This window comes from Juglans regia, chromosome 11, assembly GCF_001411555.2.
Source record: "Juglans regia cultivar Chandler chromosome 11, Walnut 2.0, whole genome shotgun sequence".
Taxonomy (NCBI): Eukaryota; Viridiplantae; Streptophyta; class Magnoliopsida; order Fagales; family Juglandaceae; genus Juglans; species Juglans regia.
In genome coordinates this window covers 32,594,535-32,663,559 of record NC_049911.1, presented here as the reverse complement: position 1 = coordinate 32,663,559, position 69,025 = coordinate 32,594,535, and the positions used below count along the sequence as shown (strand labels likewise).

The following is a 69,025-nucleotide window of genomic DNA, read 5'->3' as shown; positions in this document are numbered from 1 at the left end:
ATGCTTTTAGATAATAAAAAAAAAGCTTTTCAACACTATTTTTTTCTTGAAAAAAAAAATAACATATAAGTTTTTGTTAATAATAATAATACTAAAAAATCCAGGTTAACAGTCTAGAATTCGAATTTTTGGGTTTCAACAATCTAGATTCATCCGAGTTCCGGCTCGAGTCATATCCAAGCTAAATCAGGTTGGGTTCCGGCTCGAGTTTGAAACCCGAATATCCAATTTGGAATCTGAATGAACAATCATGTATAGGTGTTGTCAAGATTATATTTACCCAAATCGAGGCATTCGGAAAAAAAAAGGTCTAAATCCAATTCAAAGGCAACATTAATTGGTAAACGTTAGATTTGTTTTTAATAATTTTACAGGGAACATGTCATTTTAGATTCATAAAATGATTATGATTTAAATAAATAAAAAAAAAACCTTAAAGTGATAATGTATTGGAGTTGAGAAAATTTATTCCAAATTACTTCAAAGAAACAAAACAAACAACATAAAATACCAATTAGTAACTCGTATAAGTAAATTGGTTAATGGTAATCGAGGCCTATAACATTGGATTGCAGGTACGTAGAAAGCAAAAAAAGGTAAATAAGTTAAGATTGACAATTTTTTTTAAACTAATTAGGATTAAGGAAAATAAAAAGAGTAATGTGTTAGATACAATTTTAAAATGCATAAATTTTGCATACTTTTTTTTAAAATAAAATGAAATCGAATATTGTAAATATAAATTTTATATTTATTATTTAAAAAAAACACATAAAATTTACACAAACTAAAAAAATCCAAACGAGGGCCTTACATGTTAGTCTTATGTCTCGTTTATTTTTATAATTATTATCATCTCATATAATTATTATAATTTTTTTAAAATTTTTTATAAAATAAAATAAATAATTTAATTTTTTTAAATTATAAAATAAAAGTAATATTAAAAAATATATTATGATAATATTTTATTCAATTTGTAATTTTTATTTTTATTTATCTGATCACATCAGATCTCATTTTATTTCATTTTATATAATTTTATATCATTTTATTTGTAAAAATAAACGGACCATAATTTATTATTATTACCGTTATAGGATTTGGAAATGATTTGTTTTTTTTTTTAAATAGAAAAGAAATTAATTAAAAGGAAAAGAAAATAAGAAAAAGAGAATGGAGGGCATATGCTTTGGAGGAGATAAATAGATGCCAAGAGAACGCAGAAACCAGGGAGTGCCACGTGGGACACTACCTGGCACCCGGGCATCGCATCTTGGGGAAGAACCACGAAGAGAGACAGCCAAGGCCAAGCCACCACTCTTCTCTCTCTCCCCCTCTCTCTCGCCTATGGCGGTTCTTCTGCATCACCTCCATTCCTAATCATCACGGGGTATCTCACTCCTTCTCTCCCTTCTTTCTTTGTATGCATATCTCCGTCTCTCTCTGCTCTTATAGATCATCCGCTCAGTACTGAAACCCACGTCGCAAAGCTTCAACGGAAGGTAAAGGGGGTTGAATTAGCTTGGGAGTTCCTCGGAAAATTCTCAGAGGATCTATTTACGACTGGGTTTCAGAATTTAGTCGTGGGTGTTTTGGTAGTCTCCAATTCAGGTACCCAGCTATCGTTTCTCCCTGGAATTGGTTGATTCGGGTTTTGATCTTTGGATCTTTGTTCAGAAATTCGGGAAATCTTGGAATTTCGTGGCGGAAATATTCACGTGCTCATATTTTTTCTGGATTTTTTTGTTGTAGCTTTCAATTGTAGCGGTGGTTGTTATTAGGAATTTTGATGGTTTTTAGTGTTAATAATGAGTTTAACAAAGGAGAGTTTGTTGATTTGGATAAGTGAAGTTGGACTGCTTTGTGGCTTTGCTTTTGGGTTTCCGCCCCAATTTGCGACAATTTTAAGCTATATTGTGTGAGTGACACTCGTGCAATAACAGAATTGTAGACTTGAGGCAGTCTGAGAACCCTGCTTATCGGCAACACGCTTCTCAATCTGCATACTCGATGGAAAGCCCTTGCTCAACCCCAACGTCATTCTTGGGCTCGACCCCTTGTTCGAATGACGAAAGCCCGCGCGTGAAATTTTTGTGTAGTTTTTCTGGTAGCATATTGCCGCGCCCCCAAGATGGAAAGCTCCGATATGTGGGTGGAGAGACAAGAATCGTGAGCGTGCCACGAGGTATTACTTATGAGGAGTTGATGAGTAAAATGAGGGAGCTTTATCAAGGAGCTGCTGTGTTGAAATACCAGCAGCCTGATGAGGACCTTGATGCGCTTGTATCAGTTGTTAATGACGATGACGTGACTAACATGATGGAAGAGTATGATAAGTTGGGTTCTGGCGATGGGTTCACCAGGCTTAGGATTTTTCTGTTTTCCCACACTGACCAAGATGGGTCGCACTATGTTGAGGGGAATGATAGGGAGACCGAGAGGAGGTATGTAGATGCTCTGAATAGTTTGAATGATGCTTCTGATTTTAGGAAACAGCAGCTGCCTGAGTCCCCCAGGATTAGTGTTGTTGAGGATATCCATGTTGCAGAACATTTTTTTAACCCAATTAGTGTGGAGGGTGGCCTTCATAGCCAAAGGACATCGGAAACGCCCTTGCCACAGTTTAACTTGCATCACCTTACAATTCCTCACGTGGGATCGGCACCACACCAGCCGCAGAGGTATAATGAAATGGAAGCTCCATGGAGCCCTGCATACTATTCTCCTAGGCACTATGGGCCCCATGATCCTAGACAATTGGTAGAGTATCCATCTTCACCTTCTTCTGCACGTTACCGTATGCCATTCACAGAATTAACAGAAAAATGCTTTGATAGAATGCCAGATGAATATTCTCGGCAGCAAGTAAATCACCAGCCCAGGCATGAGCACCAACCACAATATTCTGAGAATGTTGTATGGGTGCCAACTGGAGCTATATCTGGGGAGAAGTCTGTTTTTCCTAGTAATGTTTTTCATAGCCCCAGCATTCTTGAAGGGAACAGTGTCTGTGAGCATTGCCGGATGACTTTCCATCGAAATCAGCCACATTTGGAGCACCCCCACATGGGGAATGGGTTTTCCCATTTTTCTAATTCATGTGCTGATTGTCCCCAAAATAGGGAGACTCTCATTCTGAATGCAGATGCCAACTCACACCATGGTATTTACCCCAACGAGCCAAATAGCGATCATCGATCTATTCATAATGAAACTCGAAATCATGAGAGAGGATGGATCCTGCAGCAACAGTTGAATGCTCAGGTTGATGAAGCAAGAATGCATGTCTCTGGAGCTGGAAGATTGGGCGATCACTTTATTGTAGATGGACCAGGGATGAATTTCCCTCTTGGGCATGGTAATATAGAAGATAACCAATCTGTGTCCACAAACTATGCTCATCACTTAGGTGGACCTGACTTGGGGAATGAAGTGTTGCATGACCAAGCTATGGCTTCTCTACCCCACATATGTGTTCCTCCTCCTGAAGAATGTGGGGTCCAGTATGGGAATCTGCCTTGCGCATATGGAGGAGATAATCTTTATCCAATGTCACATGGAAATGTACCTGGACATGCTTTATGGAGAAATAATCCGGTGCATGTTACTGCTTCTTATGAAGCCTCCAGTTCAGCTCAGCAAGTGAATGGTACTGTTAATCCTGGATTTACTAGGCGTGAGGGTAGTCCAAGGTTCTGTGTTGGTGCGGAAAGTCAAATTTCTAGGGTAGAGTCCTCGCAAAAAGTGATGGGTCTCGATGGGAAAGCTGTGCCAGAATATTCTTATGGCCATGCTTTAAAACTGAACTCAAACACATTTAATCATGAAAGCCACCACTCATCTCGGCCCCTGCCCGACATGGCGAACTTTGCCGCCCCCTTGGAACCTGTGCCACCTTTGGATTCATCTTCAACTTTGGTTCATGATAAACTGGTTTCTTTGGCAACTCCTAGTTATAATTCAGATCCAAGAAATGTGAAAAGCATCCCTGAAGTGGTGAGATCGGAGGTGAAAAGTATACTTGGTGAAGAAAAAGATGCAAGTCAAGAAGAAAAAGTTGAGAACTCTGATTTTCGGACTATTTATTGTCCAGAGCCAAAGAAAATTGCTGATCAGATTTGTGAGGAGACCAATTCAATCTGCTTAAAATCTGCAGGAGGGAGTAGTGGTGTTGTGAAACCGGGTGAAAAGGACCTTTCTGCTGCTGAAGGTCTGAAGGTTTCAGTTGACCATTTGAGTCTCTTACCTGAGTTGATCGCTTCTGTAAAGAGAGCAGCATTAGGAGGGGCTGAAGAGGTGAAAGCTAGAGTCAAAGAATGTACTAACCTTAAAGAAGCAACTGGAAATGGAATGGAAGCAACGGTGAGAAACAAGTAAATTTTCTTTATAGAGGGGCTGTTGTTTGATTAGTTATTCTCTTCTAATGCCGTGTTTATTTGATAGAATGCCCATGGGGATCTAGAGTTGGATTATGATAATGACAATCTGAATACCAACAAGATTGAGCCAACAAAGGCTGAGGCAGAAGCAATTGACAGGGGATTGCAGGTTACTGTTTTCTGTCTTATACAAATCATTACTATTCTTTCTTCCTTATAATTCTTTTCTTCATTCATTCCCTTGATTCCTTGATTCTAAAGTACTGCTTGTATTTTATCAGACAATAAAGAATGATGATCTGGAGGAAATCCGGGAATTAGGCTCTGGAACATATGGGTCTGTTTATCATGGGAAATGGAAGGGTTCTGATGTAGCAATAAAGAGAATAAAAGCCAGTTGTTTTGCGGGGAGACCCTCTGAAAGGGAACGCTTGGTAGTGTCTTTATCTAACGACTCTTGCTTTTGTTTGACTGGCATGCTTGAAACATATAATGGTTGACTTCTCTTTAGTTGTTGTGCAATTTACTTGGTATATTATAATGTTCTTCTGCCCAAGGATGCCTGTGAATTACTGAACGTATGTTAGTTACTAATGTTATGTGCAAACCAGTGCTCAAGGAGGCCTGTGAGTATCTGGCAGCCTATTTGGTGGGAGGACCACTAGTGTTACCTGGTACTAAACGAAATATGAAGGAAAAGCTAGTAATAAACACTGTCCTTTTCTTCTCAAGTGAGAATCTCAAATTTGCTTGGGGTAAAACAAAAAGAAATTGAAGTCTTGACTATGCTCAGTTCTCAATATTTTGTACTTTTGGTCAGGTGCTTATTGTTTGTATGCTTTAGCTAAAGCACTTTCTTGCCTGCTCATGTAATGATGACCTGAAACTTTTGATGAAAACAATAGTCATTGCCCGTGTACACAGGACATATACAAGAGAGACACTTAAGTAGGAGGTGTTGCAATTATTACTTTTGATATTATGCAGACTCGAATTTCAGGTGCAAGCTCAACACCATCACAAAGTAAATTGGTTAAATATTTTTTGCAGCTATTAGGTTGGAGGTTTTACTTGGTTCAGCATTGTGCTTGTCATACTGCCTTTTTGTGAGCATGATTAGTTTGTGAATAGGGGGATTAGATGTCAATGCAGAGGTTGCAGGGGAGAGCAAGAAAATAATTTTTCTAGTCAAGAAATAATTTTCTTGAGCAAAGAAGAAGAACTTATCGCTGGCCAAGATGTAAATCTGTGTTATGAATTAAGTTATGAACCAAAGGAGGAAATTAAAAGGGGAAAAAATGAGGATAACATCTACAAGAGTTTGCTGAATACATATTGAGGTTTTCACAGAGGCTTTGACCTTTGCTAGTTTAACATATTTGTTATTATTTATTGTGTTTTTTATTGCTATTAAGGCTTTAATTAGCCTTTTTAAATACTGCCATTTGCTGTTATTTTATCATCATTAAATAATCAAGTTAAAAGATCTTTCTGTCATATTTATGAGTGTTTTTTCCTTACTCTTACTGATGGCAATCCCACCTGAATGTCTGGGACTTCATTTTTGCTGTTTATGGATTCTGTGTAAAGAACTGTTTCATACAGATCAAATTTTCTTTTCTCAAGACTTGTGGGTATGCTAATGGAATTGGCTATGATAGTGACTGGCTGTGTGTAATGCTGTCATAGATTGCAGATTTCTGGAAGGAGGCTTTGATATTGAGTTCATTACATCATCCAAATGTTGTTTCTTTCTATGGAATTGTTCGGGATGGTCCTGATGGATCCTTAGCAACCGTGACAGAGTTCATGATCAATGGATCTTTAAAGCAGTTTTTGCAAAAGAAAGACAGGTAGCTGTTCTGTTGGCTTTACACTGTGTTTTGGATTTTAAATATTTTCGCAACTATCTTTTTATATGAAATGTATGCTGCATGTTATTTTGACTGTGTGCTCAAGTTTATATAAAGAATTCATTGAAAATAGAATGCCTGATACCATAATGTAATTGGACAGAACTATTGATCGCCGCAAGAGACTCATCATAGCTATGGATGCTGCATTTGGAATGGAGTACTTGCATGGAAAGAACATTGTACATTTTGATCTGAAATGTGAAAATTTGTTGGTTAATATGAGAGATCCACAGCGGCCTGTGTGCAAGGTATGATTAGGTAGACATATCTATAGGAATGACACTTAAAAAAAAAATAATTTTGGTTTCTTCTATTTTCTTTTGGAACCACAATTATTAAAAAAAAATTCTTTTGGCACCTGATACTGTGGTGTTACCTGCTTGCTTATTATTTGTTTATAATAATGTCCTTTATATATTTCTTTGAAGTCCGGAATTCTTTTGCTTGAACACAGTAATTTTAAGCAGGACAAAGTAGGAAATCAACTTGTGATGGTTTGTTTGTTTGTGTATTTTCTTTGGATGCTCTTTTTCACCTTAGTCACCTGTAAACATACTTTTAACCTTGATAATATATTTGGAGGTGCTTGGATTTGGAAACTCACATGATCTGCAAATATCCTTTTAGATTGGCGACTTGGGCTTATCAAAGGTAAAACAACACACTTTAGTGTCAGGAGGTGTCCGTGGAACTTTACCCTGGATGGCACCTGAGCTTCTCAGTGGGAAAAGCCACATGGTGACCGAGAAGGTAATTGTTACCAAGTGTGAATGCATAACTTTTGAGTTTCAGAGGTTAATGTTTCTTTTTTCTTTTCTTTAAGATGTTTTCTGCTGTTCTATTTCATTATCATTATTCTATATTGCTGTAGATTGATGTTTACTCGTTTGGGATTGTTATGTGGGAAGTGCTCACGGGTGATGAGCCTTATGCAGATATGCATTGTGCTTCCATAATTGGTAAGTACCGAATTTTCTTGCCAAATGTTAAGCTTTTGGTTGTGACCTTGTAGTTATTAGCTTTTAGAATTCCATTTGATATCTTACTCTATTACTTAGATTTTTTTTTTATAAGTATAAATTTTAGTAATCAAAGAGTACATATAGCCCAAGTACACATGACATATATGAAAGGAAACACCTAATTAAGAAGAAGGAGATATAAGAAAATCATGAAAATTAAGCCCATTACAGTTAATAGCTACTTAGATTCAATAGTTTATTTTTGCTTATCATCCAATTGTCAGAATCCACTGTCTTTTCTTCCTCAAAGCATATAATTGCCTATTGTTATTTGAATTTACAAGCCAGTTGCTAAAATATTTTTATTTTTTGCCTCCTCGTAATGTCCTCCCACATATAGATCCTTACAAGCCAATTGTCGTTATTATTATCATTTTTACTTATATATATATATATATATATATATATAAAGATTTTTATTTTTTGCCTCCTTGTAATGTCCTCCCACATATAAAGAGAATTTCCTGGGTTTGGTTCACAAGAAAATTTTACATGAAAGTATTTCTCAAGAAAAGAAAAGGAAATGCACAAAAAAAAAAAAACTTTTACAAAGTGAAGTTTTTTTATAAGTAACTTTGAAATCTCATGGCGTAATCTTGTTAGAAGGCAGGATGGGAGTTGGGGTGAAACATCTCCTGTAGGAAAATAGTTAGTGGTGGACTCGTGACTTTTCTTGTCATTTGAATGCATGGAAAATGCATGAAAGCAGTTCTATTTTTCTTTTCTTGTCGATCAATTACAACTTTAATGTGAATAGCTAGTCGGATTTCCTCCTCCTTTCCAAAGTTCTGAGGGTCAGATGAGCTAATTATGAATGAAATTGACTTTGTTACCCTAGAATATTTATTTTCCCGAGTCTTCTTTAAATATTGTGTTAGGATTTGGTTGTTTGGTGAAGACATAAGAAAAGTAAATGTGAATTCAAAACAATGTCGCCAATCATGGTCCCAAAAAAAGTCAATTTACTTTCATATGGGGAATGATATCGCAGTATCCATCGATTTTAATTGCCAGGGTTAAGAGAAAATCTGACATATGTATAGGTATAGGATTGTGAATGTAGGAATGTGAAGTGTTAAGAAACATGGTTTTTGGGAGTACTTGTAATGGCTATACTACAAAACTCAAGTATGATTTTCCTTCGTTTTCCTTCTTTTTTTATTTGCAGGTGGAATTGTAAACAACACATTACGTCCACAAATTCCAACATGGTGTGATCCTGAATGGAAGTCTTTGATGGAAAATTGTTGGGCTTCTGACCCATCGGTAAGGCCTTCGTTCTCGGAGATCTCTCAGAAGCTGAGGAATATGGCCGCAGCAATGAATGTGAGATAAATCTATGCGTGGGGTTGGTTTCACTTGTACTGTATCTTGAACGAGAATCGATGCAAATGGAAATTAAATGCAATGCAGCAGTTCAAGGCAGCCTAATGGTTTTTCAAGAATATGCTGGCTAATAGTGTAGTCGCTTTTTTTTTCAACTTGGTTCATTTTTAACGAACCTTTTCTAGTACTGCAGTAAAAAGGGTATTAATATTCTATTCTTTATAGAGTGCAATTGTATGCTCTCTACAATGGATTTTGCCAGAAGATTACATGATCAACAAGAGCTACTGCTGCACAATTAGTATGTGAGTATTTCCTATCAATTTTTATTAAATTTCTAACCTCGTAATTATTCTATTTTAATTATCCTCACTCATTGTTCGGGGCAACAGACTAGTTTTCTACTATAATGGAGCAATTTCACTGTATCTCGTTGTTTTCAATGTCATCAGGATGGCGTTGATGATGCCAGGTGATTCTAGTATCGATATTGGAGGTTGGGAAGGGATGTATATAAAAAATTGATGGTAATTGCCGTATTGTAAGCTTTACCTTCAGAAAATAATGAGGCATATTATATGTTAATGCTATTATTGGGATGAAAGTGAAAACTTAGTTTGTTATAGCTCTCTCTCTCTCTCTCTCTCTCCACCATTTTGTTGTTAATTATCTTATATGAAATCATACACCCAGGATATGTCATATTTAAAAGAGTATGTATGTGATTATCTTTTAGGACCTACTTGCGTCTCATTAGCCATTATAGTATTATATTGCTGTTAACTCTGGCCATTGGGAATTAGTTCTAGGTTTTCTTTATTTACACGGAGAGTCTTAGTCACATTGATGTCCTGGATTACTTAATAATTACTCCAAACGTTAATAACGACCCACCTCAATGGCCAACCACCCTTCTCACGGCTATTGAGGTTGGTCATTCTCAGTTCAGGAAAGCTGGATCCAAGAAGCAGAGGGAGTTCAAGCAACATAATTGGTATTTGAATGAGGGTAGCTCAAGCTATTATAGGTCCAAAGGGAAGGGTATTGTTGTTTTTTTATGAAGCCGAAAATTGTGTCGTGGTATGTGTGTGGGCTGAATGAGGGTAATAAGTGCTTTTGCATAAAGAACTTGCTTCGAGAATGGAAGGTGAACTTGTTGGTTTACAAGGAACTAAGTTGAAATGGGTGACCAGAAAATTAGTGAGAAGTATGTGGAGTTGCACGTATGGAGATTGGGTTTTTCTGGCTTCAAATGGGGCATCGGGTGGTATTCTTGTGATGCGGGATAAAAGGGTGGTGGAAAAAATGAAGGGGTTTGTAGGGGAATACATAGTGGCATGTTCCTTTAAGATGGTGGAGGACAATTTCTTGTGGGTTTTTGCAGGTATATATAGCTGGTGGGACCTCCCTTGGTGCATAGGTGGTGATTTTATCGTAATAAGGCTCCCTAGCGAAAGATCTGGAAACTGTTGTATACGCCCAATCATGACAGATTTTTTAGAGTGCATTTTTTAGTTGAACCTGGTGGATCTCCCATTAATAGGTGGTCTCTTTACCTGGTCTAATAGTCAGATGTGGTCTCAGCTAGACAGATTCATAATATCGCCAGATTGGGAAAGTTATCATCCAGAGGTATGTCAGAATAGATTGTCGCGCCTCTGCTGGGATCACTTTCTCATTTTGCTAGATGGAGGTGGTATTCAAGGAGGTCGTCGCTACTTTAAGTTTGAAAACATGTGGCTTTAAAGCGAAGACTTTGTGGACAGGGTAAGGCTTTGGTGGTCATCTTATCAGTTTCATAGTACCCCCTCTCATATTCTTGCAGGCAAACTAAAAGTTTTAAAGAATGATTTAAAACTTTGGAATTCTCAAACATTTGGTGACATAAGGGAGCAAAAGAAAATCATGATGGAGGAATTACAAATTCTTGAAAGGATTATTGAAGATAGAGTCCTCACCTTAGAGGATTCTCACGTAAGACAGAGCTGGCATGAGAGTTGGAAAGAGTATTATCTCTAGAGAAGATCTCTTGGCAACAGAAGTCCAGAGCACTTTAGTTGAAAGAAGAGAATTGAAGCACAAAATTCTTTCATATAGGCTAATTTCTCATAGGAGAAATAATACCATTGAGATGCTGAAAATCAATGGTAGAGACTGCATGGAGGCTCCTGTGATCTGAGAACATGTGGTGAGTTTCTTTGAACATTTATTTACAGAAGGTGAGGGTTGGAGGCCAAAATTAGGTGGACTTGGTTTTGATTCTATTGAGCCACAGTTAGTGTCTTGGTTAGAGAGATCTTTTGAGAAAGATGAGGTATATGATGTGGTCAGAAAAATGGTAAAAAATAAAGCACCGGGTCTAGATGGATTTTCAATGGTTTTTTCCGAACATGTTGGGAGGTAGTAAAAGAGGACATTATGAATGTGTTCCAGGAGTTATTCTTGGTTGAGAAGTTCAAGACAAGTCTGTTACTTTTATTGCTTTGATCCCTGAAGAAGACCGGAGCATCTGAAGTGAAGGACTTTAGGCCCATTAACCTCATAAACAGGGTTTACAAAATCATTTCCAAGGTGTTTGCAAGCAGACTAGGGGTGGTTATAGCTAAGATAATCTGTAAGCTAGATATGGAAATAGATTCAGTCATGGATTTAGTCCTAGTAGCCAATCAATGTTTGGATAGTAGATTAAAGTCTGGTATTGCAGGGATTATCTGTAAGCTAGATATGGAAAAGATGTATGATCATGTAAATTGGGATTTCCTCCTAATTTATTGAAGATATGTGGCTTTGGAGAGAAATGATGTATGTATATCAGATGGTGCATTTCAACTACAAGATTCTCAGTTCTGATCAATGGCAACCCAGAGGGTTTCTTTAACACCTCTCGAGGCCTAAGACAAGAAGATCACTTGTCCCTTCTTCTTTTTGTTGTCATCATGGAGGCACTAAGTAGGATGCTATCGGCTGTGGTTAGCAACAGTTTTATAGTTGGATTTTTAGTGGGTGATTCGAATAGGGGCCTTATCTCGGTGAACTATTTGCATATGGCACTTATTTTCTGCGAGGCAGACCAAGACCAACTTTGGGCACTGAAGGCGCTTCTTCTTTGATTCGAAGTAGCGTCAAGTTTGAGAGTGAACTTGATAAATTAGAATTAGTGCCAGTTGGGAACGTCAGTACTCCTCGGCAATTGGCTAGCACACTCAGATGTAAGGTCGTTTCTTTTCCTATGACATATTTGGGATTACTATTGGGGGCTGCATCACAGGTCTTATCTATTTGAGATACAGTTATTGAGAAAATAGCACAAAAATTTACAAGGTGGAAGAGATTATATTTGTCGAAAGGAGGTCGTGACTCTTATCAAAAGTACACTCTCTAACTTACCAACTTACTTTATGTTTGTATTTTCAATTTCAGCTTACATGGCGGCATGGATCAAAAAAATCTATCGTGATTTTTTATGGAGTGGGATGAAGGATGATTTTAAGTTTCACCTAGTCAGTTAGGACAAGGTGTGCAGACCAATTCCGTCAGGTGGGTTGGGGATAAAAAACTTGAGAACGTTTAATCGGACACTTCTTGAAAAATGGCTTTAGAGATACAATATGGAACCACAAGCTCTCTGAAAATTAGTGGTAGATTGCAAACATGGCAGTTTATGGGGGTTGGTGTACTAAAGAGGGGAATGAGTCTTATGGTGTGAGGGTTTGGAAGCAAATAAGACGAGAGTGGGGGGTGTTTACTCACTATACTAAATTTATGGTGGAGGAGGGTACTTGTATAAAATTTTGGAGGGATATTTTGTGTGGAGAGGAGGCTTTGAAGGACTCTTTCCCATCCATTTTTCGAGTGGCATGTGATCAAGAAACTTCGGTGGCAGACCTCATGGTTCGTTCAGGGGACCAAGTCCAATGGAATGTCACTTTTAGTAGAGCAGCTCAAGATTGAGAAATAAACAGTTTTGAGGCTTTTTCAGCCTAGTGTATTCTATGAAACTGAATGGATTAAGGGACAATAAGCTATGCTGGACACCTGCAGATAAGAATACTTTCTTAGTTCCCACATTTTATAAGTCCCTTACACTTCTACCAAATACTCATTTCTCATAGAGAAGTTTGTAGAGGAATAAGGCGCCTCCCAAAACACTCTTCTTTTCTTGGACAACGGCCCTGGGTAAGATTCTGACTACTGATAATCTGTGAAAGCGCCGGGAAATTATCTCAGATTGGTGTTGTATGTGCAAGAAAATTGGCGAGACAATAGATCATCTCTTGCTACATTGTGAGACAGCGATAGCCATGTAGAGCGAAGTGTTCGGTCGAATAGGGTTAAACTGGGTAATGCCTGCCACAGTGGTTGAGTTATTAGCCAGTTGGGTGATGCCGGGTGGTGCTCCACAAATCAAAACCGTGTGAAAGATGGTCCATACCTGCATTATGTGGTGCAAGTGGCGAGAGCATAATGAGCAGACATTCGAAGACGAGTAGATACTAGAGGAGCTTCGAGCTTTATTTTTTTGCACTTTATTTCTTTGGACTATAGCTGTAGATTTTAATGGTCTAAATGTACATGCTTTTATTTCTTCTTTAGCGACCTAAATATGTCTATATCTTGTATACCTTTTTCTGTATTGGGGCTATGTCCATCCTTATTAATACTACTATTTACTTATAAAAAAAATAATTATTCCAAAATTAATGAAAAGTGGCTAAAATTTCACTATTACACTTTAATTCTTGTCCATTTGGATGTTGAGTTGAATTGATATGAGTTGAGTTCTTTATGAATAGTAGTGAGTTGAGATGATAGAATAGGTTTTGTGGGGGCCACTTAAGATGAGTTTAGATGTGTTTGGATGTTAAGAGTATTTTCAATGAATTAGTCAAAGTCAAACTCCATTTTTAGCTAATATGAGATGAATTTGGCTTTGACTATTTTATTCACATCAAATATTCATATTGGAATAACTATTTTTTTATTATATAATAATAAAATAATATGAGATGAATTTGATTTTGACTATTTCATTCACATTAAATCTTCACATTAAATTATTCATTTATTAATTATATAGTAATAAAATAATATTAATTTAAAATAATATTAATTTTTTAATTAATTAATTATTTAACTTTATCATATTTTACCATTCTAATTAAACTCATCTAAAATTGTATATAAATGTCTTAATTATAAATAAAATTTCTTCAAAAAGGCTACTAAACTACAAAATTGCACTACTAAACTATACTTAGATAAATCTATACTGAGAAAAAAGTCTACTAAATTGCACTTACATAAATCTTCACTTGCATAAACCGCACAACACATCCAAGTGAAACCAAAATAAGTGGAAGTGCGAAACCAGAAACAATAGTAATAGTAAACAATTGATTTCAGTAGAAAGAGAAACAACGAAGGATAGAAAACTAGAGAGAAAAGTAACAAATTTCAATAAAAAGGGAAAAAGCCAGAGGAGAGAGATCAAATAATAGTAAACAATTGATTTGGCAGTGTTATAGTGCACATTCAAATATAAACAAAAATTTAGATTTACTATAGTTGAAGTCTATCTTAAATGAATTTGTCTAATATAATGTAGCATATTTTCATGTTCTATTAGTCACTTGAGTGATTTTATTTGGATTTGGCTAATCCATTGAGAGTGCTTTAAGATGAGTTTAGATGTATATATAAGAAGTTGAAAAAAATTATGGGTTTCGCATGTAAAAACGTGTTAAGTTAAAAAAAATTATGGATCTTATATGTAAAGAGGTTTTGAATTGAGATGCATTTAATGATTTGAAATTTAAGAATTTAAATGTTAAAGTCAATTTAAAATTAGATTAAATCGAGAGTTCAAATTAAAAACGACATGAAACATGGCAATATGGGGGTACGTATGTTGTCAAGAAGAATCTATGCAGCATTAACTAAATATGAATTTCAACGTCAAAATTATAATTTATACCAAGGAGCTAGTCGTACTTCTACGAACATAAAAATCCTTCAGATCAGTTGCATTAATTGTAGGTCCCGCTAACTACTGACCCAAGACTTGATTTAACAAGTACAAGAGCACGGTTGACTTTCTTCGTGACATTCCTTATATTTATTATTTATTTTTCTCCAAGAACAACTGGGTATCGATGTCGATTTGAGAACGCTTACGCGGTTTGGTAATGATTAAACTATCAATTCCGAGTCACAGAGCAATTTCTGGGTATTGGTACCAACAACTCTGAAGTCTGAACTCCTATATATAGGCTATATATTATATTCTCCTCGAATCAATCGGTCTCTCGATCGGGGTATATATATTGGGAAATCCACTGGGTCAAATTCTGTGACACCATCATGATCGATTTGATTCTTCACACGTAGCTCCTCATGCAATACCTAATACACGGGAAAAGACTACTTCAGTTGCCACGTTAACGTACCAATTGACTTCTGAATATATATTAAAACTGCCCCATATACACGTACGTACCATCAATTAATTTTAATGATTATCTTTTGATCTTATAATTAATTAAATAAATAGTTTTCCTCGTTGGTTTATTAATTTGGGCTTGTTTGGACTCTGAGAAATTAGCCTGTGTGGCTACTCATACGTGCGTGCAATATTATGATCTCTTCCAACAACTTCTTCTACCTTTCCTGTTGTTGTGACCTGGGTCATGATTATGCCCTCTGCTTGGGTTTAGAAGACATTTTCCTGTGTTTGGAAGATGTTAGAAAACAAAATCTCAGAGTTTGATCATCAGGAGATAATTAAGAGCATATATATATATACTAGTAAAAGGAAACACGTGCATTGCACGTGTGCCCAAATGTGAAAAGAATAACAAATATTTAAAAAACAATATTTACGAAATTGGAGAATATGTAATAGAAAAAAATAGTTTATTTATATTTTAAGATTCACATTGATTATAAAAATAAATATATATAATTTGTAGAATTTTTATAATCACAATATATGAATTTGCACGAACATGTTTATAATTATAAAATCTTCTATTATACATAAAAAAAGTTACTATTGAAAGTGCATTATCATCATAATTACAAATAAAAAGTAAGAGCTATCTGATAATTACATATGAATTTCTTATAATTATACATTATAATAACTGGAAGTCTAAAAGGAAATTTTTGAAATAGCTATTCTGTCGTCCCAGGTATGTCATTCACAGATAATACATTAAGTTTGTTTTGGCGCAACTTCCCAAATTCATTCATAGATGCACTCAAAACAATCGTCCATTCTTTATCTTCGATTTTACTTGTAATATTCTCTATGTACGAGTGATCCTCCTGTAATGACAAAAACATATAAGAAAATAATTTGTTAAATGTGTTTGAAAGTATCAATTTTACCTGCTCTATATGTTGTACAATATCTGTTGTTGTACAATCAAGAATTCGTTCAATTGTAGGTTCGAAGGCCACTACTGCGATGGAGCCACTGTCATCGAATGCTTCCAAATAGATACGAGATCTATAAATAATAAATAAGTTATTACTCTTTCGTATTACGAAATAGTATATTACAATTATAATGTAAAAATTGTTAATTTTCAAATATCACCATAAATATTTACCTTGGCTTTGCGGTTGTTTGTTCTTTGCAATTATAGCATAAAAACTCTTCATCTTTTTCGTATCCAGTGGTTTTACTACACTTTGCACATGATAAGTAAAAAAATGGTTGATGCAGATCAGATATTGTAAATTTGCCTCTAACCATAAATGTTGATCGCTGCATTAAAATTGGCAATTAAATGTATCAATAAAGATATAATAATATCATATTAATTGAAGGTAATAAATAACCAATATTTTTACTCATAACATCAGAATTTTTTCGAATTCATGAGGCACAAATGACAAGTTGTTTTCTTTTATTTTCGTTTGATAAAAACTAACATTTAATCTCTATATTTTCAAAAATGATAAAAATAAACAACTGTATAGAAATTATTTTCATTGATCAGGTAAACGATAAATGTAAATTATACCGTCATTGCTGGAATAGACTTTAAGGCTTCCACAATTTCTGATATTTTGACTAATGGATCGGTCGAACTGCCTGATGTTGATGCAACTGGCCTATCCAAATTTTTGGCAATTGTTTCCTCAAGTAACAAGTTGTCTTCTGTTGCCCTGAACAATTGAATTGATAAATAGAGTAAAACATTTAAATAATAACAAATATGTACTAAATATATAGGATAATATATTCAAAGATATTAATATATTGATAAAGGTTAATATAAAATCTATATTGCATTTAAATAACAAGTATAATAAATTAATTTAGGCATATAATTTACCATGCACGTAATGAAATGGCAGATGCAAGAAATGGCTCAATGGTGAAGACACTCGTAGGTCGTGACGATAATGATAAGCCTACATTATAAACATATATAAATAAATATATAAATGCAAGATAAGTAATTAATGAGAATGTTAATAGTAAGGAAAAATACCGTTATACGAAGAGACTCTGATTTTTGTTGCAAGGACAATTGGCTTTTCCATAATAATATTACAAATTTCAGAGCATTCATCGTGGACAAATTTGTTCCACATTGCCAAACGTAGAACCTTTAAACTGTAAAAGTAAAAAATAATCTTAGATTCACAATAATAAAAATATTATAAGATATTAGGGTAAAAATATTTTTATCGATATAAAAAGATATATATTCATACCTTGAATCGATCACATATATGTCTTGTACCAATGATTTGCCATGGCTTGTATTAACTTGTCTTGGTGCATTCGTCATCATTGCTATTGCCAGGATATCTAATTTATAAATTTATTATCATTATTATGTAAGAAGAAAAACATATAAAAATATTGAAAAATTTATATAATACATACCTACTTCTGCATCTGTATCTTTGTAGATATCAAGTTGATTGAAAGGAATAATATTATAATCTGGTGGTTTAAGTGGCGATTCCTCGTATTCAATATTTTCGACAATGGTTCGAGAATTAATTATCCACTGAGCTATTTCATGAAAGCACTCAAAATTCATATTTAACTGGAAAGCAATGGCATTTAAAAAAAAAAGCTGGGAAACCAATAAATATCTATTTATATTTTACGTGTAAATATTGGGTCCGAAGATGTGAAAATTGGAAGCTCGTCTTGACTAATCTGTTTAGGCTTAACTTTTTTTCTTTACCTGTAATTTCAACTTTCTTTCTCATGCATATGTCTATTCTGTTATGAACCTATGTAAATTATCTTTTGGATGTAACTATTAAGTCTGGAAAAAATATGTAATAAGTCATAAAAAAATATAACTACGTAAATTTGTTGTTTATATCTAACTTCTCTGTGAGCATATTATGTAATAAACAATCAAAAAAATTAAGTAAGAAGAAGGAAATAAGAAATCGTACCAGACGATCCGTGAGATGTAGAGAAAAAAGTTTCCAGAACTCGAAGATGTTTTGATTTGGATAAATAGATATAACTGTAGGTTCAAGAATACTAAAAATTATATATAAAGACGGTGGATAAATAGATAAAATGGTAGGATAAGCATAACAAAGAAGAAGACCAAAAAGTAAGGCGGCAAACAAAAGAAGAAGAGCATAAAGTAGGAAAATTGGAAACAAACGAATGGATAAGAACGTAAAAGCAGCAATAAAGGGATATGGATAAAAACGTAAAAGCAACAATAAAGGTTAAAGCTAAGGGGCAAAATAAAAGCAGCTCCATGTTTTGAGCTCCATGTTTTATCGACGCTTAATAAACTGAGGGATTAAATTGGAAAATAAAAAAAGCTAAGGGGCAAAATAGGAAATAAAATTGTTAGACGAAAATACTATTCATGCCTTATCGACGCTTATTATATATAAGATATATATATATATATATTATGTTCCTTGGATCGATGCTCGAAGTTATGGCCGGTTTGTTACCAAATTAAATTAGAATATTATATGTAGTTAAAAAATGATTTTAATTAATTATATTCTTGCTAATTAGATAACTACAATTATATATAATAATATTAGAGGTTTGACAATTGTCGATGACTTGAAGGAGTGGGTCGCGTTCCTTTATAGGGAGGGACCTAGTATGAGTTCAGCAACTGCGTCCATTTGTAGCGTCTTGTGCATTATATTACGTAAAGTATATTGGAGATAGCAACAGCTAACTTGATTGATTGATATATTAATTTTATTAATTAATGATAATTAATTAATTATATATATATATATATATAAAGTCGTTAAAGTTAAGCAAATTATTCATTGCACTGACTCATTCAAGAAAATTCACAACTTAATTAATTCTGTAAAATGTTATACGCTAGTCGCCAGTACTGTTAGCTAGCATGTTTGTCAACCCCCGTGACGATCATGATCTATATTATATAGTACTTTAAGTAGCCTTCTGCAATTTTTCTATCTTATTTCTTAATAAATCAACCTTAACTTTTGAATCAAGATTAATGCGAGAGGCCAGATTCCAAAAAGATTGATCATCAAGACGTACACACGGTAAGTGGAATTTCTAGAAACTGCGCTGCATCATGATGCGTATTCTTCAAGGTATGTAAAAAGGTAATTGAATAATAACCTGCTTAATTAATTTAGGGAGGAAAAAAAAACTGTTTAGGTAAGAAATATATATATATATATATATATTATATGCATGCCTTAATTTCTCTCTTTTGGGTTTTCTGTTCTTTTTTTATAATAATTAGAGGACAAATAATATCAAATGCAAAAATGATTATTTTGTATTAAAATGAGTCTGTTTTGATCGTAAATAGTCATTCTCACTATAAATAATCTATTATAAATGTTCATTTTTCTTGTAATGACATCGACGGCAGAAGTTTAAGCTTAGCAAGTACTACATGATCTGTCGATATATGGACAAGAAAATTGCAATCCTGAAATTGACTCGTTTGTTTTGGGAAAACATCTCATTTCATCTCATCTCATCTCATCTAATCATTACAACTTTCTCAACTTTCAATACAAAATAAAATAAACAATTCAATTTTTTCAAATCTCAAAACAAAAATAATATTAAAAAATATATTCTAACAATATTTTATTCAACTTTTTAACTTTAATCTCATTTCATCTCATCTCATCTCATCTCATTTCCGAAAACAAACGTTAATATATTATAATTAGCATGCCCAATCATTACGTAATAATTCTTATTAAGCTAGCTAGCTAGCACAGTAGTTTTTATCCATGCTTATCCGCCATTATCGAGACCACGGCTTTATACCAGCTCTATAATTTATAATTACTCTTATAAAAGCTGGTCTTCTGGATGATATAATGCAGAGACCTTTCCTAGTAGTTGTTTGATAAATTCTTTTTTCTCCTTTTCTTGGATGTGAAACGCATTGTCAATGCATTGATTCTAGGGTTCAAGTAAGACAAGCAGAAACATGTTTTCTTCCTCCCAAAGATATACATATATATATGACGAGTGCATCTGCTAACCATTATGCATGACATTAATAATTAATCAATAAAGGTAAGATTACTACTACTGAGTGCTTTTGAATTTTGATGGTTTTCCTCTTGTTATTTTTATGTCGGTGCGGTTCCCAACCTCGTTACTAGATCTTAATTCCAAGCTACTTGATAAAGAAGCTGAATAGGTACGTACCTAATTAATTGGAAACTATTAAATTAGAAAACCAATCGATCGAGGTCAATGATGATGAGTAGTACTAGTACTGGTGCATGCCTCAGCTTCTAAGGTTTGAATTAATTTGAGAAATCCTAGCCTGCCTCCTAATTTCTGTTTGGTATACATATATCTTTATTGTATATATACCATAAAGCGTTCCTAGCTGCTCACTGTTCAATATATATCAGCCCTAGCCATGCAGCCTGCAAGGATTAATTAAGGGTTTCCGAAATAATATATAATAACAATTAATAGCATATACAGTACTAATTAATATTATAATTAGAAATAGTAATATCACTCATGCAAAGAAAAATGTTTTTCTAGACGAGATATTTGGCCGAAAATGACTTTTTTCCGATAAAAAATGAGATCGAAAATATATAAGTGTTTTTCTTGTAGCAAATTAGAATATTTCAAAGTAATTAAAGGCTGCCTCATTGAATTTTTTCCCCTTCTGATCTATTAATCATGTCCTGGTTGAGTTGATCAGTACTTGTACCGTGCTTGGTGCTACCAAAATGTGCTCAACTATATGTATCTTGGCCACGGATCGGCAACATGAGGCGCACTACATAAAAAATATTTATTTACGACCAGTTATTTTCAGTAAAATCATTATTTACAATTAAAATTAGTTGTAAATAATCTTTTAGTTGCAATAAATTAGTCACAAAAATTTATTTTTCTTGTAGCTAGGCCGGCATCGAAATCATGATACTTTCAGATGATCTCATGTTAGGCAGCTTGGAAATGATTCATAATTGTAACGTGGATTTCTCTGTCTGCAACAAAATTTCAGGACAATCTTGTAGCTAGCTAGCTAGCTTACGTGCTTGTTCAAATGGAGTCATGAAATCCAGCTTGGGTCTATTTGGCATTTGGAGTTATAAATATAAATATATATATATATATATATATATATATATATATATATATATATATATGCTTCCGTGAATAGATTTCAATTTCTTGCGCCAAGCTAACAAAAATAATTTCTTCATCTAGCTACGTACTGATCATGAGCTAGGGTGGAAAATTAACGGTGTACGCACGTACGTCTCCTAGCTATTACTATATATCATTAGCACGAAATGGCATCGACCATGATCCCATGCATGATCTGTTTATAATCACTTTTTGACATGCTCACAATTAGTGACTGAAAAGCATGCAGCATGCATGGACTTGATCTATATAATTAAACTCTCGACTGTACGTACGTACGTAATTTATAAACTACATACAGTTTCTAATTAAGCTAAGCCGGAATGATCTTATATATTTTTGTGATCCGGTACTGCTTAAGCAAATGCCTGCCTTCAGATCACATGTTGAGAGTACGTACAGTAGTACTCCTTAGCTTGTTAATTTCTGATCATGATTCGATGATCTTACGACGTACGTACTGATCTCCCGGGCCGGCCACCTAATGTGGAACGTCATATGACCACACAGCCAATGACCACCGCTACAATGACCTTGACTTCGTTGCTGCAGAACTTGGGGCAAATTGAGAACCTTTCACCTGCTCAGTTGTCTCTCCGCGTAAGGGGCTAGCTATTTTAGGCCATCAGTGCGCCATCTTCCACTAGCAGTACTGTTTGTCCCAAACTTCTATATCCATCACTTTTTGTGTATTTTTTATGCATTTTATTAATGTAATTGGCTGTATCACTTTTTTTTAATATAAAATAATTGTTTTAATCAATCACATTAATATAATGCATAAAAAATACGTAAAAGTGACTATATATAACAGAACTCATTTGTGATAATTAGTCAAAGAATGTAAGCTGAGATCATGCATGAACTGATGAACATACGAATATTACGATTATTCAGGGGACTATATCACTAATTGGGTCATTAATTGATCGCGAACATAAAATTTTAATAACGTACAAAAAAGAGGAAATCCATTAATTATTACGTACATAATATATATATATATATATATCACTGATCGCACCCTTAATATATATGACTGATTGCTGACATTTTTATAGCAAATCATTTTAAAATTATCAAAAATTTTATATGCAGTCAATTTTATGTATTTTTAATTATGTATTTTACTAATGTGATTGACCGTGTCACTTTTTTTTAATATAAAATAATTGATCTAGTCAATCACATCAATAAAATATATAAAAAATACGTAAAATTGACTATATATAACAAAATTCTTTTCCACAAATTTCAGGGACATTGGTAAAAAAGACAGCCAAAAATGTCATTAAATTAGAAAACATCTGCCAATTATGATGGCATATATATGCATTTCCTTGCATACCTTTTTCCTTGGTATCACCAATTAACGTTTAAAGGATAATAATGACGACGCACTTAATTAGAGGATGGAGGCTTCTTCGATCAAATTGATCTCTGCAGCATTGTGTTCGAATAATAAATTAATTGGATCAGAAAAAGCAGTTTAATTTTTATTTTGATGATATAAAGCAGTTTAATTTCAAATTAGTGTTATACTTTTTCCAGTTGCATGAATATTAAAGAATTTACAGATGAACGAACTAATCCAAAAAGGAAGAGAGAGAGAGAGACCTACCTCGCAAGAACCCTAAAAGAGGATAACTAGGGTTGAATAGTGAGGAAAGAGAGAAGGTGAGGTGGAAGACTTTTTGTCACCATCACATCACCCACTATTCTAAGCTATAAATCTGTCTTCCTTCTCCATTTTTTTCTCAACAATCTCAGACAGGCGCCTCAGATATTTGCTTGAAGAGAGAGGAAGAAAGAGATCATGGGTCGAGCTCCATGCTGTGACAAGGCAAACGTGAAGAAGGGACCATGGTCTCCTGAAGAGGATGCCACGCTCAAAGCCTATATTGAACAGAATGGGACCGGGGGAAACTGGATTGCTCTTCCTCAGAAGATTGGTTCATCCTCGAATCTTGTCTTAATTTCATTTATCTTTGGATAGGAGCGTGCAATTCTGAATGACCAAGTTTGATCATTTGGTTGGTTTGAATTCACAGGGCTAAAGAGATGTGGAAAGAGTTGCAGACTTAGATGGCTAAATTATTTGAGGCCCAACATCAAGCACGGTGGGTTCTCTGAAGAAGAAGACAACATCATCTGCAGCCTCTATATAAGTATTGGGAGCAGGTCTCTCTCTCTCTCTCTCTTTCACACACACGCACACAGTTCTATGAATTTTTCCCCATGAACTGCTTGTCCTTTTTCTTTGTCCATGATGCTTTGGCCTGGCATAACTCCTTCCATGTTATAGATCCAGATCTCCTTCTGTAGGGCTTCTTATTAGTTGTTACTTCTTTTTTAATTTCTTACTCCGACCTTGTTTTGCATCTACCTTTAGGTGGTCCATTATTGCAGCTCAACTGCCTGGAAGGACAGATAATGACATCAAGAACTACTGGAACACTAGGCTGAAGAAGAAGTTGCTCGGAAGGCGCAAAGAGTCCAACATGAATCGGTTTTCATCCATTGGTGCAAAAGATGCCAATGACCTAGAAGATAACTCCTATTCACCAGCCTTAAGCAGCTCGGCCCTTGAAAGACTACAACTTCATATGGAACTTCAAAGCCTTCAAAAACCTCTCTACCACAACAACACTGAATTGTGGCCAAAGTTGCATCCCCTGCAAGAAAAGATGATCCAAAGCCTGCAATCTCTGAATGAAAGTCCTACCCATCTGTGGCAACATGCCTTTCCTAGTCCTCTGCAGCCTGGGCAAGGACAAAAAGTTGACTTCTATGAACCACCCACTGCAGCTATAATTCAAGAGGATTTTGCAAGAAACAGCAATACAAGGCCGGTAAGTCATGAGCTGGAGAATTCTTTACATGTTATCCCATCCTCACATAACTCGATGGCCTTCGTCACTGGGAATAATATTCCAACGGATTCCAGAACTCTTGTTCCTAAAGCAGATGGTATAGAACATGAGTCTATTGCGGGAATTGAAGTTTCAGCCTTCCAAGCTGAACTCGATGACTTTCTTAGCAACAGAACTGGGGGTTTCGTATCACATGATCAAGATCATCAGATGGTTGAACTTGATTGTTTCAAAGAAATGAATAGTTCAAAGGACAGCATGATTTGGTGGTCTAACATCGACTTCGACACAAACTCAGCAACCTCAAACTCTTGGGACTCCAGCACTTCTGTTCTTCAGTCTGAGAAGATATTTCAAGATTACGAATTGGGTTACAATCTCTAGTTCGAAGCATATATAGAGAGTGGGCTATATATCGTAAGTTGTGATTCTCATAAAACGGGGAAGACGGAGAGAATTATGAATATGAGAACGCGTATGCCTTGTCATTAAATTATGTGATTTGTGAATATATAATTTCGTGACTACGTCAATGTCCCCAGTGCTTACAAATTCTGGAGTTTGCTGTGAAAATTTGGTGCCATCCTGCAGAGGAATATTCAACTTACAGCTCCATTAGCTGATCTGCAGAAATCCCGATGATCAAAATTAAGATTCATATATATAGAGAAAGAGTCTAGAGAGAGAGAGATAATAGTTACAGATTTTCTTATCATGTACTGACGTTCCTATATATATATGTCCGAAATCATGACTAAATGTAGACATTTGTTTGAAGAGAAATCGGTTGTATTGTACAATGAAATTTCTTGTCATCAAGGGCGCGCGGTTTTGTTATATATAATTTATGGTATAAAATATAAAAAATGTGTGGTAGATTGTGTGTTATAAGTGTAATTTATCAACAGAAAGTAGATGGAAAGAAAAATTGGCAAGGAAAAAAAAAGCAAGCTAGAGATCAGCGATCCTCTAAACTCATATAATATATATGTATCCAGCTGATATGATATATACATACTAGATATTATATGGGTCATATCTTAGCACACATCATTCATGAGTTTGAAGATGTAGAAGCACCAAGCTAGATAGATGTTCCCGCTTGAGGGTGCATGCATGTGTAGTAGCAGGCCGTCCAGTACTTCTTGATCAAACTGATGATCTTACACGTTTTATGGCTGATCAATGACCAAACGCATATACAAAACCCCGTTCGGAATTAAGTTTGCTTTTGATATTATTGTATCATGTCTCCCATAGAGGAATTGATATATACTAGGTTAAAGCAACGTGTACACGTTTGCATAGTTAGATCAAATAGTTATTTTACAAAAATAATATATTTTTTTACAAAATTTATAAAAATAGTTGATGGCATATATAGTTTAGAAAACATTACTTCAACTTTTATACAAATAATATAATTAATAGAATATTACAAAAGAACTTTAACAAACAAATTAACTACTACAATCAGTACTTTAACAAGATGATTGAGTTTGCATCATCGAGATGATGGCATTTAATGGGTGTTTTGGGCCAAATGAGATTTATTTCCCATTTTTCCTATATATTTTGGTTTTGTATTATATTTTGCTGGATAACTGTATAATCTCGTTGGCGATATTTCACTGTTGTGGTTATGTTTATAAAATTCTGGTACTTATAATTATTAATTAAGTTGTGAAATTTATTTTCTTATTTTAATATACTTTTTTTTATTGGACCATTCTTTTTCAGACTGGGCTTATTTTAGTGTGTTTTATTCTCTTTTGGGCCCAGCTCATTCGAATTTGAAGCCAAGCGCGTAGCTTGCAGCCCAATCCTCCCTTTCTCTCTAAACGACGCCGTCTTGTCCATAGCCCTTAGGGCTTTATTTCTCAAAACTCTATAAACATCTTAACTCAAACTATTTTATTACTATTCTCAAATCAATTTACTACTATTTATAGATCATCTCATCTCACTATCCAAACCAGGTCTAACTACTCCACATTAAAAATGAAAATTCGCACTATGAAAATATTGCCAAAAAAGAAAAAAAATTAATTATTAAATAATATCAGGTTTTAAGTCACTACCCGAATAATATAAGATATATTGTGCTGATGAGGTCAAAAAATAATATAAATTTCGGATTTGAAAGAAAAGACCTTAATTTAAGGCTCGAAACAAAGATCACGACATACTTGCCAAAAAAGACATTAATTTTTAAATTAGTCGGATGTAGAATTACAAGGCACATACACGTAGTTCTACAAGTACTTCTGAATATTATCAAAATATTAATTTTAGACCATCATCTAAGAATCTGACAACTCAACATCTTTAAATTGACAATTTCTTCTTGAAAATACAGGTTGGTCCATTTTGCAGCTCGTAACTTTTAACAACAAATATCAAGATTTTGAATACCGTGCCAAACCAGCCAGTATTTATTGTGCTGGAATAGTAACGAGTATGAGAAAGATACGTGTTTTATACCGGATTAGATATCAATCATTTTGGTGCGTTTTGGTTAATACTAGCTAATTTTTTATGTACCGGTCGAAATTTTGTATTTTTAATGTAATTTCATAATTTTCATTCTATTTATCACATCTTAAGACTATTTTCTTTACTTTTTTTAATTCTCTTTTCTTGAGAATTAAAAATTAAACCCTACTCCTATTTTCATGATGAAAATAAGTGATTTTTTTTTAATAATTAGATTGAGAACTTAGAAGTATTATTGAGTTTTATAAATATGTGTTTTAATTTTTCAATACTTGTATTGATATTATCTTAAAATATAATTTATACATATATAATTAATTTATCCATATATAAGCTATATCAAAATAGTATTGATACCAAAATATTTTATTGCAGTGCCTTAACCAAAACAATCTTCAAAATGGTATTAAAAAGTTTAAAAAGATATAAATATATATTAAAGTGTTTAAAAATTTTAATTAATATTATTTCATTCTAAATATCCAAACAAATACATTCTGCATCTTTGAATTATCACTGATTTTGTACTTTAAGTCTTAAAGTATTAAAATAAATATAATAAATACTATTTTAAACAACAAAAAATTCATCATATACATCTTTCATGAAAATATTACTAAGGATATTTTGCTCTATTTTTTTTATCTTCTTATAAGCCTTAACAATCAAAATTAGACCACAATACGAAATATTTTTTATAATTTCAAAATTGCAGTATAGCTATTTTTGAAAGAGTAATGATACACCTATAATTATTTTATAACTAATTTATAACTTATTTTAAATCAACTGTAACATTTATCAAAAAATAATTTCAATTTTACTTAACTAAAACTCATTTTAGAACTTTGCTACTTATCATCATCACACAGCATACACTACACTTATTTTTATTTTATTTTATTTTTTAATTTGTTTTTAATTTTATTTTTCTTAAACTTATTGAATTATTCAACTCATCATCTATATATAACATATTTTGTAAGAGAACAAAATTAAAAATTAAAAAATTATATGTTATGTATAATGTGAAGATGATGAGTAATTTTTTTTTTTTTTGAAATAGAATTGTAAATTAGTTGTAGAGTAATAATAATTTTTTTTTTTTAATAAAGTTATATTTTTTTTTATTTTTTATTCTTTCTCTGCAAGGCCATTATGCACACGCACGCACGAAAAGTTGGAGAGAGAGAGAGAGGTACAAAAGGCGGTCATTATCTAGATTGTTGCTAGCGTTAGGGACAAGGAGACATCTACCAGGGGTCAGAAGTTAACGAGAAAAACAGGTTACCGTTAACATTAATGAAAAAAAAAACGTTAAAACAAGAATTTCGTCACTTTATATATATAAAGATATATATATGTGTAAATTGCTTGAAGCTTTCTTGTAAATCACCGAAAAAGATAACTTTTTAACAGCAATTTTAACTTTCGTTGGGATAGATCAAAAGTGGAGAAATAATATAGACGAATATGCAGTGAGGTGTAAATCACTGAGAAAAGTCAATGGCGGCAATTTATAAGACTTTTTTCAACAAAAATAATATCTGGAAAAAGTCACTTCCCTTGTAGTGACACCACTTATTATAAAACCCACTACACCATTTAAAAAAGGCAAAGTTAATATGGTAATGTAGAAAGCCTGAGCATCAAGACTTCCACATGATCAACGGTGTGTAGAGTGAATAAAAAATAAGACTTATAAATAGAATTTCTCATTCCAATATGATCTTAATCTCATTCCTCATTCCTCACACATTATATATTATATGCTTATAACGTAAATATGTTATAATATTCACATCAAAGTTGTATAATTCACACGATCAGTACTAGTACTCGCTCTTGACAAATTAAATTCCAGATGGAGCTAGCGGTGCAGAAGGTTCAAAACAGTAGTACTACTCGTATACTTTAATTTTAAATTCACAGATAAATCTTGGTTACCAGTTATATGTATAAAATTCTCTCTAAACAACTATAATTAATTAAAGAAGCGTCTTTTTAAAGTAAAATACAAGGGGCCCCTAATATTTTCGAAACGAAGAAATTTTGAAAATATTACTGATCCCGGATCGATTAACGAAGAATTTTTGTTAGAATTCTATTTTTTTTTTTCAAGATTCTGTATTTGCATTTTTGTTTGTCCCCGAAATAAATGTGAAATTAGTTCTTATGAATGAGAAAATTTTGGAAATTCACCCTTTCCGAACACGTTTAATTAGTTTCAATCAGAAGCTGCTCTGCCTCCACAACCACGTACGGCTGCCACAATATTGCAGAACCAAATATTACCAAACGTGCTACAAACAGCTAGCTAATGAGAAATAAACAAGCAAATAACTTGTTCCTGATCTAGCTTCGTGCCTTTCAAGACTCTGACGCGGTCATTGCATTATGTACTCTATCATCAGCTTTCTTCACCTACAAAATGAAAGAAAAAGGAAGCATCAGATGAAATTGACTGAGGTATGATATCTATGACAGTTTATGTTCAGAGTACTTTACTTCTTTCTCCCAATCAGTGCATAGAGTTATTATCGCCAAGGACAATGCTTGCACAAACAATGCCACTATAATTCCCGCCCACAGTCCCTGTAGATCAGATACAAAATAAGTGCTTTATTCAACCCAAGGATGTGAATACATAAAGCTAGCTAGCAATGGAAAAGCTAGGCAACTCCTTTACCTTTCCACCAAAATGGAAGACAAAAGCTAATATGATAGAAGTGGGAATGCCCACAACATAATAAGCTCCTAGATTAACAACAGCCCCTATTTTCTGCCATCCACACCCTGCTGCAGTGCCTGAAATTTTCAATCAAATTATAACCAGAATTAATATTGTTTTTCTAAAAATGATGACCCAAAGTATCAGCTTACCTGCATTACAAGAAATAAGATTTAGATGTGAGCAAGAGAATGTGCGCTTAGAAAAATTATACTTTCCATGGATTTCTTCTATATGTTATACACTGCATATCAGCTAGGACTCCACAGTAGTGGTGCTTATCTACTTTCTCTATCATTGGAAATTGGTGGTCCTTCGTTTATTAAGCGTACAGAAGATTAATTTAATTGTTTTCAGTGAATAGAAAAGGCAGAACATAAAGTTTGCCACAGACCTGAAAACACAGATTGAAGACCATCAAAAAAGTGGGAGACTGCAATCAAGATCAACATTTCTGCCACATATCTTACTACTTCTTCTTCCTTGCTGTAACAGTAGCCCCAAACATTACGTCCCACTATCATGATAGTGGCTGCCAGGATGCCCTCTGTAGCAACCATTGCTACAGCAACACGTACTGCTAGGCGAGCTGCTTGCGGTCTCCCAGCACCCAGCTCATTTGAGACTCTTGTGCTAAAATAACAGAGAAGAAAAAGAATTGTTTTTTTTTTATAAGTAAAAAACAAAGAATTGTTTTTGAGAAGAAAAAGAATTGTTGGTAAACAAAGAGTCGCAAACTAGAGGATATGCAGCTGCCCAATTTAGCTCAGAATCACCTTGCTGCACCATTGAGCCCGAGGGGTATCATATAAACCAACGAACATGTGTTAAGGCTGGGAATACACCACAAATCATTAGGGGGCAAATTGTTTCTGTTACGCGTTTTTTATGGCATGCACACCAACATGTGCTCTTGGTATGTTCTTAGTATAGGTTACAGTACAAACCTGATTGCCAGCACTGATGTTTCAAGCTTTGGGTTAGGTAGAAGACCAGATAAAAGAACCATCATTTCAAATGACCAGATTTCGAAGCTGTTCCACAAAATGAACGTGGGAAATTAGCATTATAAATAACTTTTGTTCCTTTTATTTTTGGCTGCTTGTTTATCCTTTTTCTATCAAATTTGCAAACAAAGAAAAATAGAAGGTTCAAAAGAGTTGGAACCAGAAACTTACCTGATCATTACAGCCGAGGGAATGGACAGTTTTAGAAACTCAAGAATCCCACGAAATGCTTCTTTTGAAAATCCATTCCATGTCTTCTTACAGGAGGGAGATATTCGAACATAAATTATCAATGACAATGCATTGATCCAATAAGATATGGCATTTGCCAGAGCCGCGCCCTTATTTCCAAGGCCGGACTTAAATACCAGAATCCAACAAATGAGTATATGAGATAATGTTGTAACTCCAGTGCTAACCACCATGGGAGCTACCATACTTTGGGTTTTTAAGAATCTAACATGACACTGAAGGATCGCAAAAGCAAAAATGCAAGGTATCATGAACCGAGCATAAAGACCGGCTTCAGCTGAGATTTCTGGATCTTGTCCCAAGAATACAAGGATGTGGCCGGCATTGGCCCATATAAGGGCAAGGGGAATGCAGACCAGTAGAAGAACAAGCATAGCCCTCTGCATGTGTATACCAAGCATGTGATACTGTTTTGCACCGTAGGACTGACCACAGAATGTGTCTAATGCACTTGACATTCCAATCTATCCAACCAAAGAGAGAGACTAAACTAAGATCATCGATCGTATTAAGAAATGTTTGCAGCCAGTTAAAACAAAGATCGAGCAACTGTTAAATTAGAGAGGAGAAGAGAAGAATCTGAAGTAAGGGAATTGTGTTCATTCCCACTAAAGAATTTGAAGGAATCCAGGATCTTCGATGTTAGATCTACAAGATAGCCTCAACCTCCAGCATCATTCAGATGAAATTGGATATGTCCCAATAACATTAATCAGCTCCCATGTAATTAATTATAGGCAGGATTATACATACATCACAAGCCTTTGGCAGCCAAAGCAGAGTATGCATGTTTCCGGCTTGGAGAAATCAATTCCCCGACCAATTCCTTTCCATTATACTAATAAATGAGAAAGAAAATACACGTTCAACTCTCTAATTCTAATGTTTTATACTTTTTTTTACGCCCTAAAAGATTAAGACCGATATATTACGTCCTCTATTTTACAAAAAAAATAACAATTTGCACCGTTCATTATGATTCAACTGAAAATATCTCATGCTAAGAATACAAATTTTGATATCTAATGGTAATGAAGGAGGCTTACGGTGGAATGACAAAGTCCAAAGTACAAATAAATAAAAGGAGAGGCATCGTCATCTTCAAGAAAAATAAATAAATATAATAAAATTAATAACCTTTCTATTATGCTAAAGCAGATAAAGCCATAAGCTAAGCAACGAAAAAGAAGATAAGAAGAGTAGACTTTCATACCAACAAGCTGAAACCAGTTACTGATGCAAAAGAACTGGCCATGGAAGCACCAGCAAGAGCTAGCTCTCCAAGATGACCCACAAACATGATTGAGATCACCTGCAAACCGTTCACCAGGAGATTAACCAGCACAAGTGGCCCTGCTAACCACAGCTGCTTCTTCACCTCTGCTATAATATCCTCTTTGTTGAATCCCTTTCTAGATTCTAATGCCTTTCCTTGTGCTATTGGAATCAATGGTGACTCAAGACTTGACCTTTTTTCTTCCATTTCCGTATGCTATTTTTCCCTATCGCAGAGAGCTGGCGCAACGAAAAGGGCCTCGAGCTAACGAAGAAAGTAAGTATCGTAAATGATTTGGCTTAGTAGCGCTTGCGATAAAGGTTCGTAAACGTGGAGTTTGGAGTGTGGCAGAGGTGTAGCAAAATTCCGTTCATAAATAAATATAGCCTCCGACTCTTTATCACTCTTCTGTCCTCTCTGTCTCAATTTTTATTATATACTATATTTCTTGAGCAGCGCTAGCACGAGACCTATTTCGATAAGAACAATAAGTGTTTTTTTATTTTTTTATTATTTTTTTATATTCTAAAATATTTTTTTAAAAAAAAATTATAACATCATTAAAAAATATTTCTTTAATCATTAAATAATAATAAAAAAATTATCAAGACTCAATCGGTACCAAATGTGGTGACTCTAGCATTTTTTTTTCTAACATTTGTTGATACTTTATTGAAAATCAGTCGCTTTTGACGGATGAAAATACTCAATCGGTACCAAATGTAGGCTTGTAGCCTGATTGGAGGAAGGATTGGCGTAGTATTAATAATAATTCTATTGGAATACTTTAACACTATATATTATCTACTTCACGTCATTTTATTTAAAATATCATTTGAATCTTATAAATTAAATTATATTATATAAATAATACGTGATATTAAAGTTTTCAAATAATACTAATACTAAATCTTGATTTCATATTGAAATATGAGATAAAACACTTTTTATATTTAAATTAGACAAGGCTTGATTTAGATTGAGATGAGTTCTTAATTTATATCATCTCATCATTATAATTTTTATAAATTTTTATATAAAATATAATAAATAATTAAATATTTTAAAATTTTAAAATTTTAATATTAAAAATTAATATTCTAAACACCGACACTTTACTCTTTAGCCACAAACAAAACAACATAAAACTAGACAACGCAATAAGCGCCACCGTGACACCTAATCATGACATCATTCTTATCATCAAAAGACGAATAATTCAATCCACCGAACAATTACTCTCCATGCTTTTCCAACGACTCCTCTTTGATCTTACGTGTCCTCAATTTATTAAGCAAGGTGGCTGGAATTGGATGAAGATGAACTCGTATCAGATCACGAGTAAATAAGTGTCCTTTTACTAATTAGTTACTAACTCAATCGAAGTCTTGAGATTTGCATTAGTCACCGTTGATTCCAACAGCTTTCAAGGCAGTCTCTTTGAAGGCTTGAGCTTTTTCTCTCATTTTCTTGCCGTGTTCATTCAACAAAGTTAGTTCCAGGGCTTTTACTGCTCCATCTTTAGTGAAAACGGTACCCTCAATCCCCAGGCCAATGCCCCAAACTGACTCTACCACCTTCGTGTTCAGCATCTGGTCACCGAAAAATGGTCTACAAATCATTGGCACGTTGCCCACAATACTTTCCAAAACTGAGTTCCATCCGCAGTGAGTCACGAACACTCCTACCGAACGATGTCCCAAGACATCCATTTGGGGAGCCCATGGAACAACTTTTCTTCTCGAACTAGTCCTTTCTATAAATCCCTTCGGCAATTCTTCGTCTACGTTGCCTCGAAATTACCAAAGAAATGGAAACCCACTTGTCTCTAGTGCTTCTGCCAAAGCCGCCAGCTCATGAGGCGGGGGCGTTATTACGCTTCCGAAGCCAATGTATGCCACTGGTGCGGTTTTGTGCTTGTCCAACCAATGTAGGCAGCCATGCTCATCAGAACTGAGCGGTGGCGCCCATGTTAGGGTGAAGGGACCAACATTGAGAAATTTCTGGAGTCTTTACTTGAGATCATTTACGGCTATTGGGTCTAGCTCTTCAAAGGAATTGATGACGACCGCAGTTGCTTGCCCAAGCATTAGTCCCATACTGTGTAACATTTTTTAAAAGGGTGACTCTAGATTACCTAACAGTACTCCTTCGGGCTACTATCGTTGAGCATGATGGCTGGATAAAAGTAAATACCTTAGATTTTAATTTCTTGGATATACCAGTACTTGTTAGTGACTGTAAAGTCAAATTCGAAGTTCTTCTTGGACATTGGTTTCTCGGCATAAATTTGTAAGCCCTGAGTTTTTTTTTTTTTTGTTAGAAACCTTCCCTTTTAATATATTACTGTCTGTTTGTAATGTAAATGGTGGAGGAGAAAGTAAACAAAACGCTGGAAGCCACGAGAAAATGCATGCATAGTCGGTGTTTGATAAAAGTCCTCAAATGGAGTTAAAAAAAAAATCCGATTATTTTTACCCGGATTTCAATTAATGAGTGATTGACTAAAAGAAAGAAAAATTAAATTTTAGTCAAATTTGTAACTTTTTTATCTATTTGTAAAAATTTTGTGAATTAAAAAGGTGTCTTATTAATGAGATAAAAATGTAGAAAACATTTAATTGGGCAATGCACGTAACATCTTTTATCAGTGTGTATATATATATATATATATATATATATATATATATATATATATCTATATATACCTCTTGAAATATAAAAAATTTTATGTATCGATTATTATTTATTTTTACATCTCATATTTATAGTTTTTTTTTTATAAAATATAAAAGTATTTTTTATAAGATGTAAAGTGTAAGATAATAAATAATAATTAATTTTTTTTAAAAATATATTTTATCAAGCTATTATGGTGCAAATAGGAAAAAAAAATGTCAGACATGACCCGAACAGAGGTGGTAGGCATCAATGTAGGCTTATGTAATAGCACTATCTTTAGTTTTTCTATATATATATATATATATATATATATATGTAAAATCATATATTTTAGAAATTAATTTTATATATTAAAAAAAATTCTCATATTATATTATTTATCTTTAAACTAAACAATAATAAAATGTTATTATTATTTTTTATTTTTTTCTATAATTATTTTTTCTTGATATGTTTCAAATAAGCAATTATCAATCCCGTCCAGTCCCCTTTAATTTCTTTATTTGTGTTATTGTTGAGAGAGATCAAAGGGTATAAGAGAGAAAAAATAATAAAATAATATTTTGAGAGTGAAACTATTAGAGCATCCCCAATGGGTTTTGTAAAATCTATTTTTATGTAAAATTTGAAGAAAAGTAGCTTAAAAATACCTCCAATAGATCATTTATTTTCAAATCTATTTTACATTTTGCTACAGTGTTCAGCTACATTTAGCATGAACTATCTTATTATTATTTATAAAATTCGTATATCATCTCACTCTTCAAACCAGTTTAATCGTAAAAAATATATCATCAATATCATTATATAGCACGATTTGATTTGAAATATTTAAATTTATAAATTTGTTTACAAATTAAATATTGCCACATCATCATCGTATAGTGTATAATCTACACCATAATTTTTCATCTTGCAACTGAGAAGATTCTTTTGTGAATAGTAATAATATAATTTATGAATAGTAATGAAGTAGTTTGAGTATAAAAATTAGAGATAAAAAGTTAAATAAAAATATTATAAAATTAAAATATTGTTAGAATATAGTTTTTTAACATTATTTTTATTTAAAATTTTGAAAAAATTGAATTGTTTTAATTTTTTGGTTAAAAGTTTGGGAATATTGTAATAATTAGTTTGTAAAAGTTGTAATGATTAGTTTGAAAGTATTTGTATTTGAGTGATTGTTTGAGAATGAGATAAAAAATGATATGAGATGCGATGAAAATTTTGAGATGGAAATTTTTTACAAACAAGCCATAGAAATAATCTCATCCCAAAATTCTCAATCTCATCTCATTTTATCCTATCTATTTCTCAAACATAATTTAAATATAAAATTTTCAAATTAATCATTACAACTTTATCAAAATTTCAAACAAAAAATAAGAAATAATTAAACTTTTTCAAATCTTCAAACAAAAATAAAATTATAACACTATATTATAATAATATTTTAATTTTATAAAATTTTGTATTCAATTTTTTTTTCTCATTTTCCAAAACTTAAAAAATGTTCAACTCAAACTATCTCATTACTATTTATAAATTATTATTTATAAAATTTTTTATCTAATCTCACTCACCAAACAAATCCTTATCTTTTAGCCAGCTATTGACCTTGAATATTGGGCTTATTTACAAAATTTACATCGGATCAAGCTCGATCATAATTGATTCAGTTGATTTTATTTCAATTCCAGCTTTAATTCTTCCTCTCCCAGAATATATCATAATCCATTTTAATGAACCTGAACAAGAACCATAGTGATTTAATATTTTCTGTTATTCTCGGATAGTTTTTTTTCTACATTTTTTTTAAGGTGAAGTCTATTTTTTATAAAAATTTATATGAAATTTATCTATTTAAATAAATTTCTCTAGTTGAAGGCAATTTATTAATGCATTATGGCTGGACATCTCTCGGGAGTTGCAATTTGAAGGAGTTGTGTATATGAAAATCAGTAAAAAGTGTTTTAAATAGTAGTGAGATGAGTTATGAATAATAATAAAATTTTTGAATTAAAATTACTAAATGGTAATAAATAATAGTGAGATGAATTGAGATTGACTATAAATATAAACGAGGATGATGAATTTAGACAATCAAAAATTATGAAAAAGTCCGTAAAACAACCACATTTAAAACTACCTGCTCGCTATATAGTTTAATCTATAATTTCTAAAAGATACCAAATCATCGTGGCCACACATCCAATACATATAAATACGGATATAACAAATCATTGTCTTTCATTCACTTCAGCAAAAATTTTCAATTTATCTCATTTAATTATTATATATATTTTTTAATTTTTATATAAAATAAAATAAATAATTCAATTTTTTTAAATTTTAATTTAAAATAAAAATAATATTAAAAAAAATATTCAAATAATATTTTATTTAACCTTCATTTCAATTAATCTTATTTCGTATCTTTTACAAAAACAAACGAGGCATAACTATTAATAGCCCATGCAGTCACCGCATGATCAGTTGGAATCCACGTAGAGCGACCACCCCAGAATGAGCAATGCTAGGTACAGTCCCCACTTGGAGACTGCATGTGCAGGCCTAGGCTATTTTAACTTTAAAATTTTGTAAAGTTACAAAATTATCCCTCCTAAAATAATGTTTTCTCTCATTTAAGCATGTGCCTGCACATGCAGTCCCCACTTCAGGACTGCAAATAGAATTTCTCCCCCAGAATACATGATAAAACTCGATCGCCATCCAAGAAAGAATGTACGTTGTAACTTGCAATCCGCTTTTCTCCGGCTAGCCAACCATTATCTAGCTCCCACATCAGGGGTAGCTCCGCCCCGGCCACTTCATGTATGTCCCAGCCATGTTGTGTGCAAATAAGAAGTATAGTGACCCAGTAGCGCAATCCCAACATATATAGAGAGTATTTCAAGTACTATCAACATTATTATTTATTATTTTATTATTATATTTTATCGATTTATTATTATTATTTAATACTTTTTATTATTATTTAATATTTTATTTTTATTTTTTTACTATTATTTATAAATATTCTCAATATTTTTTAAATATTCTCACCAGACATATCCTAATCAATTAGCCAACGTCTTCTCGTGGCTAATGTTGCTTCCGTGAGCTCTTTGTTGTTTGCATTATGGGACATTAGAGCCCACCATCGTGCATTCTAGAACTCAATATGTGGTCTGAGAGATCCATAGACTTGCGTTCCACGGTGGGATTTTTTGATCCCACAATCCGCATAAAACTATTATATACACATAAATCAAATTATCAAAGCCTTGATGGTATTTTAATTGTTCGGATATACTTACAACTCTTTTATAATTATTTTATTATAATCATATAGAATTATAAATAAAAGAGTTATAAGTTAATATTTTCCTATTTTATCATATCAAAATCATTAAATTGTGTGTCTTGAAAAGTAAGCATGAGAAAATGGTAAAAAATACAATAGCAATCTGATCATTAAAAAAACTAAATACCAATTTAAGGGATTAATATCTCATATAAATTTATATATTATAAGGTGATCTACTTATAGGTCTATTTTTCTATCTCTTGAACCCTCAAATTTAGCAATAACTTGAGAGATAAGATTTTTAATACATTTGAATAAATGGATAGAATGGGAGATTTAGGCCCTATTTGGATATAGAAATAATTTCATCTCATCTTATCATTATAATTTTTTTAAATTTTCACACAAAATATAATAAATAATTTAAAATTTTTTTAAATTTTTAAATAATAATAATATTAAAAAATAATATTTTATTTAACTAATCTAAAATCATCTGATCTCATCTTACTATCCAAACGAATCCTTAGATTTAAGCATTTAAAAGTCAAGTATCTTGTGTTGAACATAAACTAAATATTATTAGTAAAAATATATATATTATTATATTTGGATTAGATAAAGCCGAAGCACGGAAAATTTTAATTTTCGAATTATATTTATTGAAAAGAGATTTAAAATCATTCCAATTATTTTAAAATTCATTCATACAAAAAGTTCTGAAATTACTGCTACACCCGCTGAAGCTATCTACCGAGTTTGTTTATTGAGAAGGCTATTTTTTTTTTAAAGTTTTTTTAAATTTTTAAATATTTTAAAAATAAAAAATAAAAATCATAAATTTATTAAAAAATACTTATTTGATCATCAATAATATATAAAAATAAAATCCTCTATGAGTCGGGATTATTCTTTAAAAAATAATAATAAGGTTACTATCATATTACTACTTATTTAATATTTAATTTGTATTTAATTTGTATTTTATTTAATGATTAAGGAAGTAAATATTAATAAAATTATATATTTTTTTAATAATTAAAAATGTTAAAAAAATATTTAAAAACAAATATTTAAAAAAAAACTTAAAACGTGTGGGTAATAATAGTACTACCTTATCACTACTCTTTTATAAAAAAGTCAAGTCCTATTATGATAAATGGACACGTGTGCTATGTGATGAAGGCCGCCCTCTATTGGTTGGCTCGAAAACAAAAAACTCAAAACTCCCAACGGAACCGGTTTAGAGGAAAGGGTAGTGACAGGGTTACCTATCATTTTTCTTAGAGCATTTTTATTGGATTAGTTAAAAGTTAAATTTAATGAGAATTTAGCTATTAGGTGGATAAATTGCTCATATTGAATTAGCTATTGGAATATAGCTACAGTAATATCCAAACTAATTTCTAAATTTGGAAGACAATATTCATTCATCAAATTCTTTTTATATTATTTCTTTCTCTTTCTTTTTAATATTAATTATTTCTTTCTCCATTTTAAATGACAATTGAAAAAATATAATTAGAATATAATTACAAATTAATATATAATATTATAAATAGTAAAATATGAAAAAATAAAATAAATTCATAATTAAAAAAAATTAAAAAATTTTCAAAATTATTAATTACTCATTACTATATAATAAATAAATAGATAATTCAATTTGGAGATTTGATGTGAATAGTTAAAATTAAATTCATCTTATATTATTTTATTGTTATATAATGAAAAAATGACTATTCCAATATAGAGATTTATATAAATAAAATAGTTAAAAGTTAAATTCATCTTATATTCATAAAAAATATATTTTAATTTAACTATTCTAATGAGATTGCTCTCAGAGGAAAACTAACCGTCGATGTTGAAAGCCAACGAAAGTGGAAGGTTCTCTCTTATTCGCGTTCGCTTCCGCCTTCAATTACTGTAGCTTTTGCAACTCCCAGAGAAACTTCCTCCTGGCTTGCTTCTTCCTCCACTCTCCACCATCTCTTCATTCATTCCTTCCTTCCTACTCATCCTTCTTCCCTTACAATTACATTCATTTCATTGTCTGTTCCATGATCGCCGCCGCTCCCCCGCTCCGAACCACGTCCTTTTCGTCATTATCATTGCTTTCGTCGTCATCCTCTGGACCCTCGTCGCATAACCCGATACGCCGTGAATTCGTTGCCTTCTTCAACTTAGGGTTCCGATTTTTGACTCCGAGGCCGCTGACGGAGCTGCACGCGCTTCCCGCTAGCTCGATCAGGATGGAATGGTTGAGCAAGAAGGGTGGAGGATGCTTTAGGAGCAACCAGGGAAAGGACGTGATTAAGTTTGAGGCCGATAGTGGCGGCGTGGATATTTTCGATGCCGCGCCGAGGGCAGTCCCGGACCACCTTGTCATCATGGTTAATGGCCTTGTTGGAAGGTATATGGATAAACGATTATTGATTCATAGTAAGGTTAAGTTTTTGAAGTATTGAAGATCTGTATGCGAATTAGTGGGCTTTATTGGTTGTAAGATTGCTTGATCGGGCTAACGAAGCATATGGGACATGAATGTGTGTGTGAGTCTGTTCGTGTGTGTGACATGGAGGAGTTGCCCTGAGTAACAAAAAATTTAGGTGCTTTATGCAGTTCTAGTGATTGGAGGTTCATTTTAGAGCTTAATTGTGTGGCTATTGGGCAAAACTGGGAATTAGAAATATCTGGAGCTTAAACTTAGTTATACGACACAATTTTACGGTGAAATCGAAATTAACTTGCGTAGCACTTTGATGGTTGGTAGGAGAAGACCCTGGAAATCGTTTAAGGTATATGGAGCCCTAAAATTGAAGCCACTCTATGAATTTGAGCCCCCAGAGGGGAGGAGGGGGGTAGTCAATAGAGAATTCGTACATTGCAATAATGGTTCTTGTATTCTTTCATCTTAAAGGTGTGATGTCTTAGATTTCGAGTGCTGCCTCAAAGTTGCTTGTTAATTAATGATAGTTATGAGTTGCATCCTGCTTTTATTCACTTATTATTCATGGGAGATAAATACTGAATGTGGGAGGGAGATTTGTTTTTTAGTAGAAAAAAGCAGAAAGAAAAATTTAAGAAAATGACTATAGCCAAAGTACAACTCTGAATCGGTTAAGACTAAAAGTGAAGTAGACTTACTACTCCCAAGCTAAAGCCTTTGGCCAGAAGAGGAACCTCTGCCACAAAAATGTGTAGAGCAATGTGAACTAATTGCCTCTCTGGTCTAAGCTCCAATGTGTGCAATATTTTCTTTGGTTCACTTTCTTGAAGTCTGTAAAATTTCTTCAAAAAAATGTTGGAAAAACTTCATGTCTATTATATCTTCCTTTCATTAGTTGAAATGGGCCAGTTCGCTAAAACTATCTATGGCAAGACATCACCATTAACTATTAAGCTCTCTGATTTGCTTAGCAATTCATTGTCTTCTTGATAAATTTTAGGAGAATCATACTCTAATGGATGAAGGCTAAAAGAATCATATGTGATAACTTAAACTGAATCACTAAAACTTTTTCCAGTTGATTAAACATAAATTCAGGTTGAGAGAACAATGAGTTTTAGCACAAGTGACACCTCCCATAAGAATGCAATAGAGGGTCAGGATCAGATTCAACACCTAATCGGTGCGTGTATAAATTACCAAAGAAAAAGATATCAGCTTGAGAAAAAAAGTTTATTTTTGAAGTTTTTGGGACATACAATGTTGTTTTTCTTTAAAATTTTATTGTTTCTGTTTCAATGGGATAAATCTGTCGCTGATGCTGAAGATTTTCCATGTAGTAGGTGTGCAGTATATACCTAACATTGTCAAGGATCTGGTTATATAAGTTTTCAAAGTCAGTAAATCAGACAAACCTGACACATGTTTGCAAATATAGAGATATATTACCAGACAGGTGTGCCTGCTAGACTTACGGATTCAAAGTTGTTGCATATCTCTCATCTGTTATGTCTTCTTTGAGTAAGTAGCTTCGGTTTGTTGATGCACTTAACCTGTCCTTAGTTCACTCTCAATAATTTTGTTTGCAATGGTACATACTTCTGGGTTAATCTTTTAGTCTGATCCCTTCCATGTCTTCCTGATCCCACCAATCATCCACCTCAGATCTGATTTTCATATGAATGATTATTCTTTTTTCTATTAGGTAATGGTTACTTTGCAAAAAGAATTTCTGTTTGCCAATAGTTCAATACAGATTTTCTGTGTTCTCAGTGCCGCGGATTGGGGATATGCTGCAGAGCAGTTTGTGAAGAAGCTTCCTGATAAAGTAATTGTGCACCGTGAGTTCTCTCCTTCACGAGTAGATCCTTCTTTATCTGCACATTAAAGCCTTTTTCAAATCTAATAGGATGTTGAATAAATATCTGAGTTTTTATTCGACTCGCAATATGTAGCTGATAGGATGCTGAAGAGAATAGCTTTTCATTTCAATATCATTCTGTGAAATTTTTACTTTTTTATCTGGCTACCTGTATGTGTATTGTTCCACGAGCAGACATGGCTTTGACCATGGTGGTAAAGTTTTTTCAATTGTCCTATCAAAAAGAAGTTTTTAATTGTTAAACTGCAATGTGCTGAACACGAGCTCCAAATTTATGAAATATTTTTTTCCTCCATGATGTTTTATGCAACTTTGCTTTAGAATTGTGTATCTCGGTTTGCACTTTGCGTATGGCATGATCAAGGCTTCTGTGCTGCATTCTACTTACTACCACACAAACTTTACAGAGTGGAACAAACATGCAATTTGAGGGGATGACATGATATGTTCTGTTGGAGTTTCTAGTTTTTGCTGATTTGTATATGAAGTATACTGACAAGGATATATGTTGAACATACCAATTAAAAAACACATTCAAGAAACCAAAGAGGAGAATGAACAAGTAATCCAAAAAGTAACAACCTTGGAGCATTTTGTCAATCAGAATTTTGTCAATCAAATTAAACTAGTTTGATTTGAATGGAGCCAAAATTAATAGGTAATAGGTTCAGAATTTGGTTGAATTCAACAAAATCCTGGAAAACCTGTTGTTGGAAAAAACTTTAAATTTATAATAATTGTGTCAAATTTGTAAAGAAATTTGACAATTAACTTAAGATTCATGGACAAGCTAATGCAAATATTCTAAAAAAATGAAAAAAATAGCCTATCCAAAGACTTGAAAATTTAAATTAAGGCCTGGTTTGCTTTCAAGACTAAAACCCAAAACTTTGAAAACCTCTCATCTCATCATTACAACTTTCTCAAATTCCCACACAAAATAAAATAAACAATTTAACTTTTTCAAATCTCAAAACAAAAATAATATTAAAAAAATATTTTTCTAACAATATTTTCTTCAACTTTTTAACTTTAATCTAAACTCATCAAACGAGGCTTAAGTTGGATATAGGATGAAGTCTAAGTGGCTAGTTACTTCATAAATGAAACAGACTCATCTAGTTTTTTCTCGTGATTGTTAAGAGTTAATTTAGATCCTTATGCACCCCAGTTACTTTTTGGTTTCGCTTTCAAATTTTGTAAAATTTGTTCATTTTAAAGCTTTCCGAAGTTTGCAAGTTATTGTCTTTTGTAGTGCCTTCCAAGGGCTGTATTTATGTACTTAATGCATTGACCTGCAACATAAGTGGTTTCAATTTGATATCTTTCAAGCAGGCAGTGAATGTAATTCCTCGAAATTGACATTTGATGGAGTTGACCTGACGGGTGAGAGGCTAGCTGAAGAGGTATTTGGTAATAACATTATGACCTCATATTCAAGGCATAATTGATATACTGAACTTCCCTTACCTGAACTTTCCTGGGTTGTTTCTATTGCTGTTGTTATTATTGTTGTTTTGGCTATATATAATAATTACTAAATTAGATTTATCTTTACTACAAGAATCTTGAGTTATAGATAATCATCTGATGCAGGTGTTGGCTGTTGTGAGGCGTAGGCCTGAGGTGCAGAAAATCTCTTTCGTGGCACACTCTTTAGGGGGCCTTATTGCAAGGTATGCCATTGGGAGGCTGTATGATCATTCTATAAAACTGGAACCTGCGGGTCTTACCGGACATTCTTCAAGTGAAGAGCACAAGAATTATATGGCGCAAGGCATCGGGCAACCTCATGAAGCTAAAATTGCTGGATTGAAACCCATGAACTTTATAACATTTGCAACGCCTCATCTTGGTTCCAGGGGACATAATCAGGCAGGTTCAGCATGCTTATAGGCAGTTTGTGCACCATTATATATCTACACATACCTACACACGTACGTGCATACATACCTATTGGTCATGTAATGACGATTTGACTTTTGACACATGGGAATATGTACAAAAAATTAAGGTAAACTCCTCACCAGAAAAGTCATAGACGGTTGTGGATATGTGGAGATTGTATTCGGTACAAATTCTTTAGAAGAAAGTAAATGCACGCTTGTTGTGACCATTGATATGATGTAAATGAAGCCCATTGAGATTGCTATTTGGATTTCACCTTGATGACGTTTCAATTTGTTTATTTCCATGCTAGTCTGCTGTGACAATACTATCAATCTCAATTTGTTCTGGTTTATCTCTGTATTAAATAGTTCATGGTGTGTACTCCTCGTGTACTTGGATTGTGCCTTTTTGCTCATTAATAAAGTTTATCTTACAAATAAAAAAGGGTATCAGATTTGTGTTGATTACAGGTGTCGGTACATTGATCCTCGTCTTTTGTTCTCTTGTTTTTTTTTACAGCTCCCATTTCTCTGTGGTCTTCCTTTTCTGGAGAGAAGAGCATCTCAAACAGCACACTTGGTTGCTGGGAGGTCTGGGAAGCATCTCTTCCTTACTGACAATGATGACGGAAAACCTCCTCTTCTCCTTCGAATGGTTAATGACTCTGAGGACCTAAAGTTCATGTTAGTGTTATTTCATCCATAACACTGATACATTCCCCAAATAACTTTATCTTCTAATTGTTACAATTATGGTAATATATGACCAATGACCTGTGCAGATCTGCTTTGCGTGCTTTCAAACGCCGTGTGGCATATGCAAATGCAAATTATGACCGTATCCTCTATAATACTTTGATAGCATTTGGAGTTTGAATGTCTCGTTTAAACATAAGCTCATGTCTTTGCTGTTTGTACGATCTTATGTTTTTTCTCTTCACTTATCATGAAGATATGGTTGGCTGGAGAACATCATCGATCCGGCGTCAGCATGAACTTCCAAAGGTCAGGTTCAGTTATGTTCTTATATATGCATATAAAAAAGTACGTCTTATATGATAAAAAAAAATTCATTGTAATGTTCTTTTCTTTCCAGTCAAATCTTCTCGTAACAGATGAGAGATATCCACATATCGTATATGTTGACCGAGAACCTATGAACAACATTCATAACAAAGATTCTTTAGCTGTTGGAGACCAACAAACTGACTTGGAAGGTTTGTATAACTTCCCTCTTTCTCAATGCTTTCAGTTGTTGGCATAACATTCTACTTTTCTGACGAGTAATGCTTAAAATTTGGAGCCTTTTCTGCTTTTCTTGGTTGGTTTCTCTTGGAGATAGAGATCATGGGATGTGAAACATTAAAACACATACACCCCCCATTAGATGTGAAAATGGTAGTGAAAAGAAAACAGTGCATTTGGGGAAAAAGAGAGTAAAACACCAGTAGAAAGAAGCAAAGTTTTATTTTTCTCTTACATTTTTTTAAAACTATTTTCAAGGAAAGAGATTGTGCTGCAGTGCTAAGGTTGAGACTGTGTTGCTGTTCTGGAATGAGTTTAATTTAACTTCCTATCAGTTTTCGTTATAGCTTATAAAGATGCATTCATGAAGAAGGGTAAGCTTTTTGTTCTTATGAAGTGATTGTGTTGGGAAGAGAGTATCAATTGATTAGCCATTAGCAAGGGAAATAGACAGAGGAAAGGGCTTAAATTCAGTTCTTTAATTAAGTTAATATATATTTCTTTCTCAGGAGAGATTGACCAGGTAGGGGCTTTGGCTGTAAGTAGGACTTGAGGGACTGAATTTTTAGCACGTATGATCTGAAAGAATGATGATCTTAAATTTCCTGAAAAGAAGTGAGGATCAGACTTTAACTCCCTGACTCTAGACGTCCGAAATCAAAAGCTAGACCTTCATATAGTCCAAAAATTACATAAAGTAGGATTACTTGAACTCAAAAGACTCCACTAGAGAAGAGATACACAAGGTACCTTAAATTTAATTGCTGTAGAAATACAGTATAAGATTATTCAGTGTGTCAGATTGGGGAGAGCGAAAACCTATTTGGGGAGGAGAAGCGAAAACCTATTCAGTGTGTCAGTGTGTCAGTGCAAGAAATCTGGTTCTTAGAAACAGCGGGCGCTTAAGCTACTCGATTGGTCATTGAATTATGAGGGCAGTTCTAGCCAGGTTAGATCCAAAGGGAAGAGGGTGGTCTCTCCTTTATGAAGCCGAAAATTATATCTTGGAATATTTGAGGGTTGAATGAGGCAAATAAGCGACTTCGTATAAAAAAATTGCTTCGGGAATGGAGGGTGGACATAGTATGTTTACAAGAAACCAAGTTGAAACTTGTTTCTAGGAGAATAGTGCGAAGTGTTTGGAGTTGCACTTACGCAGATTGGGTTTACCTTGCATCAAATGGGGCGTCGGGTGGTATTTTAGTGATGTGGGATAAACGAGTTGTGGAGAAAATAGAGGATTTTGTGGGGGAGTATTCAGTGGCTTGCTCATTTAAGAGTGTGGAAGATAACTTTTTGTGGGCATTTGCAAGTTTATATGGGCCAAATGTAGACAATGATCGAAGACTTTTATGGGAGGAACTTGCCAGGTTACATAGCTGGTGGAATCTCCCTTGGTGCATAGGTGGGGACTTCAAAATCATTAGATTCCCTAATGAAAGATCTGGAGACAGCAGGATGCGCCCAACAATGACAGATTTTTCAGATTGTATCTTTGACTTAAATTTGTTGGATTTCCTCTCATGGGAGGTTCTTTTACTTGGTCTAATAATGAGACATGGTTCCAGCTGGATAGATTTCTAATCTCCCCAGAGTGGGAAGAGCATTTTTCAGATGTGTGTCAAAAGAGGTTGCTTGCCGTTGCTAAGATCATTTTCCCATCTTGCTGGATTGTGGTGGAATCAAGGTGGTTGTTGCTATTTTAAGTTTGAGAATATGTGGCTTAAAAGTGAAGGTTTTGTGGAAAGGGTTAGGCAATGGTGGTCATTGTATCAATTTGAAGGTAACCCTTCCTACATTCTAGCCGGAAAATTGAAAGCTTTGAAGCATGACCTTAAGCTTTGGAATTCTCTATCCTTTGGAGACATAGGGGAGCAAAAGAAAACCTTGGTTGAGGAGCTTCAACAGTTTGAGAGAGTACTTGAGGATAGAGCCCTCTCTGCTGAAGAAGTAGAGCGGAAGACAGAGTTAGCCTCTGAGTTGGAGCGAGTATTATCTCTTGAGGAGATTTCATGGCGTCAGAAGTCAAGAGTATTGTGGTTGAAAGAGGGGGATCGAAACACAAAGTTTTTTCATAGAGTGGCTAACTCTCATAGAAGAAATAATACTATTGAAATGTTGAACATCAATGGTGTTGAGTGTAGGGAGGCTCTGGTGATCCAAGATCATGTGGTGGATTTCTTTGAACAGCTGCTGACAAAACGAGAGGGGTGGAGGCCTAAGCTTGATGGTCTTGGTTTTGACTCTATTGAGCTACATACTGCATCATGGTTGGAGCGCCCGTTAGAGGAAGCGGAGGTATACGATGTAGTAAGACGCATGGCTCAAGATAAAGCACCAGATGGCTTCTCCTTGGGCTTTTTCCAAACATGCTAGGATGTAGTAAAAGTGGACACCAAGAATTGTTCTTGGCTAGGAAGCTTGAGAAAAGCTTAAACGCAACTTTTATTGCACTAATCCCGAAGAAGATTAGAGCATTAGAGGTTAAGGATTTTAGGCCCATTAGCCTCATTAATGGGGTATACAAAATTATTTCCAAGATGCTCGCGAACTGATTAGGGGAGGTGTTAGGGAAGATAATAACGAAGTTGCAAAATGCATTTGTTCGGGGTCGCCAAATCCTTGATTCAATCCTTATTGCGAATGAAGGCTTGGATAGCATATTAAAGTCTGGTTCCCCTGGGATTATTTGCAAATTAGACATGGAGAATGCATACGATCATGTAAACTAGGATTTCCTTCTTTATTTGCTGGAGAGATGTGGTTTCGGGGAAACATGGAGAAAGTGGATAAATTGGTGCATCACAACGACAAAGTTCTCAATCTTGATTAATGGCAGCCCCATTGGTTTTTTCAGTAGTTCTCGTGGCTTAAGGCAAGGTGACCCACTCTCCCCACTCTTATTTGTGATTATCATGGAGGCCCTCAGTAGGATGATTTTGGCAGTGGTTACAAATGGGTTTGTGGCTGGTTTCTCTGTTGGTGACCCTAATCGGAGGCATTATTTATTTGTCTCATTTACTTTTTACAGATGATATGCTATTATTCTGTGAGGCAGATCAAAACCTGTTGAAGGCAGTGAAGGCACTTTTATTATACTTTGAAGCAGCACCAGGCTTGAAAGTGAAATTCGATAAGTCAGAGTTAGTGCCAGTGGAGAATGTCAGCAATACTCGGCAGCTAGCTAGCATACTTGGGTTTAAGGTAGCCTCTCTCCCATGACTTATCTGGGTTTACCTTTGGGAGCTACTTCACGGGCTTCATCCATTTGGAATACAGTCATTGAGAAGATAGAAAGGAAACTGGCAGGGTGGAAGAGATTGTACTTGTTAAAAGGTGGTCGGTTAATTCTTATTAAGAGTACCCTTTCTAACTTACCTACATACTTCTTGTCTTTGTTCCCTATTTCAGCTAGTGTGGTGGCTCATATTGAAAAACTATACCAGGACTTCTTATGGAGTGAGTTGGGGGACAAATTCAAATACCACCTAGTCAATTCGGATAAGGTGTGCAGGCCCGATCTCGTCAAGTGGGTTGGGCATAAAATATTTGAGAACATTTAATCAGGCCCTACTAGGGAAGTGGTTATGGAGGTATAACATGGAACTAGAAGCCCTATGGAAATTGGTGGTTGATTGTAAATATGGAAGTTTGTAGGGTGGTTGATTGTAAATAAGGAAGCTTGTGGGGTGGTTGGTGTACCGATGAGGTAGGTGGGGCTAATGGAGTGGGGGTTTGGAAGCACATCAGGTGTGGGTGGGGTGTTTAACCGCCATTCCAAATTAATATTGGGTGAGGGTTCAAGGATAATGTTTTGGAGGGACAAATGGTGTGGGGATGAGGCCTTAAAGGACTCTTTTCTAGCCATATGAGTGGCACGTGATCAAGAAGCCTTAGTAGCAGACCTCATGCTTCGATCAGGGGACCAAGTCTGGACTATTACATTTAGTAGAAGCGGCGCAAGATTGGGAAGTGGATAGCTTTGAGGTTTTCTTCAGTTTATTATATTTTGTGGTGCCGAATGGACAACAAGCTGATAGGATATGGTGGACACCGGCGAGTAAGGGTGTTTTCTCGGTTCACTCTTTCTACAAGTTCCTTACTCTTTCACCAAACATCTAGTTTCCATGGAGGAGAATTTGGAGGAATAAGGCGCCTCCTAAAGCGACCTTCTTTACTTGGACAATAGTCGTGGGGAAGATTTTGACTACCGATAACCTGAGGAAGCGCAAGGTTGTCATCCTAGACTGGTGTTGTATGTGTAAGCAATCTGGCGAGACAGGAGAACATCTCTTGTTACATTGTGAGACAGTTAAAGCCTTGTAGACTAAAGTGTTTAGTCGGGTGTAGTTTTCATTTGTAATGCCTGCAACAGTGGTTGAGTTATTGGCTAGCTAGACTCTCCCAAGAGGTGCTCCACAAATTAAGGAGGTGTGGAAGATGATCCCGAGCTGCATCATGTGGTGCATTTGGCAAGAAAGTAATGATTGGACTTTCGAAAACAAGGAGTGGTCACCCGAGGAACTTCGAGCGTTATTTTTCCGTACTTTATTTCTATGGGCCATAGCTTTAGATTTTAATGGCCTGAATTTTTATGATTTTCTTGTTTCCTCTACTTCGACCTAGATAGGTCTTATCTCTTGTATATCATCTTGTGTACTTGGGTTATGTCTATCCTTATTAATAATATCTTTTACTTATAAAAAAAAAAAAGTATAAGATTATTCATTCGGAGTTAAAAGGACATATGCTCTTTGATGTTACACCTCTGCTCTCTACGTGTCTCATTATGGATTTTCACCGTCATTGTGTTTGACTACATACACCTCTCAGATTTTTTGAGAACCATTTTTATTATTCATCTTTTCCCTTTCACTTCTGGTTCTTATTAGCATTCTTTCATTCCTGAATGTAGAGGAGATGATCAGAGGTCTCACTCAGGTACCTTGGGAACGTGTGGACGTTAGTTTTCATAAAAGTAGACAGCGATATATTGCTCACAATACCATTCAGGCAAGTTCTATATCCAATTGGGTTATTTAATCTGAAAAGTTTTATCAGTTTCTTTGAATTGCTCTTTACATGTGTTCTAAAACGCCCTTTTTTGAAATGGGTGGGACATTCCTCTTTCCCTGTGATGTTACGAATCATTTAATAGGACATTTTGACTTCTATATCATTGACTGAGGGGCTTTTGCCTTTTCTAGATGTTATTTTTAATGTGCCTTATTTATCTCGCAAACTTGCTCATTAACTGTAAATGTGCCCAGGCAAGCATAGTTACGTCCAGGTTCCTGAAGTAGATGTTCTAGCTATCATCATAACAGGGGACAAGTATGCGTTGCATTTAGTTCAACCTGGTCAAGTCAGCGAATAGCTTTCATAACTCTTCTACGTACTTCAGAAAGTGAGAGAAAGGAACACGCTCCACTTTTCCTTTCGCCCACCACATGGATGGGATGGACCTCATCTGATTTCTTCCACCAAAGTCAGACTACTGTCTTTCTGAACACAAAAAGTTTGACCCCTAGTTTAAAAGACCCCCTTTTTGTCTTAGTCAAGAAATTCCCTGTGCTGATCAGTGATCATTAGCACATCCAAGGTCACAGTGGCCCAGCTCAGCTGGAGTGGCCTGCCAGCCTGATTGGAGAAGTGCTGGTGCGGGTCAAATAGACTTCATTCAAGAATGCCACCACCCCTGGATTGATGAGAAAACAAGTACTGAGATCAGATCAGAGAATAAATCTAAATGGAAGAACAGATGTTTCTCGCTCAGTGTCTAAAGCACTCTATGCTTCATATTTCTTCTTCATACTAACAGAGCTAATCTCAACTAACGAAAAAATAATTCATGTCCATGGATGAATTAGTAGTTCTTAAGAGGCTTTGGTTCTAATTTTGTTCCATTTTCTTTCCACTCGCACCTTGGACCTGAGACCTTCATATTAAACCTTGAATAGGTCTAGGCGAGTTTTTAGGTAGCAGGAATATGATAAACTCTAGACGTAATATCTAAAATATGGCCAAGTATGGTCATTGGTCAATAACAAATGCTTGGTTTTCTATGTTTTTTTAATAGCAATTATCTACTTATGCTTTCAGGTGAAGAGCTATTGGTTGAATTCGGATGGTGCTGATGTGGTTTTCCATATGATCGACAACTTTCTTCTCTAGTCCTCTACATGTTTGGGTCGATGATCTGATGATGGGTTATGTCGCATCTATATTTTTTGTACCGAACATTGTCACACCTGGGAGATCTTGTCGTGTATATTTCATTTCAATTTGCAGAGAATAGGAGATTTACATAATTTCTGCTTCCTATTTACTTGTAGTTGTAGGTCTGTTTTAGCTTTTCATTTGTAACCATACCTGTACTTTATTTCTTAATCTATGAAATAGTTCATAATTTCTTGATAAAGGTTTAGGGGTTTGTATGAAAACCTTAGTGTTGGACATAGGAATCATGCATCGTAACTCCATGCTAAATGGGCCGAACCTATGCATCCGGTTTATGTAAGAGTTTAGAGGATGGGGCTCAACAAGACAAATGAGGGTTTCTGAACCTCCATATCAAAGAAACAAATGGTTGGTAATATTAGATGTTTGTCCCAAAAAAGTTGAGTTTTCCATACGCCAGTATTTGAATTCTCCCAAATTTTCGTTTTTTGTTTTTTGTTTTTGTTTTGCTCTCACATGTCTTGCTTTTCTGCTGCTTAAGGTTTAGGAATTTTTTTTCCCAAAGATCTACAAGCTTCGAGGACCAAGATCTGACCTTCCAAATTGCAGATCAAGGTACTATCCAGAAATAAAATGAATAAAACAGAGAAATTTAAAGTTCAGTACTGTCTTGATTTTCCTCTATTTTGTCAAATCTTAATGTTTAAAGTAATTATTATGGTTGTAGACGTTGGGTAATGTTTAATCTCCTGTGTTGTAAAACAGCACGGATGGGTAACTATATGCACTTTTTTGTTCTTTTCAAGCAAAAATTATAATATTATTGATAGCCTTAACTTGTGACAGAAGAAAATTATTGTTACATTCAATCACCTTGGGGTTACACTTGTATGTAAAAGCCTTATGACGTCCAAATCTATACAAAACTATATGCATTTTCATTTTATCTTTAGGTTGCAAATTCGTGGAATTGGCATAGAAATTGTATCATTTTTTTGGAATTATTTTTGGTTGAAGATCAAGTATCCTTGTAATTAATTATGCAAAAAAAAATCTTGATTTCTTTCTCCTCTAGTCTTTCTAGGATTACGGGAAGTTTCATAATTCCATGGTTGCTGCTTGAGGCTATAGTTGTGGGCCTTGGGTATTATTATTATTTAATTAATAGGTGATTATTATTTAAAAAACAAAAAATATCTAAATTCTTGGCTCTCTTCCTCGGTTTATTATTTTTCTCTCTTGCTGTTCACGCCCTTGGATATATTTAGGAGGCTTGTTTGTTTTCTTCATTTCAACTTCGAACCATTTCTCCTCTCATCCCTCTTATTTTTACTTAAATTGGTTTTTTTATACATTGGGGGAGGGGGTGAACCCATGATCTTCATTTTGGAGATGTGGGTCTTCAGGCCAGAGGCCGTTGGCATCCAAACTTTTGACGGTGACTTGATCATCCAAACCAATCATGATACCCTAACGTATTATGCCAAGAAAGTTACAACTGTCAAGTTTTCTCGACACCATAAACCTGAATCTATAACCATTTAAGACAGTCGTAAACTGAATAATAAAACGCTGTCCTACATTTTTTGTTAGGCTGGGGCTTTGTTGGTTTTATTGTTCCTTGTATCTCTTTTGCATCCCAATTAGGTATTTTCTCTTGTATACATCCAGTGTACTTGGCTACGCCTATTGATATTAATAAATTTTTACTTATATAAAAAAAAATGTTCGTATTCCGCCTCTGTTTTAAGTCATTACCAGAATACAGTAAACAGGCAGTGCATATAAAGTTCGTGCTGTTGCTTTTGTTCAGCTCAACTAAATAACCATAAGACTCGTGCTCTCCTGATATGACTAAATTTAAGCTGGTTGTCGACCTACCACAATCCTTTCGCTGTTGCTGCAGTTGGGATTGGCGGGTAAAGTTTAAGACTCTGATAGAGCCGCAACAGCAGTTCCAATTCGCATTTTTTCAAGGTTAGAAACTTCCCCAATTAATGTTTTGGGAACAAAACGTGAAAAATGAGAGGATCGACGTGAGAGTTCTGTAGCAATTAGGAAACACATATTGTGGTTTGTCTTAGCCATTAATGCAAAGACTTTGTCAGCCACGTTTTGGCTGGGCTATTTAATATGGCAACAATTATCAAAGCCAGCCAAAATTGGAATCTTTTAAAAAAAAATAAGGCTTAAAAGCGTGGGTCTCGTGGGCAATCCAATATGTGCTCCATAGAGCTTCAGCTTGACTTTGACTCTTAGGAGTAAATGCTGCTGCCTGCGGTGAGATTGAGCAGTATGGCCTTGGCTATTTCTAGAAATCCTAACGTACCTACTCCTTGACACTAGGTGACATGCTATGGATATGCGTTAAAAGTTATGTATTCCTTTCTAAATTCCGATTTCTTGTTAAATTATATCTATTGTAACTTGAAAAACTGGTATCATGTTATAGGAAACATTCTAATAACTTGTAGTTAATGTTCCCAGGAGTGTTGTGTTTAGATCCTAAGCAGAACTAAAAAAGAACCTCTCTCCCCTCTCTTATCATTGTTTTCTTTATTTTTTATTTTCTTATATCTCTCACTATAGTCTGTTGTAGGTTTCTCTCTTCCAAGCTCTGATTGGACTTATGTTGCAGTCCTATATAGGAAATCTGGATAGACAGGAGAGCTGATCTTTAACCATGGTTTTGATAAAATGATATCTGCTATGGCAAGCTGTCACTGGAGATTGTTCTAGTCCAATGACATATCCGATTAATTGTGGGAAGTCAAATATGGACAGCCTAAAGTCGATCATGTAACTTGATGTATCTATGAATACTTTTAAGTTCGATGAATTTAAAGGATATCTGGTGGTATTGGATTCAAAATAGTGTTATTGTCCATTTCAGCTTCACTGAGTATCAAGTCAGAGAGTCAAATAATGAGGATCTAGGCCTTGATATGCATTATATTTTGAATTTTTTTAGGGAGACTTAGGTTCTTCCACCATCGACTTGACTTCATCGAATAGTCAAAATTTTCAAATAGGATGTGTTAATTTGATGCTTTTTCTTCCTGGATATCAAGCAATGAAGACGTCTTCTGTGGAAAAGTGTTGTAGAAATAGCTTAGGAGATGATTTACTGCTTTGATACCTTTCAATTGAGTATAAATCTATGCAGTGGACAAAAGAATCACTAGGCCCAGGGTGGGAAACCGGAGGCACCCAAAAATTTTCATTTTTCTGTCATTCGTCGTTCAGTAAAGATGAAATGAAGAGTTCCAACCTGTGGTATACATGTTTGAACAAGATATGTTCATGATAGATGGAGATGAGAAAAGGAGCAACGACAAACAACTTGGAACAAGAAAATAGCTCTGAAAATCTCAGTGTTGGCTTTCTGGTGGATGATAAAGTCTTAACCATGGGCAGTATCTCCTTTGAGACCTTAACTTGTAGTCGTTGGTTCTATGTGAAGTGCTTTACATCTTTCTTTGAGAATCTATCAGGAACCTGGGCTGAAGAATGTTGGAGACATAGACAAGCTAATCATCACGAGGATGAATAGCCACGGGGATCTTTTTTATGGTCTTTATAATTACTGTCTTCAGAGCTGCATACAACAGTTAAAAATTACAAGTGAGACACCGAGATATGTATGCTAGAATGACAATTGCAAACTAGGTTTCACTTTGGTAACTTTACCATCCACTCTCTTGGATGTTTTTGCTATTTGCTGTGACTTCCTGCGGCTCTTTAATTTGTGATGAAATCTCCGATTTCTCTGTCAGCAGACTTGATAAACTTTTGCAGAACTGATTATCAACATGGTATTAGCTCAGTAGGTAAACACTAATCCAGACATAACCATGTTAGGAGTATATTCTTTGTACCTCTTCGTACACTTGAAGCTCCCCTGAAGATTTTGATATACTTATTACACAATCAGTGGGAGCAACCTCAATCACCTGGAATTTTCCGGAGTGGTGAGAGACCTTGATATCTTAACTTGAATGGAGAGTACATGAAAATTGTTTACCTCTGCCGATATGTCAAGAGATGATCTAGACCATCTAGTCATCTTCTGTTTTGGATGCATCTTAATCTGTTTTAGTGCAGAGGAGTCATTAAATGTGCCAAAAAAAGTGTTCTTTGTTTTGGTGGGGTGTTGTTTGGGTTGAAGAATCAGAGCATAAGCACAGATTGTACCTTATGGTTTTTCTTTCTTTCTACCGCCAAACTCACATCCATTGCTGCAGCTTCAATTTTCTTCATGGTTTCATGAATTGTATGCTTGGATCCAAGCCTTGTCACCTGCTTATTTTCATCCTGAATTATTTGGAAAAAAAGAACACTTAAATTAAAAAAAAAAAAAGGAACAAAGCAGTTTTTAGTATAATGACTGATGTTCTGACTTTTAGACTTGCCTTCTCTTCAAAGAGACCCGATAAATTGAGATCATGTGACATGGCTATCAACTGAAAGGCATTGATGAAACTTGAGGACTTGGGAATGTTTGCCTCAGTAGCAGTCTCCTGTTGAGAATTTCAGATCGTTAGTTCCGTTTATGAAATTCTATATCTTGCTATTACAACAATCTTTTACCTCAATTGAATCAAAAGCAGCATTAACATCGTCCAAGTGAATTTTCTCATTGCATTCATATCCACAAGAAGGCACATAATCCTTTTGAAACCATTCATCTTCTACGATCTCTGCTATAGTAATTCGCTGTGAAGATGAAACAAAAGGTAAATACGTACATCATTTTCTTTGTTAGAATCTGAAAATCGTAAATTACATTCAAAAGTTCTAAGGCTATTATTACCCTTTTAGGATTTGGATCAAGTATTCTGGAGAGCAGTTTCTTTTGGTCTTCGGTAAACCATTGTGGACATGTGTAGTCTGCTCTGCATATCTTTATGCGAACATACTCATAAGATAAGTGTTTGAAACTGAATTTATACATAAGACTTTTGCCTGAATTTATACATAAGGCATTTTGAAGCTACCTTCTTGTATAAGTTTATCAGGTTACTGTCATCAAAGGGTAGGCGACCGGCAAGTAATTCAAACAGGATTACTCCACAAGACCAAATATCAGCAACTGCTCCATCGTAACCTTTATTCACCAGCAGCTGTGCATGAAAAAAATGAAGCCTTAGCCAACAGTATAAAAGCAGGCCGGAGTTTTATCTTGCAATTGTTTTTCAGAATTAAGGAAAAGTTGTATGAGATTTCTCACCTCAGGTGCTACATAGCTTGGGGAGCCACAAGCTGTGGTTAGAATGTCACCGGGCTGTTGATTTATCACAACACAAGTCAATAACCCAATGGACATGTCAAGTTCAGGTAACTCAACTGAGTATAAAAGAAAAGAAAAAGAACAGATGAAGAGCATTAGCAGCTCTTAAGGTTGCTACCTTCCGCATTGCACTTAGTCCAAAATCAGATACTTTGAGATTTCCTTTTTGATCCAGAAGCAAGTTTTCTGGCTGTAGATGGGATACCAAAATCCTAGTCAGGGTTCTGAGAACTTCCTCTTGTAACAGAGAAATTGGCTATAATAGAACAATGGTAGATTGTATTCACTGACCTTTAGATCTCTGTGAGATACCCCTTTATCATGGCAATAGTCCACCGCATCAATCAACTGCTGGAAAAGCTTTCTTGCTTCCCGTTCCTCTAACTTCTTGGCATAAGACTGAGTGAAAAGACATGGAATATTAGTCAGAGTTTTCCCTAAAACAAGCTGCCCCAAATATCAGGTTTGGATCCCAGATGAAGGTAGATTATTCACACAAATCTCACCAACTTGTCTGTGAGTTGTCCTCCTGGTACGTATTCCATTACGATGCAAATTTTCGTCTTTGTGCCTAGAACCTGTGGTTGGTTGGGATATTTGGACGCAGAGACAGGAATAAGTATTAACTTCCCTGAGCCAATGAAAAGAATAAAAATGGAACTACTATGCCTCCAGAAACTGTCAAGCACACCTCATGTATTCGCACGACGTTGGGGTGATGCAGAAGCGTCATTGTTCTTATTTCTCTTTGTACCTGAAACAAAAATTAATCTCAGACGATTTAGAGAAAAGAAGAAAAGCAACGAATTCTTTACAGAGAAAAAGATATGGAAATCTGCCTGGCACTTGAGATCGCTTTCCGTGACCATTTTCTTATCGATGATCTTGGCCGCAACATACTGCCCATTGTTGCTGTCAATAGCTAGCTTAACCTTGGCAAAAGTACCTTCTCCAATAGTCCGGCCAAGCTTGTATTTCCCTATGCTATTGGGAGCAAACCCCATTTTTTTTTAATGGAAGTTCTTTTTTTTCTTCCCAAAAAAAAAAAAACAAAAACAACAAAAACGAAACCGAAATTCAAATATATATCTTCGATGATCTCCTTCTTCCCTACCAGCCAGACTATATATACTGTTTTCTAAGACCCTTGCAAATGCTCCTTATATCCGCTCTGCTCTATAACTATGTCCTTGTCGAAATTGGATGATGATGTCCAAAGAGATACCTCGTGGTCCTTGGCTGCAACCTTCATACTCTTGCTTCTCATGTCTTTTAAATGGGCGATTTGCTCTTAGAAAAATATACTTATATTTAATGTTTTTAAGGGGGTTGGAAGTCTTCAATTTTGTGAGCCTTTGCTTTGGAAGGGACGATGACCGGTTGGTTAGTTGGAATGAGTAGCATGCCTGTTTTGAATGGAAGGTAGCCGTTGATATATCATCAACTCTCTCGCCAAATTGCTTGTAGATATTTAATCCTCGCTGTTATTATTATTATTATTATTATTATTATTATTACTGTTTTCTGTGAGACTAATTAACTAGCTCAGCCAATCGCTGAAAGCCACCAATTAACATAATCTAAACCTTTGCAAGTTGTTTCCATCCCAACTATCCTATTTCATTCATGGACAATTCTTCTCATAAGTAGTTATTCACCGTCCAAAACATGCACTTCGCTCACCACAAGTTCTCTGTTTATTTTTAATGGATACTTTTTTGGATTTTAGATAATATATTGACCCACCGATTAGAACAGGATTTTAACACGTCAGCACGATTTATTCCTTGTCAATTTGCTTTCAGATTACAACTTGTAAATATGTAATACTGTCCGTATCATCATGTTTTATACTTGCAGACTGGTCGGTTCAAAGTCGGTTGCTGAAGTTTTTATATGAGCTCAACTAAATAAGGGAAATACTCTAATCACAAAGTGATTATATAAAATTAATTCTATAAATTGATATAACTTGATGTAATTCGTCAAATTATAAAATTATTTTTATTATAAAGTAGATCTAACGGATCAGATGAAGACATCAATTTATATGATTGTTTTTAAGTAATTCTTTAATAGATATAACAGTCCTTACTAAAGAAATACTTGAGGATAAGCGTGGGAATTAAATTAATATTGGGAACATTTGAGGAAGGCTCCATAATCCATTCATTTGATAATTTATTTACCAGGTAATTTGTTAAGTTAGTTAAGATATTTTAAAATACATTTTTAAAATGGGTAAATTTCTCGCACTTCAATCATTTGAAAATTAAGAAAGAAAACTAGCCGAATGCTTTTAATATGCAATACTGTAACCTAAACGTTATCTAGTTGCATACCATTTATTGACTTTCTATTATGAGAAATGTTATTTTATTATTTTTATACTACACACTAATATATAATTTATTGTATATTTAAATAGAATGATAAAAATAACAAATCATATATTAGTGTATATTGTAAAAGATGAGAAGTGAATTTATTATTATTATTATTATTCCGGAATGAATACACGTGAAAAAATAAATAATTTGTTGGAGGTAGCAACAAATTAATATGGTGAAGTTATTTCATGTTCTTTATTGTTCAATGTGCAATTAGCTGTATGCAGGATCACGAGATCTTGTGATGATCTCCAATTATCTCTCTATATGTGTATTATTATTTTTTTATTAATTAATTAATGAATTGACTTATTTATTGATGATCAATGATACCTACATAATATATTTTATAATACATATTTTTAAATAAAAATATTTTTATAAAATAATATTATTTTTATAAAATATTTTACTGAACTATATTTTTATTTTAAAACATAATTGTGTTATATATTGTAAAAATTGAGGTGTATTTATATTTTTTTTTAATTGATTGGTCTTCTGAATTGTTGGAGCTCTGGCAGATGTACGTACAGCTTCTTACCACAGCCCATGCGTGAGTCGTGGTTGGTTCCCGAGAATTTTCGCTTTCGTTTCTTCCTATTTTCTTAGGGGTAGATAGGGGCGTGGAAGTAGCTAAGCTTGTCCTGTATAGGTTATTGCGATTATCACGTTTTGTATGTGCCTAGAAAAAGAAAATCACGATATATATATATATATATATATATATATATATATATATATATATATATATATATATATATAGCTTTGCTACACAACCTCTGCCACACTCCACACTCCACACTTCACACTTTTTTAAAATTTTTAAATTTTTAATTTTTTTTTTAATTTTTTTTTGAGTTTATTCTTTTTAAATTATTTCAAATTTTTTATTCATTATTCATATAATAAATATTTAATAAAAGAAAAAAATAATAATAATTAAAAATAATGTAGAGTGTGGAGGTTGTGTGAATAGTAGGAGGTTGAGGAAATTTTTTGATATATATATATTCCCTGTTGTGATGGGAAAAAGTCCACGTTAACGAAAACAGATCCGGAGTGTGGACCGCTGATCGGTGTAAATTAGATACAAACAATATATACCAGTTTCCACCTTTCACCTTGAGTTAATTTCAAGGCTTATGAATTTATGATAAGAGATTACGAATTTGGTGATAACTTCAGTTTTTCTCACACAACTAAAGACGTAAAAGTCTCCAATTGGAAAAAGTCAATAAATTTGAGATTGAGATAAAAACAAAAACAAATACAAATTAATTTTTTTTAATAAAATTTTTATAAACAATCATTTTTACGTACTTTTTAAATATTCTACTGATATAATTGACTGTAATATTTTTTTTAATACAAAATAAATGTTGAGTTGTGCCACATGCAGAAAAGTGATTGTATGTAACAAAATTATTTTTTTAATGTAGCTCCTACTTTTTTTTTTCGCAAGAAATATACATAAAATAACTGTATATAACATTATCTAAATATATATGCATGTTTTAAGAGAAAAGATACTTACAATCGTGAATTGCGTAACCGTCGCATAATTATTTTGAAAAAAATGAATAAAACATGAGATCCACATGAAAAAAATTAATTTTTTAATAGTGGACTTCACTCTTTTTTAAAGCGATTACGCGGCGATTACGCACTTCACGGTTATATGTAGAATTATTCATGTTTTAATTCTACTTAAAAGTATTAAAATCTATTCATCAAACCAGCAACGTACAATAATAATATTATTATTGGAACTCATCAAGAGCGAGCTAGCTGTATACTGATCGATCTTTAGAGATATGAATCATGAATGCATCTGCATATTGCTTGGTTGGTTTTTTTCTTCTAATTTAAGCAAGACTTCTTCGATCCATTGATGAGCAAAGAGCTGGGAATGGGCAATGCATGTGAGTTTCCCAGCTTGGAAATAATCTCTTTCTCTCTCTCTCTCTTAATATATATATATAGACAGATCAAATCTGCCAGCAAATCCAACCCCAAAAGCACCGACAATATTAATGGTCGGTGGGACTTATGCATGAGTTAGAGATCAATTGAATTCTGTTTTGAAATTTTGATTTCCTAAAATTTGGAGACATGATCATATTAATTTTGAGATTCTGAAGCCTAGCTAGCCCAATAGTCTGAGAAAATAAAACGGGATAATCCAAAAATAAAGTCTAGATCAAAATAATTGGTTAGTATGTCTTTACTTAATTCATTCCATCTAATTATTATAAATTTTTTAAATTTTAAAATAAAATATAATAAAAAATTTAAAATTTTTAAATCTTAAAATAAAAAATAAGATTTTATTAAACTTTTATCTCAACACATTTAATCTCAACTCATTATTCAAACCATCGCTAATATCGATGAGAAAGCAATAAAAACACGAACCCTCCATGTGGCTAACAACACTGCATATTATATATTATAAATGAAAGTCAATAAAACAATTTATAATGGAAATAAACTTCTGCATGCATTGTAATTAACTATTATTATCAACAGAAAAAAGTCAAAAAATAACAACCTGCAATTAAACTCTTAGATTAGCTAGACTTCCTCCCGGATTTAATATTTCAATTTATGGTAAATTATTACACTTCAAATTTAATTGCTACGCCTTTGCCTCTAGCAGCCTTTATTTTATTATTATTTTTTTTTTAGAGGGGTGGTTTTAACCTTTAATTAAGGCCTCGTTTAGTTGTAATACTTAGTTGAGATCAATTCAGTTCAATCTAATTTTAAACTAAATTTAACATTTAAATACTCAACTCTTAAATTACTAAACTCATCTCAACTCAAAACTTCATTACATATGTGATCCACAACTTTTTTCAACGCAACATATCTTTATACGTTGGATCTATAATTTTTTTCAATTTTCTATAAATAGTATTAAATTCATCTTAATATCTAAACACATCTAAACTCATTTTAAATAGGTCTTAAATAACTCACGCTACCTATTCAACTTACTATTATTTATAAAAAACTCAGTTTAACTTAACATCTAAACGGAGCCTAAGACTCCTTTCAAGTCATTCATGATTGTAATAGTACTTAATTAATTCATTCATTTTGAGAACATATTTTTAACTCCCATCGTTTAAGTGATCTTTTATTTTGTCGAAGGACTTCAAGGCCGTTGGATATAAATTTGTGCGCGAGACTATATATATATATATATATATATATATATATATATATATATAAATTCTTGCTAAAAAGTAACTTGGAAATCAAGAAAAACTGCGTCATAGCTAGCTAGTAAAGATGAGAAAGCAAAACAATTTTTATCTGCGACTTTCATTCCCTTTAGTTAGTTTTATTTTATTCGATAGTACTACTTCTTGTCTGAAGTTCTTCTTATGTTTTTGTTTTTGTTTTTGTTTTCTTGGTTGGTGTTTATTTTTAATAATTCTGAGAAACTTGTTGTTATCTGTCGTAATTCGACACTGTTTAATTTATTCTACAATGTTGAAGATTAGGTTCCCTCAAATCAACCACTGCGGTTTGTTGTCACAGGTTGTTGATGAAAAACGTTAGTTCTCATATTACTAGGAAAGTTTAGTGTCGTAACTAGAGATTTGTCGTAACTGGACAGTCTCCATGCATGTTCTAAAGATCAACCACATCATCTTTAAACAAAAAAAAACAAACAAAATGATGAGGATCGATTAGATACCGTCCCAATTGCATGCAGGATGGTCGGGATCGATGATTAAATAAATGGTGGTCTCATCTTATCCTTCTCGGGAGAAAAGACTCCGTCGCATATATTTTTAGCTTGGAAAAAACAAAAACAAAAAATCTGTAATTTCCTTCAATAGCCAGTAGATGGTGTCAAGCTGTTGATGTTGATGGAAACTTGACGTGGAAATTAAAATTTTAAATTGTTGAAATGACAGCGCGCGTCAATTTGGAGAGGGAAAGTCTAAGTGAGAGTAGTAATTTGTGTCATCAATGACCTCAGTTTTTTTAGCCTCGTCCAGGTACGCCTACACGGAATCTGAAACAACTTCATATCCTTCCAATCAAAAGCATTCTCAAACTATTAGGAGAAAGCTACTGGAAAAGAAATTGCATATTTCAACTTATTCCTTTCACACGTGAGAGTTGGTATTTATACCATTATAAGAAAGAAACGTAAAGTAACTAACATGAATTAAAGACTTAGTTACATTAGCTAACTATTTACTATTACAGTAACACGGTAAAGTAAAATGAAAGCAGTAACTATTAACTACAATATATGTGATAGTCCCCTTCAAGATGAATGGTAAATGTTGTGAACATTCATCTTGGATAACAAGAAATGAAATGCAGCATATCCAAGTGGTTTGATAAATATATCAACGAGCTGATGGAAATAAGAAACATGCAAAGTTCTAAGTACTCCAGCTTGTATTTTCTCCCTGATGAGATGACAGTCCAATTCAATGTGTTTGCTTCTTTCGTGGAAAACAGGATTTGATGCAATGTGGATGGCAGCTTAATTATCACAAAAAGTAAAGCAGGCTGAGGATGATGTTGATGAAGATTAGAAAGTAAAGACTGCAACCATGTGATTTCACAAACAGTATAGGCCATAGACCTATATTAAGCTTCTGCAGATGACCTTGAAACTGTTGTTTGTTTCTTAGATTTCCAAGAAATAAGAGAATCACCAAAAAAGATACAAAAACCAGAAATAGACCTCCTTGTATCAGGACAACTAACCCAATCTGAGTCAGCAAAGGCTTTGAGATGAATCTGAGAAGTTGCTGTGAAAAAAATACCTTGTCCAAGATCCATTTTAATGTATTTCAAGATCCTTAGAGCAGCTTGCATATGTGGGACTCGAGGAGAGTCAAGAAATTGACTCAAATGATGTACTGAATAAGTGATGTCTGGTCTGGTATGAGTGAGGTACAGCAGTCTACCAATGAGTCTTCTATAGCTTGTTCCATCCTCAAGTAATTCACCATTAGTTTAGTACTCCAGCTTGTATTTTCTCCTTGATGAGATGACAGTTCAATTCAATGTGTTTGCTTCTTTCGTGGAAAATAGGATTTGCTGCAATGTGGATGGCAGCTTGATTATCACAAAAAAGTAAAGCAGGCTAAGGATGATGTTGATGAAGATCAGAAAGTAAAGACTGCAACCATGTGATTTCACAAACAGTATAGGCCATAGACCTACATTTAGCTTCTGCAGATGACCTTGAAACTGTTGTTTGTTTCTTAGATTTCTAAGAAATAAGAGAATTACCAAGAAAGATACAAAAACCATAAATGGACCTCCTTGTATCAGGACAACTAACCCAATCCGAGTCAGCAAAGGCTTTGAGATGAATCTGAGAAGTTGTTGAGAAAAAAATACCTTGTCCAGGAGCCATTTTAATGTATTTCAAGATCCTTAGAGCAGCTTGCATATGTGGGACTTGAGGAGAGTCAAGAAATTGACTCAAATGATGTACTGAATATGTGATGTTTGGTTTGGTATGAGTGAGGTAAAGCAGTCTACCAATGAGTCTTCTATAGCTTGTTCCATTCTCAAGTAATTCACCATCAGTTTTTGACAATTTACAGCGAGAATCCATGGGAAAACTGGCTGGTTTTGAGCCCAGTAAACCAGTTTCAGATGTTAACTCAAGGGCATATTTTCTTTGACATAGAGAAATACCCTTTTTGGATCGAGCAATCTCCATGCCTAAGAAATATTTGACAGATCCTAAGTTCTTCAACTTGAAATGTGTACTTAAAAAGGATGTAATAGACTCAACAACAAACAAATTAGTGCTAGCCAAAAGTATATCATCAACATATACCAGTAGGGCCACAAAAGAATCATCAGTTTTCTTTGTGAACAAAGAATAATCTGATTTGGATTGAATAAATCCCAAATCCAACAAGGCTGCAGTGAATTTAGAATTCCATTGTCAAAAAGCCTGTTTTAAACCATACAATGATTTCTGCAGCTTACAAACCCGTGTGTCTCCCTTTCTAAGATACCCAAGAGGTGGTTTCAAATACACCATTTCTTTCAAATCACCATATAGAAAAGCATTATTTACATCTAAATGTATTAAATGCCAGTTATGAATAACTGCTAATGATAAGAAGCATCTGACTGTCACCATCTTTGCAACAGTAGAAAAAGTCTCTAAATAATCAAGACCTTCACTTTGAGTATACCCTTTGGCAACCAATCTTATTTTATGTCTCTCAATTGAGCTATCAGCATTAAACTTGGTTTTGTATACCCATTTACAACAAATTGGATATACTGCATTTCATTCCTTGTTATCCAAGATGAATGTTCACAACATTTACCATTCATCTTGAGGGGGAGTATCACAGATATTGTAGTTAATAGTTACTGCTTTCATTTTACTTTATTGTGTTACTGTAATAGTAAATAGTCAGTTAGTGTAACTAAGTCTTTAATTCATGTTAGTTACTTTACTTTCTTGTTCATAAAAGTAACAATAGTATCAACAATAGTTATTCCCATTGATTCAACTTCCTTTTGTTTTTCTTCTTGAATTACTAAAGAAAAAACTTTAGTGATTGGTAGTAATGGATCCATTTAACCCCATGAGAAACATTATAATGTGCTGACGTTGTTGATATTCCAGGAATAAACGTGCAGCACCACAACTACAATTCCGAGATGCTCCACATGTACAATTGGGCATTTGGTTGTAATTAATCAATTCATCCCACAAACATTTAAATTTGCAGTAGTAAACACTCACCGAAGCTTGATCTTGAGATAAAGATGAGAGTTCCATCTGCAATTGAAAAATCCTTGGCCCGTTCCCTTGACAAAATTGATTACGCAGTTCTTCCCACATTTCTCTTGTTGTTCTTGCATAAACAATCGTTTCTCCAATTTCTCTTGATACCGAGTTTAAAATCCAAGATAGAACCATGCTATTACATCTATCCCATACACCGAAGAGTGGATTTATCACTCCATTTACAAAACCTATCTTGTTCTTTGCCTTTAACGCCATCTCTATTGATCTGCACCAACTATGGTAATTATCTCCCGTAAGAAGCTTAGAAACTAAGACAGAACCAGGAGAATCTTCATTGTGCAAATGATACGGATTTTCTGCATTAATCGAAGCAGAGGTTTCTACATTTAGTGAAACAGATTCAGTTTTTGTACTCATCTTGTATTAAATCTTGAACAAATAATCTTGAATCTTGCAGTAGTAGCGGTAGCGATCAGAAGCGAAACCTTAAGGTATCCGCTCTGATACCATGAAACAACTCCAGATCCTTCCAATCAAGAGCATTCTCGAAGTATTAGAAGAAAGCTATTGAGAAATAAATTGTATATTTCACCTTATTTCTTGTACACGTGAGAGTTGGTATTTATACCATTACAAGAAAGGAAAGTAAAGTAACTAACATGAACTAAAGACTTAGTTACACTAACTAACTATTTACTATTACAGCAACACAGTAAAGTAAAATGAAAGCAGTAACTATTAACTACAATATCTGTGATAGAATCATGTGCATGGTGGCCAACACATAGATGTCATCAAAAGTTTCTTCCAATTTTACTTCTTTTTAGCAATGGTTTGGTTAATAATGAGATGTTATTAGATTTTTATTTTTATTTTTAGATTTAAAAAAATTGAATTGTTTATTATTTTTATGTGAGAATTTAAAAAAATTATAATGATGAGATAAGATCAAACACTTTCACTATCTAAACAAGATCTTAATCCTAGCATTTTATATTAAAAAAATTCAATAATTAGAATATTCAATCTCGATTTCCATTAAAGTAAAATAAGATAAATTTATAAATTAAAAGAAAATCCTTAAAAATATATGTTTAGAAAGCTCGATCAATAAAAAAAAGTAGACATATTTTTATTGGCCGGTCTCACTTAATTAAAAATTAATCTCATACAACACATCTTTTATTTTTAATTTTTAATTTCAGAAAATTTTCAATTGGTTGTGCATTTTAGGTTAGAGTCGGGCTACTCTGCCACCTAATATGCTCATTTTAACCGCTAATTGTTTTTGTAATTTTTTATTTTTATTTTTCTATTCATATTTTTTAATATATTTAAATATTTAAAAAAATAAAAATAAATATATCAATACACTTAAAATCACTGACTTAATCAAGTAAAAAAAAAAAAATTCCCGAACAGTCAATTAAAACAGTAAAAATTGATGAGCAAAATAATTTTTTCCTTCAGGTTATTTGCCGTACTTCCTATAGAAGACAGGTAGTACGAGTAATCCAAAAATGGCCAACCCTGTCTGTGGGGGCAACTAACTACTAGCAGTTATCACCTTTGAAACTATCGACCTTGAAAATGCTATCAATTAAACTAATTAATGATCAATTCAGACTCTTATAAGAAGAAGAAATAAGCATATATATATAGGACGTGAAAACACGGATTTAACAATGATCGGAGAGTGAACACTTAACAGTCTTTGCAATTGCCTAACCTGCTTTTCCATCTATATCTAGAAGTATTTGAATTATCTACACATAATTAACATTAATAATATGTACTTGTGCCGTATGGTACATATATATACATTCACAAATATATATATATATATATATTCAAGATTTAGGATTTTTTATAGTACATATGAGATATATATGAAAGTTACATTTTAATTAAAAACAATAAATGATTGGTAAAAGTTAAAAATATGTACATACATTATATTACATGTGTCAAATATATGGAATGATGTCAGAATAGATACCGCGTGCAATGACTTTTTTTATATCTATCGTTCAATCCATCCTTCTAATGCATGCACCTAACAATATATTTACCATCCTACCGAAGTCTATATATATATATATATATATATATATATATACACACACACACACACACACACACACACATAACTAGCTAGCATGTAACATCTACAGTACCCAATTTTCATTAAAGTAGACTGATGGGTGTAATTAACTTATAAGACAGAGTATTCGGTTGTGTTTGGATAGTCCAGTAGTACTGCTATTCAATATTTTTGCTTAATTTTTACTATTTGTATTACTTAATTTTTCACTATTTTTACTTAAAAATTTTTCACTTAATTTTTACTATTTTTATTACTATTTAATATTTTATTATTAAATATAAACTAAACTGACAGATTCTTGCATGCGTAAAACTGACCCATCTCTTATGCAAAGATCCAAATCTTGATTAATCATTTTTTTGTTTGGAATTTAAGAAACCTAGTTATCTGATCATTGAACCAATCGAAATTATTGAACCATCTCATCGATCGTTCATCATGTCACCAATTAATTGCATGGGGCATGCATGTGCATACACACGTGTGTATATATATATATATATATGAGTAATATTACGTATAATCGTAGAGTATATAAGCGTCGTGCAGTCGTTTTAAAAAAAGTAAAATTTATTATTAAAAAATTAATTTTTTTTATATAGATCTCATATTTATTTATTTTTTAAAAGTGATTATATGATGTTTACACATTCACGACTGCAACTATCATCTTTCTATATATATAATTAATCTTTGATGTTTGTAGAGTCTGTTGATTGGGTTATATATATTACGTGTCTTCTAATTAATTAATTTGTACACCCGCGGGATTAGAACCTTTAATTATTCAGGTAGCAAAATAAAAGGAACACACGTTTTTAGGGTATTTTGTTTTTCGAACAATCTACAGCTTATAAAAAAAAAAATTAAGTTTATAAAATGAGTTT

The 69,025-nt window shown here is 33.8% G+C and overlaps 5 protein-coding genes and 1 pseudogene across 6 annotated transcripts; 3 read left to right on the top strand and 3 right to left on the bottom strand.

Annotated features, from left to right (window-relative positions):
- The first annotated feature begins 1,223 nt into the window (after positions 1 to 1,223).
- Positions 1,224 to 9,271, top strand: LOC108998856. The gene is made up of 9 exons (XM_018975588.2): positions 1,224 to 4,365; positions 4,447 to 4,551; positions 4,664 to 4,816; positions 6,072 to 6,235; positions 6,399 to 6,546; positions 6,926 to 7,048; positions 7,170 to 7,257; positions 8,489 to 8,951; positions 9,099 to 9,271. Exons 1-8 carry the CDS (start codon positions 2,014 to 2,016, stop codon positions 8,653 to 8,655), a joined length of 3,300 nt encoding a protein of 1,099 aa, XP_018831133.1. The 5' UTR covers positions 1,224 to 2,013; the 3' UTR covers positions 8,656 to 8,951; positions 9,099 to 9,271.
- A 13,789-nt stretch (positions 9,272 to 23,060) lies between these two features.
- LOC108998830 (transcription factor MYB36-like) lies at positions 23,061 to 25,044 on the top strand. The gene is made up of 3 exons (XM_018975539.2): positions 23,061 to 23,253; positions 23,353 to 23,482; positions 23,694 to 25,044. Exons 1-3 carry the CDS (start codon positions 23,118 to 23,120, stop codon positions 24,556 to 24,558), a joined length of 1,131 nt encoding a protein of 376 aa, XP_018831084.1. The 5' UTR covers positions 23,061 to 23,117; the 3' UTR covers positions 24,559 to 25,044.
- Positions 25,045 to 28,858: 3,814 nt separating this feature from the next.
- Positions 28,859 to 32,327, bottom strand: LOC108998900 (protein DETOXIFICATION 16-like). Of its 2 annotated transcripts, XM_018975659.2 has the most exons (8): positions 31,874 to 32,327; positions 30,580 to 31,124; positions 30,349 to 30,435; positions 30,178 to 30,234; positions 29,796 to 30,034; positions 29,360 to 29,478; positions 29,179 to 29,265; positions 28,859 to 29,094 (listed from the first exon to the last, which is right to left on the bottom strand). In XM_018975659.2, exons 1-8 carry the CDS (start codon positions 32,141 to 32,143, stop codon positions 29,041 to 29,043), a joined length of 1,458 nt encoding a protein of 485 aa, XP_018831204.1. In that variant the 5' UTR covers positions 32,144 to 32,327; the 3' UTR covers positions 28,859 to 29,040. The 2 variants fall into 2 exon arrangements, with proteins under 2 accessions (XP_018831204.1, XP_018831205.1); XM_018975660.2 differs by lacking the exon at positions 30,178 to 30,234.
- An 886-nt stretch (positions 32,328 to 33,213) lies between these two features.
- On the bottom strand, positions 33,214 to 34,252 carry LOC108998822 (annotated as a pseudogene).
- Positions 34,253 to 39,790: 5,538 nt separating this feature from the next.
- On the top strand, positions 39,791 to 51,820 carry LOC108998858. The gene is made up of 10 exons (XM_035682961.1): positions 39,791 to 40,347; positions 42,157 to 42,224; positions 43,601 to 43,671; positions 43,862 to 44,140; positions 44,675 to 44,838; positions 44,937 to 44,992; positions 45,107 to 45,159; positions 45,251 to 45,371; positions 50,315 to 50,412; positions 51,502 to 51,820. Exons 1-10 carry the CDS (start codon positions 39,995 to 39,997, stop codon positions 51,571 to 51,573), a joined length of 1,335 nt encoding a protein of 444 aa, XP_035538854.1. The 5' UTR covers positions 39,791 to 39,994; the 3' UTR covers positions 51,574 to 51,820.
- A 2,937-nt stretch (positions 51,821 to 54,757) lies between these two features.
- LOC108998857 (CBL-interacting serine/threonine-protein kinase 21-like) lies at positions 54,758 to 58,163 on the bottom strand. The gene is made up of 15 exons (XM_018975589.2): positions 57,709 to 58,163; positions 57,561 to 57,623; positions 57,376 to 57,447; positions 57,161 to 57,268; positions 56,988 to 57,059; positions 56,810 to 56,863; positions 56,577 to 56,702; positions 56,393 to 56,482; positions 56,170 to 56,295; positions 55,992 to 56,099; positions 55,774 to 55,893; positions 55,604 to 55,669; positions 55,458 to 55,532; positions 55,270 to 55,379; positions 54,758 to 55,177 (listed from the first exon to the last, which is right to left on the bottom strand). The coding sequence occupies exons 1-15, from the start codon at positions 57,871 to 57,873 to the stop codon at positions 55,117 to 55,119; spliced, it is 1,416 nt and encodes a 471-aa protein (XP_018831134.1). The 5' UTR covers positions 57,874 to 58,163; the 3' UTR covers positions 54,758 to 55,116.
- Positions 58,164 to 69,025: the final 10,862 nt, after the last annotated feature.

Excerpts from the sequence above, each read along its gene's own strand:
- LOC108998857 (XM_018975589.2), bottom strand. The coding sequence starts at position 57,873 with ATGGGGTTTGCTCCCAATAGCATAGGGAAATACAAGCTTGGCCGGACT. Across the intron at positions 55,894-55,991 it reads CGGGTCTCTTTGAAGAGAAG|GATGAAAATAAGCAGGTGAC; the intron begins GCAAGTCTAAAA and ends CAAATAATTCAG. Across the intron at positions 55,670-55,773 it reads AAAGAAAGAAAAACCATAAG|ATTAAGATGCATCCAAAACA; the intron begins GTACAATCTGTG and ends GCACTAAAACAG.
- LOC108998856 (XM_018975588.2), top strand. The coding sequence starts at position 2,014 with ATGGAAAGCCCTTGCTCAACCCCAACGTCATTCTTGGGCTCGACCCCT. Across the intron at positions 4,552-4,663 it reads CAATTGACAGGGGATTGCAG|ACAATAAAGAATGATGATCT; the intron begins GTTACTGTTTTC and ends GTATTTTATCAG. Across the intron at positions 4,817-6,071 it reads CCTCTGAAAGGGAACGCTTG|ATTGCAGATTTCTGGAAGGA; the intron begins GTAGTGTCTTTA and ends ATGCTGTCATAG.
- LOC108998900 (XM_018975659.2), bottom strand. The coding sequence starts at position 32,143 with ATGGAAGAAAAAAGGTCAAGTCTTGAGTCACCATTGATTCCAATAGCA. Across the intron at positions 29,479-29,795 it reads TCTTCAATCTGTGTTTTCAG|GCACTGCAGCAGGGTGTGGA; the intron begins GTCTGTGGCAAA and ends TGAAAATTTCAG. Across the intron at positions 29,266-29,359 it reads TCTTCCATTTTGGTGGAAAG|GGACTGTGGGCGGGAATTAT; the intron begins GTAAAGGAGTTG and ends TCTGATCTACAG.
- LOC108998830 (XM_018975539.2), top strand. The coding sequence starts at position 23,118 with ATGGGTCGAGCTCCATGCTGTGACAAGGCAAACGTGAAGAAGGGACCA. Across the intron at positions 23,254-23,352 it reads TGCTCTTCCTCAGAAGATTG|GGCTAAAGAGATGTGGAAAG; the intron begins GTTCATCCTCGA and ends TTGAATTCACAG. Across the intron at positions 23,483-23,693 it reads TATATAAGTATTGGGAGCAG|GTGGTCCATTATTGCAGCTC; the intron begins GTCTCTCTCTCT and ends ATCTACCTTTAG.
- LOC108998858 (XM_035682961.1), top strand. The coding sequence starts at position 39,995 with ATGATCGCCGCCGCTCCCCCGCTCCGAACCACGTCCTTTTCGTCATTA. Across the intron at positions 42,225-43,600 it reads TGATAAAGTAATTGTGCACC|GCAGTGAATGTAATTCCTCG; the intron begins GTGAGTTCTCTC and ends TCTTTCAAGCAG. Across the intron at positions 45,160-45,250 it reads GTCAGCATGAACTTCCAAAG|TCAAATCTTCTCGTAACAGA; the intron begins GTCAGGTTCAGT and ends TTTTCTTTCCAG.